We start from the raw sequence: 72,089 nt of genomic DNA, 5'->3' as shown, positions 1-72,089 counted from the left end.
ACCCTAACCCTAAACTCAAACCATAACCCTAACACTAACTCTAACACTAACGCGAACCTATAAGACTAACCCTAACACTAACCCTAACCTAACACTAAACCTAACTTCTAACCCTAACCCGAACACTAAAACAAACTTCTAACCCTAACCCTAACCCTAATCGTAAACATAAACCTAACCCTAACCCTAATGCTAACACTAAACTTATTCCTAAACCCTAATGCCAAACCCTAATCCTAACCCTAACTCCAACGCTAACCCTAACACTAACCCTAACCCCTATCCTAACCCTTACCTTAACCATAACCGTAACCCTGTCTAACCCTAACCCTAACCCTAACCCTAACCCTAACACTAACACTAAGCCTAACTCTAACACTAACGCTTACCGAACACTAACCCTAAACTATAACCCTTACTCTAACCATAACCCTAACCCTAACTATAAGCCTAAATTCTATGCCTAACCCTTATCCGAAACGAACACTAAGCATAACCCTAACCCTAAAACTAACACTAATCTCTAACCCTAAACCTAACCCTAACACAGACCCTAGCCCTAAACCTAAAGCTCCTAAAAATAACACTACTCCTAAACTCCTAAAAATAACACTAACACTAACCCTTACCGCAATGTTAACCTAAACGTAACCCTAATCCTAACCATAACCTGAAGCCTAAAAGTAACCCTATCCCTAACACCTAACACCTAAACCTAAACCTAACCCTAACTCTAACACTAACTGTAACACTAACCCTGACACTAACACTAAGACTAACCCTAACCCGAACCCTTCCACTAACCCTAACCCTAAACCTAACCTGTAACCGTAACCTAACATTAAGCCTAAGACAAATTTAACTTCTAACCCTAACCCTAACCCTAAATCCAAACCTCAACCTCAATCTAACCCTAACCCTAAACCTAAACCTAACTCTCAATGTCAACCTAACCCTAACCCTAATAATAACCCTAACCCTAATCCTAAATCTAACCCTAGCTTAACACTAAACCTAACCATTAACTCTAACCATAAGCCTAAAACTAATCCTAACCCTTATCCTAACCCTAACCCTAACCCTAACCCTAACCCTAACCCTAACTCTAATGCTAACCCTCACAAAAACCTAACTTCTAACCCTAACTCTAACCCTAAACCTTAACCTAACCCTAACAATAAACATAACCCTAAAGCCAACTTTTAACCCTAAGCCTAATTGTAAACCTAAGCTTAAACCCTAATCCTACCACTAAACCTAACACTTAATGCAACGCTAACTTCTAACCATAACCTTAACCCTAACCCTAAACATAAACCTAAGGCTAAACCTAATCCTAAACTCGAACCATAACCTTAACCCTAAATTTAACACTATCCGCAACCTCTAACCCTAACCCTAACACTAACCCTAAACCTAGCCCTAAATGTAACTTCTAACCATAACCCTAACCGTAAACTTAAATTTAACCCTAACCCTAACGCTAACACTAACCCTAATCCTAAACACTAATGCCAAACCATAATCCTAACCCTAACACTAACCCTAACTATAACCCTAACCCTAAAACTAAACCTATTCCCTAACCCTATTCCTAACCCTGACCGTATCCCTAAAGCTATGCCTAACCCTAAAAATAACCATAAACCTAAAACTCACCCTAACACTAATGCTAACCATAACCCTAATCCCTAACCCTAAACCTAACATTATCACTAACCCTAACCCTAACCCAAACGCTAACCCTAAACATAAACCTACGCTAACCCTAACCCTAACCCTAACCCTCAACCTAACCCTAAACCAAACCTAACACTAAACCTAACCCTATACCTAAACCCTAATGCCAAATCCTAATCCTAACCATACCTCTAACCCTACCCTAACCCTAACCAAAATCCTCACCCTAACCCTAACACTAACCCTAACCCTAACCATGTCTAACCCAAACCTAACCCTAACCCTAACCCTAACCCTAACCCTAACCGTAACCATAATGCAAACCCTAAACCTAACCCTAAACCTAACTCTAAACCTAAACCTAACCCTAAAACTAACCCTAACCCTAACGGTAACATTAAATTCTAACCCTAAACCTCAACCTAACCATAAAACTAATGATAACGGTAAAGCTAACTTCTAATCCTAAGCCTAAGCCTAAACCTAAGTTTAACCCTAACCATAACCCTAACATTTACCTTTAAGCCTATCAAACCATAACCCTAACCCTAAACCTTAATGTAACTCTAACTTCTAACCATAACACTAACCCTAACCCTAACACTAACCCTAACGCTAACACTAACACTAAAGTTGAACCGTATCCCTAACCCTAACTCTAACTCTAACCCTAACCACTAACCCAAACCCTAACACTAACCCTAAATTCTAACCCTAACCTTAACCCTAAACGTAAACCCAAAACCCTAACCCTAACGCTAACCGTAACACTAAACGTAACCCTAACCATAACTCTTAACTCTAACCCTAAAAATAATCCTAACTCTAAACCTAACCCTAGGCCACAGTGATTGGACATGAAGCCTCAGCTCAAAAGGACTCACGGCTTTGAGATTCATTCAAAATGGTGGCTTGCTAGGGGATTGAGTGAAGAGTCTGTCTGGGGAAATCGTACTAGAAGCTAGAATATGACAACTTGGAGAGGGCAAGACAAATCGATAGCAATTCTTATTAACCAAGACAGCTGTAGGATTTAAAGTCCTGCTGAGACCGTGAATGCTGAAAACAGGAGGCTGCAAATCCCCTGCCTTTAAATCAACAAACTGACCCGTGAACTCAGCAGGAAAAGCTGTGTTGGATTTAGGTGACGCGGGAAAATGAGACCTGGGACTCTGAGTAGCAGCCAGGACTGCACCGCTGCACCAGAGGAGATCGCAAAAGGCTCTGGAGTTCCAAAGCCAAATGGTGCGCAGATTTCTGATCGTTCCATGCTGTGCCGGGAGCACACGCTGTGCACCGTTCCGTGCTTTTCCAGGAGTGTGGGAAAGGTGGGTGGCTTGGTGGCGGATGACCCTGGACGAGGACCTGCGCCAGACTCTGGTGAGTACTGGGAACCCCATGGCTGCTGGGGTTGGCCAGAGAACATCTTGGAACTGGACAGTGCCCCCCACCACGGGGACATCAATAACACAGAGTCTGGCGGCAGGCATTTTAGTGTTGGGCAGAAACAACAGCTCGGTGACATCACCGGGTCCCCCTGTAGGGAGGGCTGGTGGAAGACATCTTGAAATTGGGTAGAGCCTGATTATGTGCTGGCTTCAGCTCCATACAGAAAACTAGTGGGAGACATCATGGATTTGGGCAGATCTGCTGTTCTGATGCTCCTGTCACAGGTCTGGAAGAGAACAGCTGGGATTTGGGCAGAACCCTGTGCCATAGTGACATTAGTAAGCTGCTTCTGGTACAAAGAGAACTGGCAGGAGCTACTGGGGCTAAACCAAGCCTCTGCTTGGGGCCCAATAAGCAGATACAAAATAGTCACAACTCAGTGACATCCAGTAAGTACAGCCTAATGTATGGATTAACTGGCACAGAGGCTAGAGACTAGCCTGTAACGCCCCTGCATCCCAGCCTATCCCAGATAACAGCAAATTGGGGAGGACATCAAAACTCAAGTCAGCATGCTTCTGAAAGGCCCTAAGCAATTCGGAGAGGGCCAGAAAACCCCAGGACAGTCTGAAAGAAACATAAAAATGACAAGAGATAAAAAAAAAAAAATCCCCAGATGCCCAACATGAGAAAATAAGTCCAGGAGAAGTAAACACTGAAGAGAACAAGCAGAGTAACCATCCGTTGCTCGACACAGCATCAGCCGAAATTTAAAAGTATCTACATGATCTCATAGAGGAATTTAAAGCTGTACTCCTGATCCAAGAGAGGCAAGATATAAAGAGATTAATTAAAGAAATGACAAGCCCCACCCAAGAGAACACAGATGGAAGAACTGAGGAAATCAGAAAAGAAAGAGAAACTTCTGAAGAAGAATTTAAACATAACTTAGAATACATGAAACAGATCCCAAGAGAATACCAGGAAACTAAAAACTCCATTGAACACTGGCAAAATGCCTTGACAGAAACTAAAGACAGTATTCTGAAACTTGAAGAGAGATTTATGGCATATGGTTGTGAAAGAAAAAGCCTCTTAAAAATAACAAGGAACCAGAAAGAAGCAATTAAAAAACTGGAAGATGACAAAAAGATACATAACTTAAGAATAAAGCATGTGAGTGAGGAAGCAGGAGCAACCAAAAATGAAATACAAAAAATCTTCACAGATATATTAAAGCAAAATTTCCCATGTATAGCAAAAAGAAATGATATCCAGATAAAAGAGGCATACAGAACACCTGCTACCTACAACCAAAACAGATCTACGCCTAGACATATAATAATCAAGATTCCAGAAATCCACCAAAAGAACAGAATATAAAAAGCAGACAGAGAAAAGATTCAGATTACCTACAACGGGAAAACTATCAAAATAACAGCAGACTTATCAACACAAACTCTTAAGTCAAGAAGGGAGTGGGGAGAAATATTCCAAGTCCTGAAACAAAAAAAAATGCAACCAAAGTTCATATACCCATCAAAACTCTCTCTCAAAATTAATGAAGAAATAAGATACTTTCAATACAAGGAGGAACTGTGGGAGTTCGTGGCTACCAATCCAAACCTACAGAGAGTGCTGAAGGACATTACAGAGAAAGAGAGGAAGAGATACCAGGATTCCAGCAACAGTGGCAGAGAGGCCTCAGTGAACGGGGCAGACAATGGAATGAGGGAATAAGGTGGACAAATTATAGCAGAAAATTGGAGTACCAGACATGAGGCAGAGACGATAAGCTATAGTCTTTAGTATAGACAGCTCTGAAACTATATAAAAAAAGGCAGAGGTCATTGTTAATGGTGTATAATGATTTAAAAGACACAGTAGTCCTATTGCCATATTTCGTTTGAATTTAATTTGTTCTGGTCTGTCCACTCATGTCAGATTTGAGGGCACAGACATCTTGACCCCAAAATAGCAGGTTATACCATGGTAACTATCCTTACTTTCCTATTAACTTAAACTGAAATCCTGTATTACTTACATTGTCTTACTATGACTGATCTTAATTGAATCTGAATCATAAGACTGGGTTGGCCTTGGCTGATTTTATTTGAAATTGGTATGCTTGTTAGTATCAACCCTAAAAGTAGAGGCAACTACTCTGAGGATGACCAGATGTAAAGGATATCCATACTGGTATTAATTAGTAACATCTCTCAAATCCTACAATGCTGTCAAAGTTAAGTTTTTATAAAAATAGGTGATACTATGTTTAACTATAATAATCCAGTGTTGTGGACAAATCTATTGAAAATAACAAGAGAAAACATAGTAGCTATGGAAGATCATTTATATTGTGGTCTTATATGTCTTATCCATTGCATGTATTTTCTAGGAAATTGTTTTGCTGTCTTGCTATGACTTGGTTTTCCCTATAATACAGAGAGGATAGATATATATGTAGAAATTCACACATGGGTTTTTTTTTAAATATTTACGGGAACAGATTATATAATGCAAGATGTAAGGAACAGATACTCTGAGGAAGAGATGCTGAGAAACCCGAGGCTTATTTTGTAGCATTATAATATAAATTCCAGCAATCTATTGTTCGCTGATTAGAATGACATTGGACTGGTTTCTTGAGTTCAATTTCAGCATATGTAGAGATGGGGACAGCAATCACAAAGAGAATGAGAGATGCAATGGTAGTTACTATTTTCTTCCCTAATTTGGAACTTGAGGACCTAAAAAGCCTTCATCATCCTGTAATGATTTGATTAGTTCTATAATATGCAATAAGTATATAAAGTGGGTGAAGATAGGGACAAGTATTTGTAAGAAACTAGAGACAGTTAGATAATGTAGATCTCCAGTGGACTTGCTTTGAAATCTGTATTTTTAAAAAATTTTTAAATGTTCTGTTCTGTTTTGATACGTTTAATCTTACCCTCTTTGAGATGTAAAACAAATGTGTAGGACTGATAACCATATTACTGAGCTTTTGTTCGATCATAGAGCAGAATGGTTTGTAGTGTCACTTTTAGCATGCCATTCTAAATACTTTAATTCTATAACCTGAACAGCTATTTGTAAGATGACAATGTGTAACTGACCAACAAGCAATTTCTTACCATTTGTTTTTCTGTAATTTTTTATTATTTCTACCCTTTTTATCTCCATGTATTTTTGTTTACTTTTCTTTAAATAAAAAAGGAAAAAAAATAAACCTAACCCTAACTCTAACCCTAACACTAACATCTAACCATAACCCTAACCCTAACCCTAACCATAAGACCAAAAGTAATTTCTAAAACTAGTCCTAATCCTAAACATAAATCTCAACATAATCCTAACCGTAACCTTCTAACAAGCCCTAATTCTAATCCTAACAATATCCCTAACTCTAAAACTAAACCTAAACCTAACCCTAACCCTAACACTAACACTAACCCTAACCCTAAACCTAACACTAACCCTAAACTCTAAACCTAACCCTAACCCTGACACTAACCCTAACCCTAACACAAACCTAACTTATAACCCTCACTCTAACCCTAACCCTAAACCTGAATCTAACCCTAACACTAAATATAACCCTAAAGCTAAATTCTAACCCTAACCATAAACCTAAACACAAGCTTCAACCTTAACCCTAACACTAACCCTAACCTCTAAGCCTAACCTAACCCTAACCTTACCCCTAACCTTAATCCTAAACCTAAATATAACGTTAACTTCTAACCATAAGTGTAACTGTCACCCTAACCCTAATGCTAACCATAACCCTAACCCTAAACTCAAACCGTAAACCTAACACTAACCTTAACTCTAACTCTAACCCTAACATCTAACCGTAAGCCTAAACCTAACCCTAACCATAAAACTAAAGCTAACTCTATCGCTAATCCTAACATGAACCCTAACCTCTAACCCTAGCCCTAAGCCTAACCCACCCTAAACCTAACCCTAACCTCTAACCCTAACACTAACGCTAACACTCTAACACTAACAATAAACCTAACCCTAACCCTAATCCTAAACCTTAACACCAAACCCTAATCCTAAGCCTAACCCAAACCCTAACATTAACCCTAAACTTAAACCCAATCCCAACCCTAACCCTAACCCTAACCCTGACCCAGTCTAAACCTAACCCTAACCCTAAACCTAACCCTAACACTAACGCTAATGCTTACCTTAACAGTTACCATAACCCTTTCCCTAATCCTAATGCTTACACTAAACCTCACAAAAAACTAAATCTAACACTAACCCTAACCTTAAATCTCAACCTAACCCTAATATTAACTATAACCCTAAAGCTAACTTCTAACCCTAACCCTAACCCTAACGCTAACCCTAACCCTACACTCTAGCCCTAATCCTAACAATTACCCTATCCCTAAACCTAACCCCAACATTAACCCTAAACTTAACCCTAACTGAAACCCTAACAATAAACCTACAATTTAAACCTAAAAATAATGCTAACCCTAACCTCTAACCCTAACCCTAACCCTAACACTATCCATAATCCTAAACCTAAACTAAACTCTATCCCTAACCCTAACACTAACAATAACAATAATCGTAAACCTAACACTAAACATACGCTCTAACACTAATCCTAAAACTTACCCTATCCCTAAACCTAACCCTAATCCTAAACCCTAAACCTAACAGTATCACTAACCCTAACCCTAAACATAACAATAAACCTACACCTAAACCTAACCCTAACCCTACCCTAAAACTAACTCTAACCCTAACCCTAACCCTTAATCCTAACTCTAACACTGAACCTAACCCTAACCCTAACCCTAAACCTAACCCTATCCATAACCCTAACCATAACCCTAGTCTGAGCCCTAACCCTAAAGTTAACGCTAAAACTAACCCTAAACCCTAACACTAACCCTAACACTATCCCCAACCCTAACGCTAGCCCTAAACCTAAACCTAACCATAAACCTAACACTAACAGTAACCCTAACCTAACTCTAAATGTAACCCTAACCCGGACACTAACCCTAAAACAAACCAAAATTCTAACCTTAACACTAACCCTAACTCTAAACCTCAACCTAACCCTAAACCTAACACTAAACCTAAATCTAAACCTAACCCTAACACTAACCCTAACACCAAAACCTAATCCTAACCCTAAACTTAACCTAAACACAAACCCTTACCTAACCCTAACCCTATCCCTAACACCTAACCACTAACCCTAAACCTAACCCTAATGCTAACCGTAAGGCTAACCCTAATCATAAACCGATTGCTAACCCATATCCTAAAACTAACCCTAACTGTTACACTGACCCTACCTAACCATAACCGTAACCCTAACCGTAAATCAAAGTCTAACCCTAACTCTTTCCCTAACACCTAACACCTTAACATAACCCTAACCCTAACCCTAACCCTAACTTTAACACTAACCCTAACCCTAAACCTAACCCTAACCCTAACTCTAATCCTAACCATAACCCTAACACTAACACTAACCCTAAACCTAAACCTAACCCTATCTCTAACAACTAACCACAAAACCTAACCCTAACCCTAAACATAAGCCTAACCATAACACTAACCCTAACCATATCACTAACCCTAAGCCTAAACCTAACTCTAACACAAACCCTAACCATAAAACTTACTCTAACCCTAACCCTAACCTCTAACCCTAACCCTAACACTAACCCTAACACAAACTTAACTTCTAATACTAACACTAACCATAACTCTAAACCGCAACGTAAATCTAACCCTAACCCTAACCCTAAACATAAATCTACTCAAACCCTAACCCTAAACCTAAACCTCACCCTAACCATAAGCCTAATCCTAAACCATAATGTCAAACCCCAATCCTAACCGTAAACATAACCCTAACCCTAACCATGTCCAACAATAACCCTAACCCTAATCCTAAACCTGACCCTAACACTAACCCTAAAACTTAACCCTAACACTAACACTAAGCCTAAACTCGAACCCAAACCCTAACCATAAACCTAACCCTAACTATAAGCCTAAAATCTAACCCTAACCCTAAACCTAACACAACACTAACCATAACAGTAACCCTAACCCTAACCCTAACCCAACCCTGACACTAAACCTAACACAAACCTAAATTCTAACCCTAAACCTAACACTAACTATAAACCTCAAACTGAACCTAACTCTAAACCTAAACCTAATTGTAAACCTCAAACTAACCCTAACACTAACCCTAATGCCAAACACTAATCCTACCCTAAACCTAAACCTAACAAAAACCCTTAACTAACCCTAACCCTAACCCTGTCCCTAACACATAACCACTATCCCTAACCCTAACCCTAACCATAAACCTAAACCTAATGCTAACCCTAATGCTAAAACTAACCCTAACACTAACCCTTACCTGGACCCTAACTTAATCATAACCATAACCCTAACCATAAACCGAAGTCTAATCCTAAACCTATCCCAAACAGCTAACCCCTAAACATAACCCTAACCCTAAAACTAACCGTAACCTTAACTGTAACCCTAACCCTAATGCTAAACCTAACCTAAACCCAACACTAACACTAACGCTAACCTAATCCTATCCATAACACCTAACACCTAAACCTAACCGTAACCCTAACCCTAACTCTAACCCTAACCCTAATCCTAATCATAACACTAACCCTAACCATAACCCAAAGTCTAAACCTAACCCTTACACTAACTCTGACCCTAAAACTAACCCTAAATTTAACACTAACCCTAACCCCTAACCTCTAACTCTAACCCTAACACTAACCCTAACACAAACTTAACTTCTAACCCTAACACTAACCATAATTCTAAACCGCAACCTAAATCTAAGCCTAACCCTAACCCTAACACTAAACCTAAACCTAAACCTAAACCTCAAACGAACCCTAACCCTGACCTAATGTCAATACCTAATACTAACCCTAACCCTAATCCTACCCCTAACCCTAACCTAACCCTAAACCTAACACTAACCTATCCCTAAAACCTATCCACTAACCCTAACCCTAACATTAACATTAACCCTAACACTAACTACTAACCAAACCCTAACCCTAACACTAACCCTAACCCTAAACACAATCCTAACACTAAAACTAACCCTAAACCTAAATCTGTCTAACCCTAACCTTAACCCTAACCCTAACACTAACACTAACCCTAACACTAACATCTAAACATAACCTTAAACCTAAACCTAACTGTAACCCTAATCTTACAACAAACCCTAAACATAACCCTATGTCTAACACTAACCATATCCCAAACCTAACCCTAAACCTAACCCTAATCCTAATCCCTAACCCTAATCCTAGCCCTAACACTAACCCTAACCCTAACCCTAACCCTAACCCATACCTCTAACCCTAAACCTAACCCTAGCCCTAACCTTAACACTAACACTAACCCTGACATTTACCCTAACACTAACACTAACCCTTAACTCTAACTATAAACCTAACCCTAACCCTAACCAAAAGCCTAAACTCTAACCCTAACCCTAACCCAAACCCAAACCCAAACCATAACCCTAAACATAAGCCTAACCCTAACCTCAAAACCTAACCCTAACCCTAACACTACCCTCAATCCTATCCCTAAACCTTACCCTAACCCTAACCCTGGCTAACCCTAACACTAAACCTAACCCTAATCCTAACACTAACACTAGCATCTAACCATTACCTTAATTCTAAACCTATCCCTAACATTAACTTTAATCCTAACACTAACCATAACCCTAACACTAACACTAACCTCTAACCTTAACACTAGCCCTAATCCTAACCCTAAACCAAAACCTAAGCTTAACCCAAAACCTAACCCTAACCCTAATCTTAACCTCTAAGCCGAACCCTGACTCTAACCTCTAAACCTAACCCTAACGCTAACAATCTAACAGTAAACGTAACCCTAACACTAACCATAACACTAAAAGCCAAACCCTAATCATATCCCTAACCTTAACACTTACAATAACCATAACCCTAACACACAATCCGAATGCTAAACCTAAAGCAAACCATAACACTGTCTAACCCTAACCGTAACCATAACACTAACACTAACATCTACCCTTAAATTTAATCCTAAACCTAACCATAACCTTAACCGTAACCCTAACCATAACCCTAACACTAACCTCTATCCTTAACCCTAATCCTAAACCTAACCCTAACACTAAACCTAACTTCTAACCATAACCGAAACCCTAATGATAAACCTAACCCTAACCCTATTCCTAATGCTAACACTAACCCTAATCCTAAAACTAACACTAACCCTAACCCTTACCGTAACACTAACCTAATCATACGCCCAACCCTAACTGTAACCTGAAGCCTAACCCTAACCATATCCCTAACACCTAACCCCTAAACCTAACCCTAAAACTAACCCTAACCTTAACGGGAAGACTAACACAAAACCTTAACTTAACCCTAAACCTAATTCTAGTCCTAACAATAACACTAACCCTAACCCTAACACTAACACTAATCCTAGCAATAAACTCTAACCTTAACACTAACCCTAACCCTAAAAAAATCCTTAACCCTAACCATAAACCTAACAATAACCTCTAACCCTAAACTTAAACCTAACCCTAAACCTAAACCTACATCTAACCCTAACCCTAAACCTAACCCTAAACCTAAACCTAAACCTAACCCTTAACCTAACACTAACTCTAACACTAACCATAACTCTAACCCTAAACCTAAACCTAACCCTAACCCTAACACCAACACTAACCTAACCCTAACCCTAACCCTAACCCTAACCCTAACACTAACCGTAACACTCACCCTAACATTAACACTAACCCTAACCCTAACACTAAACTCTAAAAGTAACCTTAACCCTAGCACAAACACTAAAAATAAAAATACCCTCTAACCCTAATCCTAACACTTACCCTATCCCTAACCCTAACCCAAACCTAAACCTAACTCTAAACCTAACCCTAAACATAATCCTAAACCCTAACCCTAACACTATCACTAAACCTAACTGTAACACCAAACCTAACCCTAAACCTAACACTAACCCTTAGCCTAACCCTAACACTAAACTATAACCCTAACACTAACCCTAACCCTAACCCAAACCTTAACACTCTAACCATAACCCTAACCCAAACCCTAACACTAACACTAACCCTATTCCTAACACCTAACTCCTAACCCTAACCCTAACCGTAACCCTAAGCCTAACGCTAAACATAAGCCTTATCCTAAAAGTAACCCTAAATCTAACACTTAACCTAACCCTAAACTAATTGTAACCCTAACACTAACCTTAACCCGAATACTAACTCTAACCCTATCCCTAACACCTAACCCCTAAACTAAACCTAAAACTAACTCTAAGCCTAACCCTAACCCTAAACTTAACACTAACCCTAACCCTAACCCTAAATCTAACTCTTACCATAAACCTAACCCTAACCCTAACACTAAACCAAACCCTAACACTCACACTAAAATCTAACCCTAACTATAAGCCTAACAATTAATGTAACCCTAACTCTAAACCTATACTCTAACCCTAATCCTAACCCTAACCCTATCACTAACCCTAACCCTAACACTAAACCGAAACCTAACCGTAGTCCTAAACGCTAACCCTAAGCCTAACACTACCCCTACCCCTAAAGCTAACCCTAAACGTAACCCTAACACTAACCCTAAACATAAAACTAACACTATCACTAAACTCTAACTGCAACCCTAACCCTAACCATAAACCTAAACCTAACCCTAACCCGAACTTCTAACCCTAAACCTGATGCTAAATATAATATTTAACACTAACCCTAACCCTACCCCTAACCTCTAAGCTTAAGCCTAACCTCAACCATAACCCTCACCATAATCCTAACCCTAACACTAAACTAATGCTAACATCTATCTATAACCCTAACCCTAACAATAACCATAACCCTAACACTAAACCTACACTCTAACCCTAATACTAACCCTTACCCTGTCCCTAACCATAACCATAACCCTAACCCTAACCCTAAGCCTAACCCTAACCCTCAACCTAAAACTAAATCTAACTCAAACCCTAATACTAAATTCTAACCCTAACCTCTAACCCTAAAATAACACTAACACTAACACTAAACCTAACCTCTAACCCTAAACCTCAAATTTACAATATCCCTAACCCTAAGACTAACCTAAACCTAAACCTAAACCTAAAACTAAACCTAAAACTAATGCTAAAAGTAACCCTAAACCCTAACCCTAACACTATCACCTACCCTAAATGTAACACTAACACTAGCCCTAACCCTAACTCTAACTCTAACCCTAACCCAAACTTAACTTCTAACCCTAAACCTAACCCTAACCCTAAACCTCAACCTAACCATAACCGTAACCCTAACCCTAAACCTAACCCTAACCCTAATGTTAACCCTAATGGTAACCGTAACCCTAAGCTCGAACCGTAACAAAAACCCTAATTCTAACGCTAACCCTAACCCTCAACCTAACCCTAACCTTAACTTCTAACACTAAGCCAAACCCTAACCCTAAACCTCAATCTAATCCTAACCCTATCCATAAACCTAAAGCTAACTTCTAACCCAAAACCTAACTCTGAACATACGGTTCAACCCCAACCCTAAACCTAACCCTAACCTCTAAGCCAAACCCTAACCCTAACCCAAATGCTAACACTAAATCTAAAGCTAACCTAACCATATCCCTAACCCTAACACTAACCATAACCCCAACCCTAAACCTAACCTTAACCCTAACCCTAACCCTAACCTTAAGACTAACCATAACCCTAAAGCTAACTTCTAACAATAACCCTAAACCTAAACCTAAGGTTCAAACCTAACACTAACCCTAACCCCTAAGCCAAACCGTAACCCAACCCAAATGCTACCATTAATCTAAAGCTAACCTCTAACCATGACCCTAACAATAAACCTAACCCTAACGCTAACACTAACGCTAAACTTGAACCATAAGACTAACCCTAATCTTAACCATAAACCTAACACTAACTTCTAACCCTAACCTTAAATCTACCCCTAACCCTAAACCTAAAATCTAACCCTAAACCTAAACGTAAACCTAAGCCTAACCCTTAACCTAAACCTAACCCTAACACTAACTGTAACTCTAACCCTAATCCAAAAACTAACCCTAACCCTAAATCTAACCCTAACCCTAACAACAACACAAACACTAACACCAACCCTAACCCTAACCTAAGCCTAACCCTAACACTAATGGTAACACTCACCCTAACACTAACCCTAACCCTAAACCTAACCCTAAACTCTAACCCTAACCCTAACCCTTGCACTAACACTAACACTAAACCTACCCTCTAACCCTAATCCTAACCCTTACCCTATCCCTAACACTAATCCTAACCTGAAACCTATACCTAAACTTAAACCTAACTCTAACCTTATCCCTAACCCTAAGCCTTAGACTAACCCTAACAATAAACTCTAACCTGAACCCTAACCAAAACCCTAATAATCGAACCCTAACCATAACACTAACCCTAACCCTAACCCTAACCACTTACACCAAACCCTAATCCAAACCCTTACCCTAACCCAAACACTAAGCCTAACCCTAACCCTAAACCCTAACCCTAACCATATACCTAACACCTAAACCCTAACCCTAAATCTAACGCTAAACCTAAGCCTTATCCTAAAAGTAACCCTAAACCTAACCTTTAACCTAACCTTAAACTAATCGTAACCCTAACATTAACCTTAACCTGAAGACTAACCCTACATCTATCCCTAACAACTAACCCCTAAACCTAAACCTAACACTAACCCTAACCTTAACCCTAACCCTAAACTTAACTGTAACCCTAACCCAAACCCTAACCCTAACTCTTACCCTAACCCTAACCCTAACACTAACACTAAACTCTAACCCTAACCCTAAGCCTAACAATTAACGTAATCCAAACTCTAAACCGATCATCTAACCCTAATCCTAACCCTTACCCTATCCCTAAACCTAACCCTAACCCTAAACCTAACCCTAACCGTAATCCTAAACCCTAACCCTAAGCCTAACACTATCCCTACCCGTAAACTTAAACCTAAACGTAACCCTAACACTAACCCTAACACCAAATGTAAAACTAACACTATCACTAAACTCTAACCGTGACCCTAACCCTAACCATAAACCTAAACCTAACCCTAACCCGAACGTCTAACCCTAAACCTTACCCTAAATCTAATCTTTAACACTAACCCTAACCCTAACCCTAACATCTAAGCCTAAGCTTAACATCAACCCTAACCCTAACCATAATTCTAACCCTAACACTAAACCTAAAGCTAACATCCATCAATAACCCTAACCCTAACAATAACCCTAACCCTAACACTAAATTTAAACTCTAACCATAATCCTAATCCTTACCCTATCCCTAACCATAAACATAACCCTAACCCTAACCTTAATCCTAATACTAAGCCTAAACCTAAGTTTTAACCCTAACCATAACTCTAACACTAACCTCTAAGCCTAAGCCTAACCCTAACCCTCAACCTAAAACTAAACCTAATCCAAACCCTAACACTAAATTCTAACCCTAACACTACCCTTAACAATAATGCTAACGCTAACACTAAACCTACCCTCTAACCCTAATCCTCAAACTTACCCTATCCCTAACCCTAACCCCAACCTAAACCTAAAACCAACCCAAAAATGAACGCTAACCATAACCATAAACCCTAATCCTAAACCTAACACTATCACCAACACTAACTGTAACACTAACCCTAGCCCTAACCATAACCCTAACTCTAACCCTAACCTAAACCTAACTTCCAACCCAAAACCTAAACCTAACCCTAACCCTAAACCTCAACATAACACTAACCCTAACCATAACCCTAAACCGAACCTGTAAGCTTACACCATCCCTAATCCTAACCCTAACCACAACTCTAAACCAAATCTAACACTAACCTCTAACAATAACCTTAACCCTAACCTAATGCTAACTGTAACGCTAACCTTATCCCTAAACTCAAACCGTAACCCAAACCCTAATTCTAACCCTAACCCTAACCTCTAACCATAACCCTAACCCTAACACTAAACATAACACTAACCCTAAAACTAACTTCTAACCCTAACCCTAAATCTAACCCTAAACCTAATCCTAACACTAAACCTAAACCTAACCCTAACGTAACCCAAACCCTAACCCTAATCCTAACGCTAACCTAACCCTAAACCCTAACCCTAAAACCAACCCTAACACTATCCCTAAATCTAATCGTAACCCTAACCCTAACTGTAACCCTAAGCCTAACCATAACCCTCTCCCTAACACCTAACCCCTAAACCTAAACCTAATTCTAACCCTAAATGTAACCCTAACTCTAAGCCTACACCTTACCCTAAATTCTAATCCTAACCCTAAGCCTACCCCTACCTAACCCTAACCCTAAGCCTAAGCCTAACACTAAACTCACCCTAACACTAAACCTACAACTAACACTAACCTCGAACTCTAACCCTAATGCTAACCCTAACCCTAAGACCAAACCTAACCTCTAACCCTAACACTAACCCTTACGCTGAAAATAAGCCTAATGCTATCCCTAACCCTAGCTCTCTAACGCTAACGCTAACCCTAACGGTAATCATATCCCTAACCATAAACCCTAAACTTAATTGTATCCCTAACCCTAAGCCTAACCCTAACCATAACCCTGACCTTAACCCTAAACAAAATCCTAACTTTTAACCCTAATCCTAACCCAAACCCAAACACTTACCATAACCGTAACAATAAACCTAACCTGTAACCCTAACCCTAACCCTAAGCCATAATGCCATACCCTAATCATATCCCTAACCCTAACCCTAACACTATCCCTAAACCTAACTCCAAACCTAACCCTAAACCTAAACCTTTCTAACCCTAAATATAAACCTAAGCCTAAGCCTAACCCTTACCGTAACACTAACCCCAAACCCTAACCTTAATACTAAACCTAACCCTAACCCTAAACTTAACACTAACTCTAACCATAACTCTAACCTTAACACTAACCTCAAACCTTAACCCTAAACATAACCCTAAGCACAACCATAACCATAACACTAAACTTTAATTCTAACCCAAATACTAAACTTACCCCTAATCCTAAAGCTAACCCTAACCCTAACACTAACCCTAACCCTAACCCTAACCCTAACCCTAACCCTAATACTATCCCTAACAACTAACTTCTAAACATAATCCTAAACCTAACCCTAACCCTAACGCTAACTCTAACCCTAACCCTAACCCTAACGGTAACCCTAACCCTAACCTAACCCCAAAGCTTAGCCTAACCCTAACCTAACCGTAACCCTCACCTAGCCCTTATCCTAACAATAACCCTAACTCTATTCCTAACATCTAACCACTAACCCTGACCCAAACCCTAAACCTAACGCTAACCCTAATCCTAAAATGAGCCCTAACCATAACCCTTACCCTACCCCTATCCTAATCGAAATCCTAAACCTAACCGGAACCAGAAGTCTAACCCTAACCCTATCCCTAACACCTAACACCAAACCCTAAACCTAAACCTAACCCAAAAACTAATCTAACCCTAACCAAAACGCTAACACTGACCCTAACCCTAACAATAACCATAACACTAAACTCGAACCCTAATCCTAACCCTAACAATAACACTAACCCTAACCTTAAACCTATCCTTTAAGGCGAATCCTAACCCTTACAGATTCAATAACCCTAACACTACCACTAAACCTAACACTAAACCAAAACCTAACCCTCAATCTAACCCTAACCAAAACATTAGACCCTAACCCAACACTAACACTATCCCTAACCCTAAACCTAAACCTAAACCTAAACGTAACCCTAACCCTAACACTAACGCTAACCTCTAACCCTGACACTAACACTAACACTAAAAGTAACACTACCACAAACTTTACTTCTAAACCTAAACCTAACCTTAAACCTCAACCTAACGCTAAACCTAACCATAACCCTAAATCTAAAGTCTAACCATAAACCTAACCCTAACCCTATCATCTAATCCAAACCCTAACCCTAACCTTAACACTAAGGTTACCCTAACCTTAACCCTCACCCTAAACCTAACCTTAACCCTCACCCTAAACCTAAACTTTACCTTATCCTAAACATATGCGTAACTCTAACACTAACTCTAAACCCTAACGCTAACCCTAACACTATCGCTAACCCTAACCCTAACCCCAAACCTAACCCTAAAACTAACCCTAAACAGAACGCCAACCCTAACTTTATCCCTAACACCTAACCCCTAAACCTAACCCTAACGCTGACCCTCATGGCAACCCGAAAACTAAGCCTACACTTAACCCTAACTTATAACCCTAACGCTAACCCTAACCCTAAACTTAAACCTAACCCTAAACCTAAACTCTAACTCTAAAATTAACCCTAACCCAAACACTAACCCTAACCCTAAACTCTAACCCTAATCCTAACCCTAACACTAACACTAAACTCTAACTCTAACACTAATTCTAACCCTAAACACAATCCTAACCCTAAAACAACCCTAACCCTAACCCTGTCGAACCCTAAACCTAACGCAAAACCTAACACTAAGCCTAACACTAACATATACCCATAACCTTAATCCTAAATCTAACCCAAACCCTAACCTTAAAACTAACCATAACCATAACCCTAAACCTAACACTAAACTCTAAACTTAACCCTAAACCTAACCCTAATCTTAACCCTAAATCTAAGCCTAACCCTTATCCTAAACCTAACCCTAATGCTAACCCTAACCATAACCATAACCATAACCATAACCTTAATCATAACACAAAAAAACTTCTAACCCTAACCCTAACCCTAAACGTCGACCTAACCCTAACCCATAACACTAAAGCTAACTTCTAAACACTAAACTTAACCCTAAAACTAAGCTTCAATGCTAAGCCTAACTCAAACCCTAACCCTAAACCTAAACCTAACCCTCTAACCGTAAACTTATTCCTAACGCAAACCCTAACCATAAACCTAAGGCTTACCCTAACACTCTCCCTAACACCTAACCCCTAACACTAACACTAACCCTAACTGTAATAATAACCCTAAGCCTACACCTAACTCTAACTACTAATACTAAACATAACCCTAACCCTAATCCTAACCCTAAACCTAAACCTAACCCTAAACCTAAACTCTAACCATAAACCTAACCCTAACCCTAATCCTAACCCTAAACATAAAGTCTAACCCTAATCCTAACCCTAATCCTAACACTAACCTCTAACTCTAACCTTAACCCTAACCCTAAACCTAAGCCTAAAAGTAACCTCTAACCGAAACCCTAACCCTAATCCTGACACTAACCCTAACCCTATCACTAACCCTAACCCTGTCTAACCCTAACCCTGTCACGCTAACCCATACTTCTAACTCTAACCCTAACCTTTACACTATCCCTAACCCTAACCATAACCCAACTCTAAAGCTAAACCTAACCCTAAACCTAATCCCTAGCCCTAATCCTAGCCGTAACTCTAAAATTAACCCTAACCCTAACCCTAACCCTAAACTTAAACCTAACTCTAACCTTAAAACTAACACTAACCCTAACCCTAACCTGTACCCTAACCATAACACTAATACTAAGCTCTAACCCTAACCCTAACCCAAACCCTAACCTAAACCTAAACCCAAACCATGACCCTAAACCTAACATCTAACCCTAATCCTAACACTAACCCTAACCGTCTAACCCTAAACCTAACCATAACCATAACCATAAGACCAAATGTCAAACCCTAATCATATCTCTAACCCTAAACCTAACACAACCCCAACCCTAACCCCTATCCTAACCCTAAAACTAACCCTAACCCTAACCCTGTCAAACCCTAACACTAACCCTAACCCTAACCCTAACCCTAACACTAACACTAACATCTAACCATAAACTTGATCCTAAAACTAACCCTAACACTAAACTTAAACCTAAACGTAAACCATAACCTAAACCTAACACTGACCTCTAGCTTTAACCCTAACCCTAACCCTAACCATAATCCTAAGCCTAATCCTAACCCTAAACCTAACCATAACCCTAACCCTAACACTAACTCTAAACCTAACCCTAACCCTAAACCTAACCATAACACTAATGCTAACCCTACCCTAACCTCTAAGCCTAACCTTAAATCTAACCCTAATCTTAATCTAACAAAAACCTAACATCTAAACCTAACCCTAGCCTTAAACCTCAACCTAACCTTAACACTAACCATAAACCGAAAGCTAACTTCTAACACTAAACTTACTCCTAAACCTTAGCTTCAACACTAACCGTAACCCTAACATAAAACTCTAAGCCTAACCCTAAAACTAACCCTAACCCTAAACCTAACCCTAATCTAACGCAAACCTCTAACCATAACCCTAACACTAACCCTAACTCTAACCCTAACCTTAACCATAACCCTGAGACAAACCCTATCCCTAACCCTAACCCTCTAACCCAAACCCTAGCCCTAAAGCTAACCCTATCCCTAATCATAAACCCTAAACCTAATTCTAACCCTAACCCTCACCCTAACTCTAACCCTAACAAATAACACTAACCCTAACCCTAACCCTTACACTAACCCTAACCCTTACACTAACTCTAACCCTATCCCTAACCCAACACTAACCCTAAACCTAACCCTAATGCCTAACCGTATACCTACCACTACCCCTAAACCTAACCCTAACTCATACCTCTAACCCTAACCCTAACTCTAACCCTAATGCTAACTCTAAATCTAATACCAAATCATAATCCTAACCCTAACCCTAAACCTAATCCTAGCCATAAACCTAACGCTAACACTAACCCTAATCCTAAAACTAACACTAACCTTAACCCTTTTTGTAACCCTACCTAATCGTAACCCTAACTGCAACTGTAACCCGAAGCCTAACCCTAACCCTATCCCTAACACGTAAACCCTAAACCTAAACCTAAACCCAAACCTAAGTGTAACACTAACCTTAACACTAACACTAAACCTAACACAAACCCTAACAATAAACTCTTACCCTAACCCTAACACTAAACCTATCCTCTAACCCTAATCCTAAGCCTTAACCTATCCCTAACACTAACACTAACCTTTACCTCTAACCCAAACCCTAACACTAACTGTAACTGTAACCCTAAAACTAACTCTAACACTAAACTCATACCCTAACCCTAGCCCTAAAAATAACTCTAACCCTAACACAAAACCTATCCTCTAAGCCTTACCCTATCCATAAACATAACCTAAACCCTAAACCTAACCCTAACACTAAACATAAACATAAACCTAACACTAACCCTAACCATAACCATAACGCCAAACCCTAACCCCAAACTTAACACTATCCCCAACCCTAACCCTAACCCTGACCCTAAAGCTTACCCTAATCCTAACCTAAACACTAACCTTAACCTCTAACCCTGAACCTAAACCTAACCCTAACCCGAAAACAAACCTAACTTCTAACCCTAAACCTAACCCTAACCCTAAATCTCAACTTAACCCTAACCCTAACCCTAACCTTACACCTCAACCTAATCCTAACACTAATGCCAAACCCTAATACTAGCCTTAACCCTAACCCTAAACCTAACCCCTAACATAACCATATCCCTAATACCTAACCACTAACCCTAACCCTAACACTAACCCTAACCCTAACCCTAAACCTAATGCTAACCCTAATTCTAAAAATAACTCTAACTCTAGCCCTTACACTAACCCTAAGCAAATCATAACCCTAACCCTAACCGTAACGCGAAGCCTAACACTAACGCTATCCCTAACAAGTAACCCCTAAAAGTAACCCTAACCCTAACTTCTAAGCCTAACCCTAACACTAACCCTGAACCTAAACCTAAGTCTAACCCTAAACTCTACCTCTAACCCTGACCCTAACCCTAACCCTAACACTAAACTCTAACACTAATCCTAACCCTAACCCTATCACTAACCTCTCACTCTAACCTTAACCATAACCATAACCCTAACCCTAAGCCTAAAACTAACCTCTAACCATAGCCCTAACGCTAATCCAACACTAAGCCTAACACGATCCCTAACCCTAACCCTCTAACCTTGACACTAACCCTAAAGCTAACACTATCCCTAACAGTAAAACCTAATCTTAAATCTAACCCCAACCCAAACTCTAACCCTAACACTAACATCTAACCCTAACGTAAATCCTAAACCTAAACCTAAACTTAACCTTAATCCTAACTCTAACCCTAAACCTAAACCTAAACCTAACCATAACACTAACCCTAAAATTACCCCTAACCTCTAAACCTAACACTAACACTAACCCTAACCTTAATCCTAACACAAACCTAACATCTAATCCTAACCCTAAACCTAACCCTAAACCACAACCTAACCCTAACACTAACCATAAACAGAAAGCTAACTTCTAACACTAAACTTAACCCTAAACCTAAGCTTCAACCCTAACCCTAACTCTAACACTAACTTCTAAGCCTAACCTTAACACTAACCCTAACCCTAATACTAAATCTAACGTGAAATTCTAACCATAACCCTAACCCTAACCCTAATCCTAATCCTAACACTAACCCTAACCCAAAACTTGAACCGTAAACCTAACAATAAGCCTAACACTAACACTAACATCTAACCCTAACACTTACCCTAACGCTAACATTAAACCTAACTTCTAACCCTAAACCAAACTCTAAACTTAAACCTAAACCTAACCCTAACACTAAACCTAACCGTAACCCTAACCCTAACTCTAAACCCTAACCCAAACCTAACACTATCCCTCAACTAACCCTAAGCCTAAACCCAACACTAACCCTAAACCGAATGCTAATCCTAACTCTATCCCTAACACCTAATTCCTAATCCTAACCCTAAAACAAACACTAACCGTAAAACTAACCCTAACACTAACTCTAACCCTAACACTAAAACTAACCCTAACACAAAACCTAACAGTAAACCTAACCTAACAAATTCCCTAACCCTAACCCTCTAACCCTAACCCTAGATCTATTGCTAACACTATCCCTAACCATAAACGCTAAACCTAACTCTAACCCTAACTCTCACCCTAACTCTAACCCTAACTCATACCTCTAACCCTAACCCTAACCCTTACATTATACCTAACACTAAACATAACCCAACTCTAACCTTAAACCTAACACTAACCATAATCCCTAACCTTAATCCTAGCCCTAAACCTAAACCTGACCCTAACACATACCCCTAACCCTAACACTAACCAAAACCCTAACCCTAACCCTAAGCCTCACACTAACACTAACCATAACCCTTACACTAACCCTAACACTAACACGAAACTCTAAACCTAACCATAACCCTAACCCAAAACAGAAGCCTAACTTCTGACCCTAATCCTAACCCGATCCCAAACCTGAATAATAACCCGAAATATGACCCTAACCCTAACCTCTAACCCTAAACCTAACGCTCACTCTAAACCTCTAACCCTAAACCTATCCCTAACCCTAACCATAACACCAAACGCCAAACCCTAATAATATCCCTAACCCTAGCCCTAACCCTAAAAATAACCCTAACCCATACCTCTAACCCTAACCCTAAAACTAACCCTTACCCTAACCCTAACACTAACACTAAACTCTAACAATAACCCTAACCCTAACCCTAACCAGACGCCTAAACTCTAACCCTAACACTAACCCTAACCCAAACCATACCATGACCCTAAACATAACCCTAAACCTAACCTCTAACCCAAACCCTAACCCTCACCCTAACCCTCTAAACCTAAACCTAACCATAACCCTAACCATAACACCAAATGCCAAAACCTAATAATATCCCTAACCCTATCCTTAACCCTAAACCTAACCCTAACCCATACCTTGAAACCTTAACCTAACCCTAACCCTATCCCTAACACTAACTATAAACATTACCCTAAAACTAACACTAACACTAAACTATAAACATAACCCTACACATAACACTAATCAGAAGCCTAACCTATAACCCTAACCTTAACCCAAACCCAAACCCAAACCATAACCTTAAACATAACCATAACCCAAAACTATAACCCTAACCCTAACACTTTAACCTTAAACCTAACCATAACTCTAACCATAACAACAAATGCCAAACCCTAATCATATCCCTAACCCTAACCCTAACACTAATCCTAATGGTAAGACTAACCCAAATGCTAACACTAAGCCTAATGCCAAACCATAATCCTAACCTGAACCCTAACCTAACCCTAGCCCTAAACCTAACGCCAACACTAACTCTAATCCTAAAACTAACACTAAACTTAACACTTACCGTAACCCTAACCTAATCGTACCCCTAACCCTAACCGTAACCAAAGCCTAACCCTAACCCTATCCCTAACACCTAACCCCTAGACCTAAACCTAACCCTAATACTAACCATAACACTAACACTAACCCTAACCCTAACCCAAACCCTAACCCTAACCCTAGCTCTAACGCTAAATCTAACCCTCACACTAACCCTAACCCTAACACTAACCCTAAAAATAAACTCTAACCTTAACCCTAACAATAATCCTAAAACTAACACTAAACCTATACTCTCCCCTAACTTAAGCCTTAACCTATCCCTAACACTAAACCTAACACTAACACAAACCCTAACTTCTAACTCTAACCCTAACCCTAACCATAAACCTAACTCTATCAGTAAACTCAAACCCTAACCCTAGCACTAAAAATAACCATAACCCTTAACCTAAGCCTATCCTTTAACCCTAATTCTAAGCCTCACCCTATCCCTAAACATAACCCTAAACCTAACGCTAATGCTAACACTAACACTAAACATAAACCCACAATAACCCTAAGCATAACTGTAACCCTAAAACCCTAAATCTAACCCTAACACTAACCCCAACCATAACCCTAACCCTAACCCTAACCCTAACCCTAAACCTAACCCTAACCCTAACCCTAACCCTAACCCTAAACCTAACCCTAACCCTAACCCTAACCTCTAACCCTAACCCTAACACAAACCTAACTTCTAACCCTAACACTAACCCTAACACTAATTTAAAACTAATACAACCCTAACTTCTAACCCTAACCCTAACCATAATCCTGAATCTAACCCTAACACTAACCATAACCCTAAAGCTAACTTCTAACCCAAACCCTAACCCTCAACCTAAAGTTCAACACTAAAGCTAACCCTAACACTAACCTTTAAGCCAAACCCTAACCCTAACCCAAATGCTAACACTAAATGTAAAGCTAACCTCTAACCATAACCCTAACCCTAACCCTAACCCTAACCTTAACGCTAACCCTTACCCTAAACTCGAACCGTAACGCTAACCCTAACACTAACACTAAACCTAATACTAACCTCTAACCCTAACCCTAAACCTAACACTAACCCTAAACCTAACATCTAAACATAAGATTAAACCAAACCCTTAACCTAACCTTAATGCTAACACTAACCGTAACTCTAACACTAACCCTAAACCTAACCGTAAACCTAAATCTAACCATAATCCTAACCCCAAAACTAACCCTAACCCTAACCCTAACCCTAACCTTAAACCTAAACTTAAACCAAAACCTAACTCTAACCCCAAACCTAACCATAACCCTAAACCCTAATCCTAACACTAACACCATCACTAGCCCTAACCATACCACTAAACCTAAACCTATCCCGAACCCTAATCCTTACCCTTACCCTAACACTATACTCTAACCCTAACCCTAACTCTAACCAAAAACCTTAACACTCTAACCCTAACCCCTAATGCCAAACACTAATCCTAGCCCTAACACTAACCCTAACCCTAACCCTAACCATGTTCCTAACACCGAATCCCTAACTCTAACCCTAACGCTAAACCTAACACTAAACCTAAACCTAACGTTAACCCTAACCCTTATCCTAAAACTAACCCTAAACCCCACCCTTACCCTAACCCTCAATTAATTGTAAATCTAACACTAATCTTAACCCAAAGTATAATTGTAACCCTATCCCTAACACCTAACCCCTAAACAACTCTAACACTAACCCTAACACTAACCCTAACCATAACACTAACCCTAACCCTAAACCTATCTCTAACTCTAACCCTAATCCTAACCCGAACACTAACACTAACCCTAACCCTAACACTAAACTCTAACCCTAAGCCTATGCCTAACTATAACAGTAACCCTAATCCTAAACCTATTCTCTAAACCTAATCCTAACCCTTAACATATCCCTAATCCTAAACCTAAACCTAACCCTAACTCTAACACTAACCCTAACCCTAAACCTACACCCTAACCCTAAACCTAACCCAAACCATATGCCTAAACCCTAACCATAACCCTAACACTATCCCTACATCTAAACCTGACCCTAACACTAACCCTAACCCTAAACCTCACTCTTAAATAACACTAACACTAACCTTACCCTCTAACCCTAATCCTAACACGTAGAATATTGCTAACCCTAAGATTAACCCTAAACCTAAACCTAAACCTAAACCTAAACCTAACTGTAAACTTAACGCTAACCATAACCTTAAACCCTAAACCTAACCCTAACGCTATCACTGACACTAACCGTAACACTAACCCTAACACTAACCGTGACCCTAACACTAACCCAAACCAAATTCTAACCTTAACCCTAACCCTAATACTAACCCTATTGCTAACCCTAACCCTAATCCTAAAGGTAACTTCTAACTCTAACCCTAAAACTAAACCTAAACCTAAGTTTAAACCCTAACCATAACCCTAAACCTAACCTCTAAGCCTATCCAAACCCTAACCCTAACACTAGCCCCAACTCTAACCCTAAATCTAACACTAACCTCTAACCATAACACCTACCCTAAAACTAATCATAACCCTAACACTAAACATAACCCTAAGCCTAACCATAACCCTCACCCTAACACCTAAACACTAACCCTAACCCTAAGCCTAACCCTAACCTTAACTCTAACGCTAACCCTAGGCCTACACCTAACGCTAACTTCTAATCCTAACCCTAACACTAAACCTAAACATAACGCTAACCCTAAACTCTAAAATTAAACCTAAACCTAACCCTACCCTAACACTAAATGCTTACCCTAACCCTAACCCTAACCCTAAATGCTAACCCTAACCCTAACCCTACCACTAACACTAACCCCTAACTCTAAACCTAACACTAACCCTAAGCCTAAACCTAACCTCTAACCCTAACCCTAACCCTAAACCTAACAATAAGCCTAAAGCTATCCATAACCATAACCCTCTATACGTAACACTAACTTTAACCCTATCACTAACCACAAAACCTAAAGCTAACTGTAACTCTAACCCTAACCCTATCCCTAACTCTAAACCAAAACATAACTCTAACACTAACCATAAGCCTAACTTCTAACCCTAACCCTAACCCAACCCAAAACCTAACCATAACCCAAACCATAATCCTAACCATAGCCCTAACCTCTAACCCTAACCCTAACCCCTAATGCCAAACCCTAATCATATACCTATCCCTACCCCTAACACAAACCCTAAACCTAACACCAATCCTAACCCTTAACCTAACACTAAACATAACCCTGTATAGCCCTAAACATAACCGCAACGCTTACCGCAACACTAACCTCTAACCCTAAACTTAATCCTAAACCTAACCCTAACGCTAAACCTAACCCTAATCCTAACCCTAACTATAAACCTAACCCTAACCCTAACCCTAACACTAACACTAAACTCTAACCCTAACCTTAAACCTAAATATAACACCTATCTTAACCATAAACCTATCCTCTAGCCCTAATCCTAAGCCTTACCCTATCCTTAAACCTAAGCCTAACAATAAACAAAACCCTAACCCTAAAAATAAAGCTAACCCTAACCCTAACACTAACACTATCCCAACACTAAACCTAACCCTAATCCTAACCCTAACCCTAACCGTAACCTCTAACCTTAACCCTAAACCTAATGCTAACAGAAAATTAACTTCTAACCCTAATCCTAACCCTAACCCTAAACATCAACCTAACCCTAACACTAAGCCTAACCCTAACACTAAACCTAAACCTAACCCTAAACCTCAAGTTAACCTTGACCCTAACCCTAACTACAAACCCTAATCCTAACCCTAACACTAACCCTAATCCTAACCTAACCCTAACCCTAAACCTAACGCTAAGCCGAAAACTAACCCTAGTCCATAAGCCTAAACCTAACCCTAAGCTCTATCGCTAACCCTAACCCGAACCCGAATCTGAACCCTAACCTAACTTCGAAACATAACCCTAAACCTAAACCTCAACCTAACCCGCACCCTAACCGTAATGCCAAATCCTAATCCTTAACCTAACCCTAAAGGTAACCCTAACACTAACCTAAGCCTAACCATAAGCCCAACCCTAACCCTATTCCTAACACCTAACCATTAACCCTGACTCAAACCCTAAACATAACACTAACCCTAATCCTAAAATTAGCCCTAACCATAACACTTACGCTACCCCTAATCAAATCGAGCGGAATCCGAAGAATAACCCTAACCCTATCCCTAACAACTAACACCTAAACATAACCCTAAACCTAACCTTAACCCTAACCCTAACGCTAACCATAACCCTAACCCTAGCACTAACCTTAATTCTAACGCTAACACTAACCTTCTAACACTAACCCTAATCCTAACCCTAAAACTAAACCTAACCCAAACCCTAACCTCTATCCCTAATGCTAACCCTAACCCTATCACCTAAACCTAACCCTAACCATATACCTAATCCATAACACTAACCCTAACCCTAACACTAACCCTAACCATAACCCTAAACGTAACCCTAACCCTAACAATTATCCTAAACATAACACTAACTATACCCTTAACACCTAAGGATTAACCCTAACCCAAAACCTAACACTTAACCTAACCATAACCCTAATGATAACCCTAACCACAACTCTAAACCTTATTGTAACCCGAAACCTAACCGTAATCCGAAACCTAACCCTAACCTTAACTGTAACCCTAGCCCTAACCCTAAGCCTAAGCCTAACTTCTAACCCTAAATTTAACCTGAACACTAACACTAACCCTAGCGCTATCCCTAAACCTAAAACTAAACCTAACCCGAACCTTAACACTAACCCTAAACTTAACACTAACCCTAACCCTAATCGCTAACCCTAACCCTAACACTAACCCTAACGCTAACCCTAACACGAATTCTAATGCTAATCCCTAACCTTAATGATAAGCCTAACCTTAACCCTAACCCTAACACTCACCCTAACCCTAACCCTAAACCTAACCCTAATCACTACCCTAACCATAACCCTAACCCTAACACTAATCTGAACACTAATCATAACCCTAATCGTAACCTTAAGTGCAACCCTAACCCTAACCATAACCATTAAAATAACCCTAACTGTAACCCTAACACTTAAAACCTAACACTAAATATAACGCTAACCCTAACCCTAACTTCTAACACTAACCCTCTAACTAATCCTAAGCCTAATCTGAACCCTAACCCTAAACGTCTAAATTTAACCCATAGCCTAACACTAAACCTAAACCTAACCATAACCATAACACTAACAGTAACCCTAACCTCTAAACCTAATCCAAACCATTAACCTAACCCTAACCCTAGACCTAACCCTAACCATAACCCTAAAATTAACACTAACCATAAAGCTAAAATGTAACCCTAAACCTTGCCGTAACCCTAAACCTAACCCTAACCCCTAACACCTAACTCTACCCTATCCCTAAACCTAACCCTAACCCTAACACTCACACAAATCCTATCCCTAATCCCTAATCCTAACCCAAACCATAATAATGAAACCCTAATGCTAAACCTAACGTAAACCCTAACCCTAACCTTAATCCTAAGGCTAACTCTAACACTAACCTTCTAACCCTAAACTTAACCCTAATAGTAACCCTAAACCTAAACCTAAACCAAACTCGAACCCTAACCCCTATCCCTAAAACTAACCCTACCCTAAACCCTAATCCTAACCCTAATCCTATCCCTAACCCTAAACCTAATGCTAACCCTATCATTAAACCTAACACTAACAACGAACTTAACCCTAATCCTAAAACTATTGCTAACCCTAATCCTAATACTGCCCCTAACCCTAACCCTAACCATAATCCCTAACTCTAATCCCTAACTCTAACCCTAAGTCTAACCCTAACCCAAACACTAACACTAATCTGTAACCCTAACCTTAACCCTTACAGTAACCATAACCCTAAACGTAACACTAACCCCTAACCCTAACACTAACCATAACCCTATCATTAATCCCTAACACTAACACTGACCCTAACACTAACCCTAACCGTAACCTAAACATAAGCCTAACCCTAAGCATAACTCTAACCATAACCCTAACCATATCCTTAACACCTAACACCTAACCCTAACCCAAAAGCTAACCCTAAACATAACCCTAAACCTTACCCTAAACCTAACAGTAACCCTAACACTATCTGTAATCCGAAGCCTAACCCGGATTGTATTGCTAACACCTAATCCCTAAACCTAACCCTAACCTACCCCTAACCCTAACAATAACCCTAACTTTAACACTAACCCTAACACTCACTTCTAACCCTAACCCCAATCCTAAAAATAAACCTAACACTAACCCTAGCCCTAAACTCTAACCCTAACCCTAACCCTAATCCTAACAGTAACCCTCAACCACACCCTAAACCAAACCCTAACCCTAATCCTATTCCTAACCCTAAAACTAAGCCTAACCCTAACCCTAAAACTAACCCTAAACGTAACACTAACCCTAACCCTAATAGCTAACCCTAAACCTAACACTTACCCTAACGCTAACCGTAACACTAACACTAAACCCTAACACTAATGATAACCCTAACCCTAAACCTAAACCTAAACCCTAACACTAAAATTCACGCTAACCCTAACCCTAAACCTAACACTAATCACCACCCTAACCCTAAGCCTAACACTAACCCAACACTAAAAGTAACCCTGACCGTAACCTTAACCGTAACCTTAACCCTAACCGTAACCCTAACAATGACCATAAGCCTAACCTGAACACTTATCTCCTAATGCTAACGGTAATGCTAACCCTAACCCTAACCTCTTACACTAAACCTATCCCTAATCCTAAGCCTAATCCGAAACCTAAACCTCTAAATCTAAACCATAGCCTAACACTAACCCCAATCATAACCCTAACACTAACCATAACCTCTAACCTTAACCCTAAACCTTACCTTAACCCTAACGCTAAACCTAATCCTAATTCTAACACTAAACCTAGCACTAACCATAAAGCTAAACTCTAACCCTAATGCTTACCCTAACCCTAACCCTAAACCTAACCCTAACCCCTAACACCTAACCCAACCCTAACCTTAACCCTAAATTTATCCCTAATGCCTAACCCCTAACCCTAACCATAAACCTAAAACTAACCCTAACCCTAACACTCACAGTAACCCTATCCATAATCCCTAACCCTAACCCTAACCACGAAACCCTAACCCTAAACCTAACGCAAACACTAACCCTAACCTTAATCCTATCCCTAATTCTAACACTAACCTTCTAAACCTAACCCTAATCCTAACCCTAAACCCTAAACCTAAACCTTACCTGAACCCTAACCCCATCCCTAATCCTCACCCTAACCTAACTCTTAAATCTAACCCTAACCCTATCACTAACCCTAAACCTAATGCTAACACTATCCCTAAATCTAACAATAACAATGAACTTAACCCTAACCCTAAAATTATCCCTAACAGTAATCTAAATACTGAGCCTAACACTAACCCTAACCCTAACCCTAATCCCTAAATCTAGCCCTAAGTCTAACCCTAACCCAAACACTAACCCTAATCCATTACCCTAACCTTAACACTCACAATAACCCTAAACCTAAACGTAACACTAAACCCTAACCCTAACACTAACCCTGACCCTAACACTATCCCTTATCCCTAACCCTAACACTGACCCTAACACTAAACCTAACCGTAAACCTAATCATAAGTCTAACCCTAACCGTAATTCTAACCATAACTCTAAGCATATCCTTAACAGTTAACACCTAACCCTAACCCAAACGCTAAACCTAAACCTAACCCTAAAACTTACCCTAAACCTAATAGTAAACCTAAACCTATCTGTAATCCGAAGCCTAACCTTGACACTATCCCTAACACCTAACCAATAAACCAAACCCTAATCTACCCCTAAACCTAACCATAACCCTAACATTACACTAATTCTAACACTAACTTCTAACCCTAACCCTAAACATTACCCTAACACTAACCCTAACTCTAACCTCTAACCTTAACCCTAAACTTAACTCTAAACCTAACCCTAACCTAAACCTAACCCTTACATTAAGCCAAACCTTAACCCTATCACTAACCCTAAAACTAACTCTAACGCTAACCCTAACCCTAAACTTAACCCTAACACAAACACTAACCCAAAACCCTAACACTAACTGTAACCCTAAACATAAAACTAACCCTAACACTAACCATATCCCTAACACCTAACACCTAACCCAAAACCTAAACCTAACACTAACTCTAACCTAATCCCTAAACCTAACCCGAACACTAACCTCTAAATCTAACCCCAAACCCTAACACTAACTCTAACCCTAAACCTAATGCTAACCCTAATCCCAAAGCTAACACTATCCCTAAACCTAGACCTAACCCTAAACCAAATCCAAAACATAACCCTAAACCTAACACTAACCCTAACATTAAGCCTTACCCTAACCCTATCCCTAATCCTAAAACTCAGCCTAACCCTAACCCTAACCCTAACCCTAATCCTAAGCCCAATCGCTAACTCTAACACTAAACCTAACCCTAACCTTAATTCCTAACCCTAACAATAAGCCTAAACGTAACACTATCATTAACACCTAACCCTAACCCTAATCATAACACTAACCCTATTCCTAATCCATAACCCTAACCCTAACACTAACACTAACCCTAACCATAACCTTAAACGCAACCCTAGCCCTAACCATAAGCCTAAACATAACCCTAACCATATCCTTAACACCTAAACCCTAACCCTAACCCAAAACCTAACCCTAAACCTAACAGTAAACCTAACCATAACCCTAACCCTAACCTTATTGTAACCCGAACCCAAACTGTAATCTGAAGCCTAAACAATCCCTAACACCTAAACCCTAAACCTAACCCTAAATTAACCCTAACCCTAACTGTAAACCTAACCTAACACTAACACTAACCTTGAACTCTAACCCTAACCCTAACCCTAACCTCTAACTCTAAACCCAAAATCTAACACTAAACCTAACCCTAACCCCAAAGTTAACCCTAAACCTAACCCTAAACCTAACCGTATCGTTAACCCTAACACTAACCCTAACACTAACCTAAATCCTAAAAATAACACTAAACCAAACTAAGCCTAACCCTAACTCTAACCGTATCCCTAACACTAACACGAACCTTTAGCCTAAAAATAACCCTATCCCTAAGTCTAAAACTAAGCCAAACCCTAAAACAAACACTAACCCTAAACCTATCACTAACCCTAACCCTAACCCCAAACCTAGCCCTAAAACTAACCCGAACACTAACCCTAGCACTAACCCTAACCCTAATTCCAAGCCCTAACGATAAGCCTAGCCCTAAACCTAACCCTAAAACCTAACCCTAATACTCACCCTAACCCTAACCCGAAACCTAACCCTAATCACTCTCCTAAACCCTAACCTTAAACCTAACCCGAACACTAATAGTAACCCGAATCTTAGTCATAACCATAACCCTAACCCTAACCGTAACCCTAGCAATAACACCAACCCTAACCATAACACTTAACACCTAACCCTAATGCTAACACTAACCCTAACCTCTAACCCTAACCTAAACCTAAACCTAACCCTAACCATAACACTAACCCCTAACCCTAAACCAAAACATAATGCTAACCTTATCCCTAATCCCTAACCTTAACCCTGACCCTAACACTAACCGTAAGCCAAACCATAATCCTAACCCTAACCCTAAACCTAACCCTAACCCTAAAACTAAAACTAACCATAACGCTAAGCACAATCACTAATCCTGACACTAACCCTAAACCTAACCAAAACCCTAATGCCTAACCCTAATGATAAGCCTAACACTAACCCTATCCCTATCTCCTAAACCTAACCCTAACCCGGTCCCTAATCCATAACCCTAACCCTAACACTAACACTAACCCTAACTGTAACCCTTAACATAACTGTAAAATAAACATTACCCTAAACATAACCATAACAATATCCTTAACACCTAAACCCTAACCCTATACCAAACCCTAACCCTAAACCTACCCGGAACCCTAATCATAACCCTAACCCTAACTCTAAACCTTATTGTATCCCGAAACCTAACCTTAATCTGAAACCTAACCCTAACCTTAACTGTAACACTAACCCTCACCCAAATCCTAAGCCTAACTTCTAACCCTATACTTAACTCGAACACCAAACCTAACCCTAGCCATATCCCTAAACCTAAAACTAAACCTAACCCTAACCCTAACACTAACCCTAAACCTAACACTAACCTATACCTAATTGCTAACCCTAACCATAACACTAACCCTAACGCTAACCCTAACATGAACCCTAATGCTAATCCCTAACCCTAACGATAATCCTAACCCTAACACTAACCCTAACCCCTAACCGTAACACTCACCCTAACCCTAACCCTAAACCTAACCCTAATCACTAGCCTAACCATAACCCGAACCCTAACACTAACCCAAACACTAATCATAACCCTGATCGTAACCTTAAGCGTAACCCTAACCCTAACTGTAACCCTAACACTTAAACCCTAACCCTAACCATAACGCTAACACTAACCCTAACCTCTAACACTAACACTATCCCAAATCCTAAGCCTAATCTGAACCCTAACCATAAACCTCTATATCTAACCCATAGCCTAACACTAAACCTAAACCTAACCCCAACCATAACACTAACTGTAACCCTAACCTCTAAACCTAATCCTAACACTTACCCTAACCCTAAACCTAACTGTAACCATAACCCTAAACCTAACACTAACCATAAACCATTACCTTAACCTTAACCCTAACCCTAACACTAACCTCTAACACCTAACTCTACTCTAACCCTAACCCTTTCCCTAACTTTATCCCTAACATCTAACCCCTAACACTAACCCAAAACCTAACCCTAAACTAACCCTAATCCCTAACACTAATCCTAACCCTAACACACAAACCCTATCCCTAATCCCTAAGCCTAAGCCAAACCCTACACATGAAACCCTAATGCTAAACCAAATTCAAACGCTAACGCTAACCTTAATCCTAAGGTTAACTCTAACACTAACCTTCTAAACCTAACCCTACCCCTATTCCTAACCCTAAACCTAAACATAACCTAACCTGAACCCTAACCCCTATCCCTAACCCTAACCCTACCCTAAACCCTAAACCTAAGCCTAAACCTATCCCTAACCCTAAACCTAATGCTAACCCTATCCCTAAACCTAACACTAACAATGAACTTAACTTTAACCCTAAAACTATCCCTAACCCTAATCTTAATACTGACCCTAACCCTAACCCTAATCCCTAACTCTAATCCCTAACTGAAACCCTAAGTCTAAACGCTAACCCAAACACTAACCCTAATCCGTAACCCCAACCTTAACCATTACAATAACCATAAAACTAAACGTAACACTAACCCCTAAACCTAACACTAACCATAACTCTATCATTAATCCCTAACACTAACACTGACCCTAACACTAACCCTAGCCATAACCCTAAACATAAGCCTAATCCTAAACATAACTCTAACCATAAACCTAACAATATCCTTAACACCTAACACCTAACCCTAACACAAACGCTACCCTAAACATAACCTTAAACCTTACCCTAAACCTAATAGTAACCCTAACCCTATCCATAATAAGAAGCCTAACCCTGATTCTATTGCTAACACCTAATCCCTAAACCAAACCCTAACATACACCTAACCCTAACCATAACCATAACTTTAACCCTAACCCTAACCCTAACCCTAACCCTAACCCTAATCCTAACACTAACCCTAACCCTAACCCTAACACTAACTTCTAATGCTAACCCTAACCCTAAACATAACCCTAACACTAACCCTAACACTATACTCTAACCCTAACACTAACCCTAACCCTAAACCTTGCATAAAGCCAAACCCTAACCCTATCCCTAACCCTAAAACTAAGCCTAACCCTAACCCTAAACATAACTCTAACCCTAACACTAACCCTAAACCAAAACCTAACCCTAAGCCTAATCCCAAACCCTGACACTAACCCTAAACCTATCACTAATTCCTAACCCTCACGATAAGCCTAACCCTATCCCTATCCCTAACACCTAATGCTAACCTTAACCCTAACCCTATCCCTAATCCATAACCCTAACACTAACGCTAACACTAAACACAAAACGTAACCCTAACCCTAACCATAAACCTAAACATAACTCTAACCATAGGCTTAACACCTAACAACTAACCCTAACCCTCAACCCAAACGTAACCCTAACCATAACCATAACACTAACGCTAAACCTTATTGTAACCCAAACCCTGATTGTAATCCGAACACTAACACTTTCCCTATCCCTAACACCTAACCCCTAAACCTACCCCTACCCTAACCCTAACCTTAACTGTAACCCTAAACTTATCACTAACTGTAACAGTAACCCTAACTTCTAACCCTAACCATAACCCTAACAATAACCCTCACCTCTAACCATAATCCTAACCCTTACCCTAACGCTAAAGCTAAAACAAACCCTTACCGTAACCCTGACCTTAACAGTAACCCTAAAGCTATATTCTAACCCTAACCCATTCCCTAACACTAACCCTAAACCTAACACTAAACCTAACGCTAACTCTAACACCTAACACCTAAACCTACACTTACCCTAACCCTAAACATAACCCTAACCTTATCCCTAACACCTAAACCCTAACCTTAACCCTAAAACAAACCCTAAAACTAACCCTAATCCTTAACCCTAACACTCACCCTAACCCTATCCCTAATCCCTAACCCTAACCCTAACCCAAACCCTAACCCCGAAATACTAAACCTAAACTTAACCCAAACCCTAACCCTAACACTAACCCTAAGCCTAACTGTAAAACTAAACTTCTAACCTAAACCTAAACCTAAACTTAATCCTAACCCTAACCCTAAACCTAAACGTAACACTAACCCAAACACATAACCCTAACCCTAACTCTAAACCTAACCCTAACCTCTAACACTAACCCTATCCCTAATCCTAAGCCTAATTCTAAATCTAGCCTAAAGCTCTAAATCGAACCCATACCCTAACACTAACCCTAATCTTAACCCTAACCCTAACAATAACCCTAAAACTAACCCTAACCTCTAACCCTAATGCTAACCTTTACCCTAACCCTAATCCTAAACCTAATACTAACTGTAACCATAACCATAAACCGAACACTAAAGCTAAACTGTAACCCTAACCATAAACCTAACCCTAACCATAACCCTAAGCCTAACCCTAACCGTAACCCTAAGCCAAACCCTAAATCTAAACCTAAACCTAACACTAACCCTAAGTCCTAACACCTAACACTAACCCTACCCTAACCTTAACCCTAACCCTAGCCCTAACCTTATCCCTAATATCTAACACCTAACCCTAATCCCTAACCCTAACACTAACACTAAACCTATCCCTAATCCCTAATTCCAAACGTGATCCTAACAATAACCCAAACCGTAAGCCTAAACATAACCCTAACCCTAACTGTAACTCTAACCATAACCCCAATCATATCCTTAAACCTAACCGCTAACCCTAACCAAAATGCTAACCATAACACTAACTGTAAACCATACCCTAAATCTAATAGTAACGCTAACCCTATCAGTAATCTGAAGCCTAACCCTGACCCTATCCCTAACACCTAACCCCTAAACCTAACACTTACCTATCACTAACACAAACCATAAACCTAAACCTAACACTAACCCTAACACTAAATTATAAACTTAAACCTAACCCTAACCCTAACCCTAAAACGTAGCCTAATCCTAACCCTTTCATTATGCGAAACCCTAACCCTATCCTTAAAACTAAAAATAAGCTTAACTCTAACCCTAACTTGAACCCTATCCCTAAACCTAACAATAACCCTAAGCCTAATCACTAACCCTAACCCTAACCAAAAACCTAACACTAACCCTTATCCCTAACTCTAATGATAAGACTAACCCTAACACTATCCCTAACACCTAACCCTAACCCTAAACCTAACCTTATCCCTAAACCATATCCCTAACCCTAACCTTAAAACTAACCCTAACCGTAACCCTAAAGGTAACCATAAACGTAACCCTAACCCTAACCCTAACCCTAACCCTAACCATATCCTTAACACTTAACCCCTAACCCTATCCCAAACACTAACCCTAAACCTAAACGTAACCCTAAGCATAACCCTAAACCAAACCCCAAACCTTACTGTAAACCGAAAACTAACCATAATCCGAAGGCTAACCCTATCTGAATCCCTAACACCTAGCCCCTAAAACTAAACCTAACCTAAACCTAACCTTAACTGTAACCCTAACCCTAACACTAACCCTAAACCATATCACTAACCCTAACCCTAAAACTAACCCTAACTGTAACGATAAACATAAACCTAACTCTAACTATAACCCTAAACATAACCCTAACCATATCCTTAACACCTAACCCCTAACCCTATCCCAAAATCTAACCTTAAACCTAATCGAAACCCTAACCATAACCCTAAAACTAACCCCACACCTTATTGTAAACCAAACACTAACCGTAATCTGAAGGTTAACCCTATCCATATCCCTAACACCTAGCCCCTAAAACTAAACCTAACCTAAACCTAACCTTAACTGTAACCGTAACCCTAACCCTAAACCTAACCCTAACCCGATCCCTACTGCTAAAACTAAACCAAAAACTAACACTAACATTAACCGTAAAATTAACACTAAAGCTAACCAAAAGCCCTAACTCTAACTTGAGAACTAGCCCTAAAGCTAACCCTAAGGCTAACACTAACGCTAATCCCTAAACCTAATGATAAGCCTAACCAAAACCCTAAACCTAACCCCTAACCCTAACCGTCCCCCCAATGCTAACACTAAAATTAACACTAATCGCTAGCCTAACCTTAAGCCTAACCCTAACCCTAACCCAAACACTAATCGTAACCCTAAAGGTAACCTTAACCGTAAGCCTAAACCTAACCATAAACCTAACAATAACCCTAATCCTACCCCTAACTCTTAACCGTTAAATCTAACCCTAAAGCTAACCCTAACCGAAAACCTAACCTTAAGCCTAACCCTAACTCTAACACCAAAATTGTAACCTTAACCCTAACACTAATCGTAAACCTAATCCTAAACCTAACCCTAACCCTAACCCTAACACTAACCCTAACCCTAATCCCTAACTCTAAACCAAAGTCTAAGGTTAACCCAAACACTAACCCTAACAAATAAACCTCACCTTAACCCTAACAATAATCTTAACACTTACCATAACACTAACCCCTAACCCTAACCCTAATCCTAACCCTAACCCTGACCCCAAGACTAACCTTGTGTAAACCTAACCCTAAACTTAACCCAATCCCAAGCCCTAACATTAACACTAACCCTAATCCCTAAACCTATCCCTAACCCTAACACTAACCTAAACCTAACCCTAACACTAACCCTAACACTAAATCTAACCCTAACCCTAACAGTAACCCTAACCTAAAACTCTAACGCTAACCTTAAACCTAAACCTAACCCTTACCCTAACTCCAACCCTAACCATAACCCTTACATTAAGCCAAACCCTAACCCTATATCTAACCCTAAAACAAAGCCTAACCCTAACCCTAACGCTAAAACTAACCTTAAACCTAACCATAACCCTAAGCCTAATCCCTAACCATAACACTATCCAAAAACCTAACACTAAAGCTAATACCTAACCCTAAAGATAAGTCTAACCCTAAAACTCCCTAACACCTAAACCTAATCCTAACCCTAACCCTAACCCTAACCCTCTCCCTAATCCATATCCCTAAGGCTGACCCTAACACTAAACCTAACTGTAACGGGAAACCTAACCCTAACCATAACCATAACCTTAAACATAACCCTAACCATATCCTTAACGTTTAAATCCTAACACTAACCCAAAACCTAACCCTAAATTGAACCATAACCCTAAATCTAACCCTAAACCTTATTGTAAACTGAACCCTAACCTTAATCAGAAGCCTAACCCTATCCCTATCCCTAACACCTAGACCCTAACCCTAACCCTAAACCGAACGAAACACTAACCCTAACCGTAACCCTATCCATAACCCTAAAACTAAGCCTAACCCTGAGCCTAACATTAACTCTAAACCTAACACTGAACCTAATCACTATACCTACCCCTACCAATAAGCCTAATCGTAACCCTAAACCTAAACCCTAACCCTAACTCTCACACCAACCCTAACCCAAAACCTAACCCTAATCGCTAGCCTAAGCCTAAAATTAATGCTAACCCTAACATGAACACTAATCGTAACCCTAACTGTAACCTTAACCGTAAGGCTAACCCTAACCCTAACCCTAACAATAACCCTAACACTAACCCTAACACTTAACCCCTAACCCTAACCCTAACGCTAACTCTAACCCTAACCTCTAACACTAACCATATCCCAAATCCTAAGAATAATCCTAACCCTAACACTAAACATCTAAATCTAAATCATACCCTAAAACTAACCCTAACCCTAAACCCAACACTAACCCAAAACCTAACACTTTGGCTAATCACTAACCCTAACCCGAACCCTAACAGAAACCCTAACCCAGAAACCCTAACACTAAACCTAACACAAACCCTAACCCTAACTCTAACACCAACCTTGTAACCCTAACCCTAAATCTATACCTAACTGTAACCCTAACCCTAAAAGTAACCATAACCCTAACCCTAACCCTAACCTTATAGTAACCTGAACCCAAACCATAATCAGAAGCCAAAATCTATCAGTAACACCTAACCCCCTAAACCTAACCCAAACTGAACCATAACCTTAACTGTAACTCTAAACCTAACACTAAACCTAACCCTAACTTCTAACCCAAACCCAAACCATAAATCTAACACTAACCCTAATCCTAAACTCTAACCCAAACCCTAACCCTAACCTCTAAATCTAAACCGTAAAACTAACCCTAAAAATAACCCTAACCCGAACCCTAACCCTAAACCTAACCATAACTCTAACCCCAAAGCTAATCCTAACCCTAACACTAACCCTAACCCTAAACCAAATGCTAGACATAACACTAAACCTACCCCTAGCCTTAACCCTAACCCTATCCCTAACAATAAAATTCAGTTTAACCCTAATCCGAACACTAACCCTAAACCTAACCCTAACCCTAAGCCTAATCACTAACCCTAACTCTAAACCTAAACCTAACCCTAAACCTAATCCCTAATCCTAACGATAAGCCTAAAACAAAGCCTATCGCTAACACCTAACCGTAACCCTAACCCTAACCCTAACCCTAACACAAACCCTAACCCTATCACTAATACATTACCCTAATATTAACACTAAAATTAACCATAGCCATAAACCTAAACGTAACCCTAACCATAACCATAACACTAAACATAACGATAAGCATATCCTTAACAACTAAACCCTAATCGTAAACCAAAACCTAACACTAAACCGAACCGTAACGCTAACCCTAACACTAACCCTAACCCTAACAATAAGCCTAACCCTAAAGCGAATCCTAAACATAACACTAAACCTAACCTAAGCCTAACCCTAACCCTAATCGTATTCCTAACACTAAGCCGAACCTTAAGCCTAACCATAACCCTATTCGAAACTCTAAAACTAAGGCTAACACTAACACTAACACTCACCAAAAACTTATCACAAACCCGAACCCTAACCCTAAACCTAACCATAACACTAAACCTAACACTAACCCTAACACTATTTCCTAACGCTAAAGAATAGCCTAACACTAAACATAAACCTAACACCTAACCCTAACCCTGATACTAACCTTAAAACTAACCCTAACCCTAATCCCTAAGCATAATGATAAGGGTAACCCTAATCTTTCACTAACACTTAAACCTAACCCTAACCCTAAACCTAGCCCTATCCCCAATCCATAATAATACCCCTAACCCTAACACTAACACTAACCCTATACCTAATCCTAAGCCTAATTGTAACCCTAATCATAAGCTCTATATCTAACTTATACCCTAACAATAATCCTAACCCTAACCCTAACCCTAACACTAAACCAAACTGTAACCCTAACCCTAACCCTAACCATAACAATAAGCATAACCGTAACCCTAAACCGAATAGTAACCCTAACCCGATCCATAATCCACAGCCTAACCCTGACCTTATCCCAAACACCTAACCCCTAAACCTAACCCTAACATACCCCTAACCCTAAACATAATCCTAACCGTAACATTAAACCTAACACTAACTTCTAACCCTAAACATAACCATAAAGATGACCCTAAAACTTACACTAACCCTAAAATCAAACACAAACACTAACACTAAACCTAAACCTTACCCTATCCCTAACCCTAACCCTAACCCTAACCCTAACCGTTGTATTAAGCCAAACACTAACCCTATCCCTAACCCTAAAACTAAGCCTCACACTAAACCTAACAATAACCCTAAACCTAACACTGAAAGTAACCACAACCCCTAACCCTAGCAATAAACCTATCCGAAATCCTAAACCTAACCCCTAACCCTACCATCACCCCAACCCTAACTCTAAACCTAACCCTAATCGCTAGCCTAAGCCTAAATTAATGCTAACCCTAACGTGAACACTAATCGTAACCCTAACTGTAACCTTAACCGTAAGGCTAACCCTAACCCTAACCCTAACAATAACCCTAACACTAACCCTAACACTTAACCCCTAACCCTAACCCTAACGCTAACTCTAACCCTAACCTCTAACACTAACCCTATCCCAAATCCTAAGAATAATCCTAACCCTAACACTAAACATCTAAATCTAAATCATACCCTAAAACTAACCCTAACCCTAAACCCAACACTAACCCAAAACCTAACACTTTGGCTAATCACTAACCCTAACCCGAACCCTAACAGAAACCCTAACCCAGAAACCCTAACACTAAACCTAACACAAACCCTAACCGTAACTCTAACACCAACCTTGTAACCCTAACCCTAAATCTAAACCTAACTGTAACCCTAACCCTAAAAGTAACCATAACCCTAACCCTAACCCTAACCTTATAGTAACCTGAACCCGAACCATAATCAGAAGCCAAAATCTATCCCTAACACCTAACCCCCTAAACCTAACCCTAACTGAACCATAAGCTTAACTGTAACTCTAAACCTAACACTAACCCTAACCCTAACTTCTAACCCAAACCCAAACCATAAATCTAACACTAACCCTAATCCTAAACTCTAACCCAAACCCTAACCCTAACCTCTGAATCTAAACCATAAAACTAACCCTAAAAATAACCCTAACCCGAACCCTAACCCTAAACCTAACCATAACTCTAACCCCAAAGCTAATCCTAAACCTAACACTAACCCTAACCCTAAATCAAATGCTAAAGATAACACTAAACCTACCCCTAGCCTTAACCCTAACCCTATCCCTAACAATAAAATTCAGTTTAACCATAATCCGAACGCTAACCCTATACCTAACCCTAACCCTAAGCCTAATCACTAACCCTAACACTAAACCTAAACCTAACAATAAACCTAATCCCTAATCCTAACGATAAGCCTAACACAAAGCCTATCGCTAACACCTAACCGTAACCCTAACCCTAACCCTAACCCAAACACAAACCCTAACCCCATCGCTAATACATTACCCTAATATTAACACTAAAATTAACCATAGACATAAACCTAAACGTAACCCTAACCATAACCATAACAGTAAACATAACCCTAAGCATATCCTTAACAACTAAACCCTAATCGTAAACCAAAACCTAACACTAAACCGAACCGTAACGCTAACCCTAACACTAACCCTAAACCTAACTCTAAGCCTAACCCTAAAGCGAATCCTAAACATAACACTAAACCTAACCTAAGCCTAACCCTAACCCTAATCGTATTCCTAACACTAAGCCGAAACTTAAGCCTAACCATAACCCTATTCGTAACTCTAAAACTAAGGCTAACCCTAAAACTAACACTCACCAAAAACTTATCACAAACCCGAACCCTAACCCTAAACCTAACCATAACACTAAACCTAACACTAACCCTAACACTATTTCCTAACCCTAAAGATTAGCCTAACACTAAACATAAACCTAACACCTAACCCTAACCCTGATACTAACCTTAAAACTAACCCTAACCCTAATCCCTAAGCATAATGATAAGGGTAACCCTAATCTTTCACTAACACTTAAACCTAACCCTAAACCTAAACCAAGCCATAAACCCAATCCATAATTATAACCCTAACCCTAACACTAACACTAACCCTATACCTAATTTTAAGCCTAATTGTAACCCTAATCATAAGCTCTATATCTAATTCAAACCCTAACAATAATCCTAACCCTAACCCTAACCTAAACCTAAACCAAACTGTAACCCTAAACCTAACCCTAACCCTAACCATAACAATAACCATAACCATAACCCTAAACCGAATAGTAACCCTAACCCGATCCATAATCCACAGCCTAACCCTGACCTTATCCCAAACACCTAATCCCTAAACCTAACCCTAACATACCCCTATCCCTAAACATAATCCTAACCGTAACATTAAACCTAACACTAATTTCTAACCCTAAACATAACCATAAAGATGACCCTAAAACTAACACTAACCCTAAAATCAAACACTAACACTAACCCTAAACCTAAACCTTACCCTAACCTAACCCTAACCCTTGTATTAAGCCAAACACTAACCCTATCCCTAACCCTAAAACTAAGCCTCACCCTAACCCTAACAATAACCCTAAACCTAACACTGAAACTAACCACAACCCCTAACCCTAGCAATAAACCTATCCGAAATCCTAAACCTAACCCCTAACCCTACCATCACCCCAACCCTAACTCTAAACCTAACCCTAATCGCTAGCCTAAGCCTAAACTTAATGCTAACCCTAACGTGAACACTAATCGTAACCCTAACTGTAACCTTAACCGTAAGGCTAACCCTAACCCTAACCCTAACAATAACCCTAACACTAACCCTAACACTTAACACCTAACCCTAACCCTAACGCTAACTCTAACCCTAACCTCTAACACTAACCCTATCCCAAATCCTAAGAATAATCCTAACCCTAACACTAAACATCTAAATCTAAATCATACCCTAAAACTAACCCTAACCCTAAACCCAACACTAACCCAAAACCTAACACTTTGGCTAATCACTAACCTTAACCGGAACCCTAACAGAAACCCTAACCCAGAAACCCTAACACTAAACCTAACACAAACCCTAACCCTAACTCTAACACCAACCTTGTAACCCTAACCCTAAATCTAAACCTAACTGTAACCCTAACCCTAAAAGTAACCATAACCCTAACCCTAACCCTAACCTTATAGTAACCTGAACCTGAACCATAAACAGAAGCCAAAATCTATCGCTAACACCTAACCCCCTAAACCTAACCCTAACTGAACCATAACCTTAACTGTAACTCTAAACCTAACACTAACCCTAACCCTAACTTCTAACACAAACCCAAACCATAAATCTAACACTAACCCTAATCCTAAACTCTAACCCAAACCCTAACCCTAACCTCTAAATCTAAACCGTAAAACTAACCCTAAAAATAACCCTAACCCGAACCCTAACCCTAAACCTAACCATTTCTCTAACCCTAAAGCTAATCCTAACCCTAACACTAACCCTAACCCTAAACCAAATGCTAAACATAACACTAAACCTACCCCTAGCCTTAACCCTAACCCTATCCCTAACAATAAAATTCAGTTTAACCCTAATCCGAACGCTAACCCTAAACCTAACCCTAACCCTAATCCTAATCATTAACCCTAACTCTAAACCTAAACCTAACCCTAAACCTAATCCCTAATCCTAACAATAAGCCTAACACAAAGCCTATCGCTAACACCTAACTGTAACCCTAACCCTAACCCTAACCCTAACAAAAACCCTAACCCTATCGCTAATACATTACCCTAATATTAACACTAAAATTAACCATAGCCATAAACCTAAACGTAACCCTAACCATAACCATAACACTAAACATAACCCTAAGCATATCCTTAACAACTAAACCCTAATCGTAAACCAAAACCTAACACTAAACCGAACCGTAACGCTAACCCTAACACTAACCCTAACCCTAACTCTAAGCCTAACCCTAAAGCGAATCCTAAACATAACACTAAACCTAACCTAAGCCTAACCCTAACCCTAATCGTATTCCTAACATTAAGCCGAACCTTAAGCCTAACCATAACCCTATTCGTAACTCTAAAACTAAGGCTAACCCTAACACTAACACTCATCAAAAACTTATCACAAACCCGAACCCTAACCCTAAACCTAACCATAACACTAAATCTAACACTAACACTAACACTATTTCCTAACCCTAAAGATTAGCCTAACACTAAACATAAACCTAACACCTAACCCTAACCCTGATACTAACCTTAAAACTAACCCTAACGCTAATCCCTAAGCATAATGATAAGGGTAACCCTAATCTTTCACTAACACTTAAACCTAACCCTAACCCTAAACCCAATCCATAATAATAACCCTAACCCTAACACTAACACTAACCCTATACCTAATCCTAAGCCTAATTGTAACCCTAATCATAAGCTTTATATCTAATTCAAACCCTAACAGTAATCCTAAACCTAACCCTAACCCTAAACCAAACTGTAACCCTAAACCTAACTCTAACCCTAACCCTAACGCTAACCATAACAATAACCATAACCATAACCCTAAACCGAATAGTAACCCTAACCCGATCCATAATCCACAGCCTAACCCTGACCTTATCCCAAACACCTAACCCCTAAACCTAACCCTAACATACCCCTATCCCTAAACATAACCCTAACCGTAACATTAAACCTAACACTAATTTCTAACCCTAAACATAACCATAAAGATGACCCTAAAACTAACACTAACCCTAAAATCAAACACTAACACTAACCCTAAACCTAAACCTTACCCTAACCCTAACCCTAACCCTTGTATTAAGCCAAACATTAACCCTATCCCTAACCCTAAAACTAAGCCTCACCCTAACCCTAACAATAACCCTAAACCTAACACTGAAACTAACCACAACCCCTAACCCTAGCAATAAACCTATCCGAAATCCTAAACCTAACCCCTAACCCTACCATCACCCCAACCCTAACTCTAAACCTAACCCTAATCGCTAGCCTAAGCCTAAACTTAATGCTAACCCTAACGTGAACACTAATCGTAATCCTAACTGTAACCTTAACCGTAAGGCTAACCCTAACCCTAACCCTAACAATAACCCTAACACTAACCCTAACACTTAACACCTAACCATAACCCTAACGCTAACTCTAACCCTAACCTCTAACACTAACCATATCCCAAATCCTAAGAATAATCCTAACCCTAACACTAAACATCTAAATCTAAATCATACCCTAAAACTAACCCTAACCCTAAACCCAACACTAACCCAAAACCTAACACTTTAGCTAAACACTAACCCTAACCCGAACCCTAACAGAAACCCTAACCCAGAAACCCTAACACTAAACCTAACACAAACCCTAACCCTAACTCTAACACCAACCTTGTAACCCTAACCCTAAATCTAAACCTAACTGTAACCCTAACCCTAAAAGTAACCATAACCCTAACCCTAACCCTAACCTTACAGGAACCTGAACCCGAACCATAAACAGAAGCCAAAATCTATCCCTAACACCTAAACCCCTAAACCTAACCCTAACTGAACCATAACCTTAACTGTAACTCTAAACCTAACACTAACCCTAACCCTAACTTCTAACCCAAACCCAAACCATAAATCTAACACTAACCCTAATCCTAAACTCTAACCCAAACCCTGACCCTAACCTCTAAATCTAAACCGTAAAACTAACCCTAAAAATAACCCTAACCCGAACCCTAACCCTAAACCTAACCATAACTCTAACCCTAAAGCTAATCCTAACCCTAACACTAACCCTAACCCTAAACCAAATGCTAAACATAACACTAAACCTACCCCTAGCCTTAACCCTAACCCTATCCCTAACAATAAAATTCAGTTTAACCCTAATCCGAACACTAACCCTAAACCTAACCCTAACCCTAAGCCTAATCACTAACCCTAACTCTAAACCTAAACCTAACCCTAAACCTAATCCCTAATCCTAACGATAAGCCTAACACAAAGCCTATCGCTAACACCTAACCGTAACCCTAACCCTAACCCTAACCCTAACAAAAACCCTAACCCTATCGCTAATACATTACCCTAATATTAACACTAAAATTAACCATAGCCTTAAACCTAAACGTAACCCTAACCATAACCATAACTCTAAACATAACCCTAAGCATATCCTTAACAACTAAACCCTAATCGTAAACCAAATCCTAACACTAAACCGAACCGTAACGCTAACCCTAACACTAACCCTAACCCTAACAATAAGCCTAACCCTAAAGCGAATCCTAAACATAACACTAAACCTAACCTAAGCCTAACCCTAACCCTAATCGTATTCCTAACACTAAGCCGAACCTTAAGCCTAACCATAACCCTATTCGTAACTCTAAAACTAAGGCTAACCCTAACACTAACACTCACCAAAAACTTATCACAAACCCGAACCCTAACCCTAAACCTAACCATAACACTAAACCTAACACTAACCCTAACACTATTTCCTAACCCTAAAGATTAGCCTAACACTAAACATAAACCTAACACCTAACCCTAACCCTGATACTAACCTTAAAACTAACCCTAACACTAATCCCTAAGCATAATGATAAGGGTAACCCTAATCTTTCACTAACACTTAAACCTAACCCTAACCCTAAACCAAGCCCTAAACCCAATCCATAATAATAACCCTAACCCTAACACTAACACTATACCTATACCTAATCCTAAGCCTAATTGTAACCCTAATCATAAGCTCTATATTTAATTCAAACCCTAACAATAATCCTAAACCTAACCCTAACCCTAAACCAAACTGTAACCCTAAACCTAACCCTAACCCTAACCCTAACCATAACAATAACCATAACCATAACCCTAAACCGAATAGTAACCCTAACCCGATCCATAATCCACAGCCTAACCCTGACCTTATCCCAAACACCTAACCCCTAAACCTAACCCTAACATACCCCTAACCCTAAACATAATCCTAACCGTAACATTAAACCTAACACTAAATTCTAACCCTAAACATAACCATAAAGATGACCCTAAAACTAACACTAACCCTAAAATCAAACACTAACACTAACCCTAAACCTAAACCTTACCCTAACCCTAACCCTAACCCTTGTATTAAGCCAAACACTAAGCCTCACCCTAACCCTAACAATAACCCTAAACCTAACACTGAAACTAACCACAACCCCTAACCCTAGCAATAAACCTATCCGAAATCCTAAACCTAACCCCTAACCCTACCATCACCCCAAACCTAACTCTAAACCTAACCCTAATCGCTAGCCTAAGCCTAAACTTAATGCTAACCCTAACGTGAACACTAATCGTAATCCTAACTGTAACTTTAACCGTAAGGCTAACCCTAACCCTAACCCTAACAGTAACCCTAACACTAACCCTAACACTTAACACCTAACCCTAACCCTAACGCTAACTCTAACACTAACCTCTAACACTAACCCTATCCCAAATCCTAAGAATAATCCTAACCCTAACACTAAACATCTAAATCTAAATCATACCCTAAAACTAACCCTAACCCTAAACCCAACACTAACCCAAAACCTAACACTTTGGCTAATCACTAACCCTAACCCGAACCCTAACAGAAACCCTAACCCAGAAACCCTAACACTAAACCTAACACAAACCCTAACCCTAACTCTAACACCAACCTTGTAACCCTAACCCTAAATCTATACCTAACTGTAACCCTAACCCTAAAAGTAACCATAACCCTAACCCTAACCCTAACCTTATAGTAACCTGAACCCGAACCATAATCAGAAGCCAAAATCTATCCCTAACACCTAACACCCTAAACCTAACCCTAACTGAACCATAAGCTTAACTGTAACTCTAAACCTAACACTAACCCTAACCCTAACTTCTAACCCAAACCCAAACCATAAATCTAACACTAACCCTAATCCTAAACTCTAACCCAAACCCTAACCCTAACCTCTAAATCTAAACCGTAAAACTAACCCTAAAAATAACCCTAACCCGAACCCTAACCCTAAACCTAACCATAACTCTAACCCCAAAGCTAATCCTAACCCTAACACTAACCCTAACCCTAAACCAAATGCTAAACATAACACTAAACCTACCCCTAGCCTTAACCCTAACCCTATCCCTAACAATAAAATTCAGTTTAACCCTAATCCGAACGCTAACCCTAAACCTAACCCTAACCCTAAGCCTAATCACTAACCCTAACTCTAAACCTAAACCTAACCCTAAACCTAATCCCTAATCCTAACGATATGCCTAAAACAAAGCCTATCGCTAACACCTAACCGTAACCCTAACCCTAACCCTAACCCTAACACAAACCCTAACCCTATCACTAATACATTACCCTAATATTAACACTAAAATTAACCATAGCCATAAACCTAAACGTAACCCTAACCATAACCATAACACTAAACATAACGATAAGCATATCCTTAACAACTAAACCCTAATCGTAAACCAAAACCTAACACTAAACCGAACCGTAACGCTAACCCTAACACTAACCCTAACCCTAACACTAAGCCTAACCCTAAACGAATCCTAAACATAACACTAAACCTAACCTAAGCCTAACCCTAACCCTAATCATATTCCTAACACTAAGCCGAACCTTAAGCCTAACCATAACCCTATTCGTAACTCTAAAACTAAGGCTAACCCTAAAACTAACACTCACAAAAAACTTATCACAAACCCTAACCCTAACCCGAAACCTAACCATAACACTAAACCTAACACTAACGCTAACACTATTCCCTAACCCTAAAGAATAGCCTAACACTAAACAAAAACCTAACACCTAAACCTAACCCTGATACTAACCTTAAAACTAACCCTAACCCTAATCCCTAAGCATAATGAAAAGGATAACCCAAATATTTCACTAACATTTAAACCTAACCCTAAACCTAAACCTAGCCCTATCCCCAATCCATAGTAATAACCCTAACCCTAACACTAACACTAACCCTATACCTAATCCTAAGCCTAATTGTAACCCTAATCATAAGCTCTATATCTAAAACATACCCTAACAATAACACTAACCCTAAACCAAACTATAACCCTAAACAGAACCCTAACCCTAACCCTAACCATAACAATAACCATAACCATAACCCTAAACCGAATAGTAACCCTAACCCGATCCATAATCCACAGCCTAACACTGACCTTATCCCAAACACCTAACCCCTAAACCTAACCCTAACATACCCCTATCCCTAAACATAATCCTAACCGTAACATTAAACCTAACACTAAATTCTAACCCTAAACATAACCATAAAGATGACCCTAAAACTAACACTAACCCTAAAATCAAACACTAACACTAACCCTAAACCTAAACCTTACCCTAACCCTAACGCTAACCCTAACCCTTGTATTAAACCAAACACTAACCCTATCCCTAACCCTAAAACTAAGCCTCACCGTAACCCTAACAATAACCCTAAACCTAACACTGAAACTAACCACAACCCCTAACCCTAGCAATAAACCTATCCGAAATCCTAAACCTAACCCCTAACCCTACCATCACCCCAACCCTAACTCTAAACCTAACCCTAATCGCTAGCCTAAGCCTAAACTTAATGCTAACCCTAACGTGAACACTAATCGTAACCCTAACTGTAACCTTAACCGTAAGGCTAACCCTAACCCTAACCCTAACAATAACCCTAACACTAACCCTAACACTTAACCCCTAACCCTAACCCTAACGCTAACTCTAACCCTAACCTCTAACACTAACCCTATCCCAAATCCCAAGAATAATCCTAACCCTAACACTAAACATCTAAATCTAAATCATACCCTAAAACTAACCCTAACCCTAAACCCAACACTAACCCAAAACCTAACACTTTGGCTAATCACTAACCCTAACCCGAACCCAAACAGAAACACTAACCCAGAAACCCTAACCCTAAACCTAACACAAACCCTAACCCTAACTCTAACACCAACCTTGTAACCGTAACCCTAAATCTAAACCTAACTGTAACCCTAACCCTAAAAGTAACCATAACCCTAACCCTAACCCTAACCTTATAGTAACCTGAACCTGAACCATAATCAGAAGCCAAAATCTATCCCTAACACCTAACCCCCTAAACCTAACCCTAACTGAACCATAAGCTTAACTGTAACTCTAAACCTAACACTAACGCTAACCCTAACTTCTAACCCAAACCCAAACCATAAATCTAACACTAACCCTAATCCTAAACTCTAACCCAAACCCTAACCCTAACCTCTAAATCTAAACCGTAAAACTAACCCTAAAAATAACCCTAACCCGAACCCTAACCCTAAACCTAACCATAACTCTAACACCAAATCTAATCCTAACCCTAACACTAACCCTAACCCTAAACCAAATGCTAAACATAACACTAAACCTACCCCTAGCCTTAACCCTAACCCTATCCCTAACAATAAAATTCAGTTTAACCCTAATCCGAACGCTAACCCTAAACCTAACCCTAACCCTAAGCCTAATCACTAACCCTAACTCTAAACCTAAACCTAACCCTAAACCTAATCCCTAATCCTAACGATATGCCTAAAACAAAGACTATCGCTAACACCTAACCGTAAACCTAACCCTAACCCTAAACCTACACAAACCCTAACCCTATCGCTAATACATTACCCTAATATTAACACTAAAATTAACCATAGCCATAATCCTAAACGTAACCCTAACCATAACAATAACACTAAACATAACCCTAAGCATATCCTTAACAAATAAAACCTAATCGTAAACCAAAACCTAACACTAAACCGAACCGTAACGCTAACCCTAACACTAACCCTAACAATAACACTAAGCCTAACCCTAAAGCGAATCCTAAACATAACACTAAACCTAACCTAAGCCTAACCCTAACCCTAATCGTATTCCTAACACTAAGCCGAACCTTAAGCCTAACCATAACCCTGTTCGTAACTCTAAAACTAAGGCTAAGCCTAAAACTAACACTCACCAAAAACTTATCACAAAACCGAACCCTAACCCTAAACCTAACAATAACACTAAACCTAACACTAACCCTAACACTGTTTCCTAACCCTAAAGATTAGCCTAACACTAAACATAAACCTAACACCTAACCCTAAACCTGATACTAACCTTAAAACTATCCCTAAACCTAATCCCTAAGCATAATGATAAGGGTAACCCTAATCTTTCACTAACACTTAAAACTAACCCTAACCCTAAACCTAGCCCTATCCCGAATCCATAATAATAACCCTAACCCTAACACTAACACTAACCCTATACCTATTCCTAAGCCTAACTGTAACCCTAATCATAAGCTCTATATCTAACTCATACCCTAACAATAATCATAACCCTAACCCTAACCCTAACCCTAAACCAAACTGTAACCCTAAACCTAACCCTAACCCTAACCATAACCATAACAATAACCATAACCATAACCCTAAACCGAATAGTAACCCTAACCCGATCCATAATCCACAGCCTAACCCTGACCTTATCCCAAACACCTAACCCCTAAACCTAACCCTAACATACCCCTAACCCTAAACATAATCCTAACCGTAACATTAAACCTAACACTAAATTGTAACCCTAAACATAACCATAAAGATGACCCTAAAACTAACACTAACCCTAAAATCAAACACTAACACTAACCCTAAACCTAAACCTTACCCTAACCCTAACGCTAACCCTAACCCTTGTATTAAGCCAAACACTAACCCTATCCCTAACCCTAAAACTAAGCCTCACCCTAACCCTAAAAATAACCCTAAACCTAACACTGAAACTAACCACAACACCTAACCCTAGCAATAAACCTATCCGAAATCCTAAACCTAACCCCTAACCCTACCATCACCCCAACCCTAACTCTAAACCTAACCCTAATCGCTAGCCTAAGCCTAAACTTAATGCTAACCCTAACGTGAACACTAATCGTAACCCTAACTGTAACCTTAACCGTAAGGCTAACCCTAACCCTAACCCTAACAATAACCCTAACACTAACCCTAATACTTAACCCCTAACCCTAACCCTAACGCTAACTCTAACCCTCACCTCTAACACTAACCCTATCCCTAATCCTAAGAATAATCCTAACCCTAACACTAAACATCTAAATCTAAATCATACCCTAAAACTAACCCTAACCCTAAACCCAACACTAACCCAAAACCTAACACTTTGGCTAATCACTAACCCTAACCCGAACCCTAACAGAAACCCTAACCCAGAAACCCTAACACTAAACCTAACACAAACCCTAACCCTAACTCTAACACCAACCTTGTAACCCTAACCCTAAATCTAAACCTAACTGTAACCCTAACCCTAAAAGTAACCATAACCCTAACCCTAACCCTAACCTTATAGTAACCTGAACCCGAACCATAATCAGAAGCCAAAATCTATCCCTAACACCTAACCCCCTAAACCTAACCCTGACTGAACCATAACCTTAACTGTAACTCTAAACCTAACACTAAACCTAACCCTAACTTCTAACCCAAACCCAAACCATAAATCTAACACTAACCCTAATCCTAAACTCTAACCCAAATCCTAACCCTAACCTCTAAATCTAAACCGTAAAACTAACCCTAAAAATAACCCAAACCCGAACCCTAACCCTAAACCTAACCATAACTCTAACCCCAAAGCTAATCCTAACCCTAACACTAACCCTAACCCTAAACCAAATGCTAAACATAACACTAAACCTACCCCTAGCCTTAACCCTAACCCTATCCCTAACAATAAAATTCAGTTTAACCCTAATCCGAACGCTAACCCTAAACCTAACCCTAACCGTAAGCCTAATCACTAACCCTAACTCTAAACCTAAACCTAACCCTAAACCTAATCCCTAATCCTAACGATAAGCGTAACACAAAGCCTATCGCTAACTCCTAACCGTAACCCTAACCCTAACCCTAACCCTAACACAAACCCTAACCCTATCACTAATACATTACCCTAATATTAACAGTAAAATTAACCATAGCCATAAACCTAACCGTAACCCTAACCATAATCATAACACTAAACATAACCTTAGGCATATCCTTAACAACTAAACCCTAATCATAAACCAAAACCTAACACTAAACCGAACCGTAACGCTAACCCTAACACTAACCCTAACCCTAACACTAAGCCTAACCCTAAACGAATCCTAAACATAACACTAAACCTAACCTAAGCCTAACCCTAACCCTAATCGTATTCCTAACACTAAGCCGAACCTTAAGCCTAACCATAACCCTATTCGTAACTCTAAAACTAAGGCTAACCCTAACACTAACACTCACCAAAAACTTATCACAAACCCTAACCCTAACCCTAAACCTAACCATAACACTAAACCTAACACTAACGCTAACACTATTCCCTAACCCTAAAGAATAGCCTAACACTAAACATAAACCTAACACCTAACCGTAACCCTGATACTAACCTTAAAAGTAACCCTAACCCTAATCCCTAAGCATAATGATAAGGATAACCATAATATTTCACTAACATTTAAACCTAACCCTAAACCTAAACCTAGCCCTATCCCCAATCCATAATAATAACCCTAACCCTAACACTAACACTAACCCTATACCTAATCCTAAGCCTAATTGTAACCCTAATCATAAGCTCTATATCTAAAACATACCCTAACAATAACACTAACCCCAAACCAAACTATAACCCTAAACGTAACCCTAACCCTAACCCTAACCATAACAATAACCATAACCATAACCCTAAAACGAATAGTAACCCTAACCCGATCCATAATCCACAGCCTAACCCTGACCTTATCCCAAACACCTAACCCCTAAACCTAACACTAACATACCCCTAACCCTAAACATAATCCTAACCGTAACATTAAACCTAACACTAACTTCTAACCCTAAACATAACCATAAAGATGACCCTAAAACACTAACACTAACCCTAAACCTAAACCTTACCCTAACCCTAACGCTAACCCTAACCCTTGTATTAAGCCAAACACTAACCCTATCCCTAACCCTAAAACTAAGCCTCACCCTAACCTTAACAATAACCCTAAACCTAACACTGAAACTAACCACAACCCCTAACCCTAGCAATAAACCTATCCGAAATCCTAAACCTTACCCCTAACCCTACCATCACCCCAACCCTAACTCTAAACCTAACCCTAATCGCTAGCCTAAGACTAAACTTAATGCTAACCCTAACGTGAACACTAATCGTAACCCTAAATGTAAACTTAACCGTAAGGCTAACCCTAACCCTAACCCTAACAATAACCCTAACACTAACCCTAATACTTAACCCCTAACCCTAACCCTAACGCTAACTCTAACCCTCACCTCTAACACTAACCCTATCCCTAATCCTAAGAATAATCCTAACCCTAACACTGAACATCTAAATCTAAATCATACACTAAAACTAACCCTAACCCTAAACCCAACACTAACCCAAAACCTAACACTTTGGCTAATCACTAACCCTAACCCGAACCCTAACAGAAACCCTAACCCAGAAACCCTAACACTAAACCTAACACAAACCCTAACCCTAACTCTAACACCAACCTTGTAACCCTAACCCTAAATCTAAACCTAACTGTAACCCTAACCCTAAAAGTAACCATAACCCTAACCCTAACCCTAACCTTATAGTAACCTGAACCCGAACCATAATCAGAAGCCAAAATCTATCCCTAACACCTAACCCCCTAAACCTAACCCTAACTGAACCATAACCTTAACTATAACTCTAAACCTAACACTAACCCTAACCCTAACTTCTAACACAAACCCAAACTATAAATCTAACACTAACCCTAATCCTAAACTCTAACCCAAACCCTAACCCTAACCTCTAAATCTAAACTGTAAAACTAACCCTAAAAATAACCCTAACTCGAACCCTAACCCTAAACCTAACCATAACTCTAACCCCAAAGCTAATCCTAACCCTAACACTAACCCTAACCCTAAACCAAATGCTAAACATAACACTAAACCTACCCCTAGCCTTAACCCTAACCCTATCCCTAACAATAAAATTCAGTTTAACCCTAAACCGAACGCTAACCCTAAACCTAACACTAACCCTAAGCCTAATCACTAACCCTAACTCTAAACCTAAACCTAACCCTAAACCTAATCCCTAATCCTAACGATAAGGGTAACACAAAGCCTATCGCTAACACCTAACTGTAACCCTAACCCTAACCCTAACCCTAACACAAACCCTAACCCTATCGCTAATACATTACCCTAATATTAACACTAAAATTAACCATAGCCATAAACCTAAATGTAACCCTAACCATAACCATAACACTAAACATAACCCTAAGCATATCCTTAACAACTAAACCCTAATCGTAAACCAAAACCTAACACTAAACCGAAGCGTAACGCTAACCCTAACACTAACCCTAACCCTAACACTAAGCCTAACCCTCAGGCGAATCCTAAACATAACACTAAACCTAACCTAAGCCTAACCCTAACCCTAATCATATTCCTAACACTAAGCCGAACCTTAAGCCTAACGATAACCCTATTCGTAACTCTAAAACGAAGGCTAACCCTAACACTAACACTCACCAAAAACTTATCACAAACCCTAACCCTAACCCTAAACCTAACCATAACACTAAACCTAACACTAACGCTAACACTATTCCCTAATCCTAAAGAATAGCCTAACACTAAACATAAACCTAACACCTAACCCTAACCCTGATACTAACCTTAAAACTAACCCTAACCCTAATCCCTAAGCATAATGAAAAGGATAACCCTAATATTTCACTAACATTTAAACCTAACCCTAAACCTAAACCTAGCCCTATCACCAATCCATAGTAATAACCCTAACCCTAACACTAACACTAACCCTATACCTAATCCTAAGCCTAATTGTAACCCTAATCATAAGCTCTATATCTAAAACGTACCCTAACAATAACCCTAACCCTAAATCAAACTATAACCCTAAACCTAACCCTAACCCTAACCCTAACCATAACAATAACCATAACCATAACCCTAAACCGAATAGTAACCCTAACCCGATCCATAATCCACAGCCTAACCCTGACCTTATCCCAAACACCTAACCCCTAAACCTAACCCTAACATACCCCTAACCCTAAACATAATCCTAACCGTAACATTAAACCTAACACTAACTTCTAACCCTAAACATAACCATAAAGATGACCCTAAAACTAACACTAACCCTAAAATCAAACACTAACACTAACCCTAAACCTAAACCTTACCCTAACCCTAACGCTAACCCTAACCCTTGTATTAAGCCAAACACTAACCCTATCCCTAACCCTAAAACTAAGCCTCACCCTAACCCTAACAATAACCCTAAACCTAACACTGAAACTAACCACAACCCCTAACCCTAGCAATAAACCTATCCGAAATCCTAAACCTAACCCCTAACCCTACCATCACCCCAACCCTAACTCTAAACCTAACCCTAATCGCTAGCCTAAGCCTAAACTTAATGCTAACCCTAACGTGAACACTAATCGTAACCCTAACTGTAACCTTAACCGTAAGGCTAACCCTAACCCTAACCCTAACAATAACCCTAACACTAACCCTAACACTTAACCCCTAACCCTAACCCTAACGCTAACTCTAACCCTAACCTCTAACACTAACCATATCCCAAATCCTAAGAATAATCCTAACCCTAACACTAAACATCTAAATCTAAATCATACCCTAAAACTAACCCTAACCCTAAACCCAACACTAACCCAAAAACTAACACTTTTGCTAATCACTAACCCTAACCCGAACCCTAACAGAAACCCTAACCCAGAAACCCTAACACTAAACCTAACACAAACCCTAACCCTAAATCTAACACCAACCTTGTAACCCTAACCCTAAATCTAAACCTAACTGTAACCCTAACCCTAAAAGTAACCATAACCCTAACCCTAACCCTAACCTTATAGTAACCTGAACCCGAACCATAATCAGAAGCCAAAATCTATCCCTAACACCTAACCCCCTAAACCTAACCCTAACTGAACCATAAGCTTAACTGTAACTCTAAACCTAACACTAACCCTAACCCTAACTTCTAACCCAAACCCAAACCATAAATCTAACACTAACCCTAATCCTAAACTCTAACCCAAACCCTAACCCTAACCTCTAAATCTAAACCGTAAAACTAACCCTAAAAATAACCCTAACCCAAACCCTAACCCTAAACCTAACCATAACTCTAACCCCAAAGCTAATCCTAACCCTAACACTAACCCTAACCCTAAACCAAATGCTAAACATAACACTAAACCTACCCCTAGCCTTAACCCTAACCCTATCCCTAACAATAAAATTCAGTTTAACCCTAATCCGAACGCTAACCCTAAACCTAACCCTAAACCTAAGCCTAATCACTAACCCTAACTCTAAACCTAAACCTAACCCTAAACCTAATCCCTAATCCTAACGATATGCCTAAAACAAAGACTATCGCTAACACCTAACCGTAACCCTAAACCTAACCCTAAACCTACACAAACCCTAACCCTATCGCTAATACATTACCCTAAAATTAACAATAAAATTAACCATAGCCATAAACCTAAACGTAACCCTAACCATAACCATAACACTAAACATAACCCTAAGCATATCCTTAACAACTAAACCCTAATCATAAACCAAATCCTAACACTAAACCGAACCGTAACGCTAACCCTAACACTAACCCTAACCCTAACAATAAGCCTAACCCTAAAGCGAATCCTAAACATAACACTAAACCTAACCTAAGCCTAACCCTAACCCTAATCGTATTCCTAACACTAAGCCGAACCTTAAGCCTAACCATAACCCTATTCGTAACTCTAAAACTAAGGCTAACCCTAACACTAACACTCATCAAAAACTTATCACAAACCCTAACCCTAACCCGAAACCTAACCATAACACTAAACCTAACACTAACGCTAACACTATTAACTAACCCTAAAGAATAGCCTAACACTAAACATAAACCTAACACCTAACCCTAACCCTGATACTAACCTTAAAACTAACCCTAACCCTAATCCCTAAGCATAATGATAAGGATAACCCTAATATTTCACTAACATTTAAACCTAACCCTAAACCTAAACCTAGCCCTATCCCCAATCCATAATAATAACCCTAACCCTAACACTAACACTAACCTTATACCTAATCCTAAGGCTAATTGTAACCCTAATCATAAGCTCTATATCTAAAACATACCCTAACAATAATACTAACCCTAAACCAAACTATAACCCTAAACCTAACCCTAACCCTAACCATAACCATAACAATAACCATAACCATAACCCTAAACCGAATAGTAACCCTAACCCGATCCATAATCCACAGCCTAACCCTGACCTTATCCCAAACACCTAACCCCTAAACCTAACACTAACATACCCCTAACCCTAAACATAATCCTAACCGTAACATTAAACCTAACACTAACTTCTAACCCTAAACATAACCATAAAGATGACCCTAAAACACTAACACTAACCCTAAACCTAAACCTTACCATAACCCTAACGCTAACCCTAACCCTTGTATTAAGCCAAACACTAACCCTATCCCTAACCCTAAAACTAAGCGTCACCCTAACCCTAACAATAACCCTAAACCTAACACTGAAACTAACCACAACCCCTAACCCTAGCAATAAACCTATCCGAAATCCTAAACCTAACCCCTAACCCTACCATCACCCCAACCCTAACTCTAAACCTAACCCTAATCGCTAGCCTAAGCCTAAACTTAATGCTAACCCTAACGTGAACACTAATCGTAATCCTAACTGTAACCTTAACCGTAAGGCTAACCCTAACCCTAACACTAACAATAACCCTAACACTAACCCTAACACTTAACACCTAACCCTAACCCTAACGCTAACTCTAACCCTAACCTCTAACACTAACCCTATCCCAAATCCTAAGAATAATCCTAACCCTAACACTAAACATCTAAATCTAAATCATACCCTAAAACTAACCCTAACCCTAAACCCAACACTAACGCAAAACCTAACACTTTGGCTAATCACTAACCCTAACCCGAACCCTAACAGAAACCCTAACCCAGAAACCCTAACACTAAACCTAACACAAACCCTAACCCTAACTCTAACACCAACCTTGTAACCCTAACCCTAAATCTAAACCTAACTGTAACCCTAACCATAAAAGTAACCATAACCCTAACCCTAACCCTAACCATTTAGTAACCTGAACCTGAACCATAAACAGAAGCCAAAATCTATCCCTAACACCTAAACCCCTAAACCTAACCCTAACTGAACCATAACCTTAACTGTAACTCTAAACCTAACACTAACCCTAACCCTAACTTCTAACACAAACCCAAACCATAAATCTAACACTAAGCCTAATCCTAAACTCTAACCCAAACCCTAACCCTAACCTCTAAATCTAAACCGTAAAACTAACCCTAAAAATAACCCTAACCCGAACCCTAACCCTAACACCTAACCATAACTTTAAACCTAAAGCTAATCCTAACCCTAACACTAACCCTAACCCTAAACCAAATGCTAAACATAACACTAAACCTACCCCTAGCCTTAACCCTAACCATATCCCTAACAATAAAATTCAGTTTAACCCTAATCCGAACGCTAAACCTAAACCTAACCCTAACCCTAATCCTAATCACTAACCCTAACTCTAAAAATAAACCTAAGCCTAAACCTAATCCCTAATCCTAACGATAAGCCTAACACAAAGCCTATCGCTAACACCTAACCGTAACCCTAACCCTAACCCTAACCCTAACAAAAACCCTAACCCTATCGCTAATACATTACCCTAATATTAACACTAAAATTAACCATAGCCTTAAACCTAAACGTAACCCTAACCATAACCATAACACTAAACATAACCCTAAGCATATCCTTAACAACTAAACCCTAATCGTAAACCAAAACCTAACACTAAACCGAACCGTAACGCTAACCCTAACACTAACCCTAACCCTAACTCTAAGCCTAACCCTAAAGCGAATCCTAAACATAACACTAAACCTAACCTAAGCCTAACGCTAACCCTAATCGTATTCCTAACATTAAGCCGAACCTTAAGCCTAACCATAACCCTATTCGTAACTCTAAAACTAAGGCTAACCCTAACACTAACACTCACCAAAAACTTATCACAAACCCGAACCCTAACCCTAAACCTAACCATAACACTAAATCTAACACTAACCCTAACACTATTTCCTAACCCTAAAGATTAGCGTAACACTAAACATAAACCTAACACCTAACCCTAACCCTGATACTAACCTTAAAACTAACCCTAACGCTAATCCCTAAGCATAATGATAAGGGTAACCCTAATCTTTCACTAACACTTAAACCTAACCCTAACCCTAAACCCAATCCATAATAATAACCCTAACCCTAACACTAACACTAACCCTATACCTAATCCTAAGCCTAATTGTAACCCTAATCATAAGCTTTATATCTAATTCAAACCCTAACAGTAATCCTAAACCTAACCCTAACCCTAAACCAAACTGTAACCCTAAACCTAACCCTAACCCTAACCCTAACCATAACAATAACCATAACCATAACCCTAAACCGAATAGTAACCCTAACCCGATCCATAATCCACAGCCTAACCCTGACCTTATCCCAAACACCTAACCCCTAAACCTAACCCTAACATACCCCTAACCCTAAACATAATCCTAACCGTAACATTAAACCTAACACTAAATTCTAACCCTAAACATAACCATAAAGATGACCCTAAAACTAACACTAACCCTAAAATCAAACACTAACACTAACCCTAAACCTAAACCTTACCCTAACCCTAACCCTAACCCTTGTATTAAGCCAAACACTAACCCTATCCCTAACCCTAAAACTAAGCCTCACCCTAACCCTAACAATAACCCTAAACCTAACACTGAAACTAACCACAACCCCTAACCCTAGCAATAAACCTATCCGAAATCCTAAACCTAACCCCTAACCCTACCATCACCCCAACCCTAACTCTAAACCTAACCCTAATCGCTAGCCTAAGCCTAAACTTAATGCTAACCCTAACGTGAACACTAATCGTAATCCTAACTGTAACCTTAACCGTAAGGCTAACCCTAACCCTAACAGTAACACTAACACTAACCCTAACACTTAACACCTAACCCTAACCCTAACGCTAACTCTAACACTAACCTCTAACACTAACCCTATCCCAAATCCTAAGAATAATCCTAACCCTAACACTAAACATCTAAATCTAAATCATACCCTAAAACTAACCCTAACCCTAAACCCAACACTAACCCAAAACCTAACACTTTGGCTAATCACTAACCCTAACCCGAACCCTAACAGAAACCCTAACCCAGAAACCCTAACACTAAACCTAACACAAACCCTAACCCTAACTCTAACACCAACCTTGTAACCCTAACCCTAAATCTATACCTAACTGTAACCCTAACCCTAAAAGTAACCATAACCCTAACCCTAACCCTAACCTTATAGTAACCTGAACCCGAACCATAATCAGAAGCCAAAATCTATCCCTAACACCTAACCCCCTAAACCTAACCCTAACTGAACCATAAGCTTAACTGTAACTCTAAACCTAACACTAACCCTAACCCTAACTTCTAACCCAAACCCAAACCATAAATCTAACACTAACCCTAATCCTAAACTCTAACCCAAACCCTAACCCTAACCTCTAAATCTAAACCGTAAAACTAACCCTAAAAGTAACCCTAACCCGAACCCTAACCCTAAACCTAACCATAACTCTAACCCTAAAGCTATTCCGAACCCTAACACTAACCCTAACCCTAAACCAAATGCTAAACATAACACTAAACCTACCCCTAGCCTTAACCCTAACCCTATCCCTAACAATAAAATTCAGTTTAACCCTAAACCGAACGCTAACCCTAACCCTAACCCTAACCCTAAGCCTAATCACTAACCCTAACTCTAAACCTAAACCTAACCCTAAACCTAATCCCTAATCCTAACGATAAGCCTAACACAAAGCCTATCGCTAACACCTAACCGTAACCCTAACCCTAACCCTAACCCTAACACAAACCCTAACCCTATCGCTAATACATTACCCTAATATTAACACTAAAATTAACCATAGCCATAAACCTAAACGTAACCCTAACCATAACCATAACACTAAACATAATCCTAAGCATATCCTTAACAACTAAACCCTAATCATAAACCAAAACCTAACACTAAACCGAACCGTAACGCTAACCCTAACACTAACCCTAACCCTAACACTAAGCCTAACCCTAAACGAATCCTAAACATAACACTAAACCTAACCTAAGCCTAACCCTAACCCTAATCATATTCCTAACACTAAGCCGAACCTTAAGCCTAACCATAACCCTATTCGTAACTCTAAAACTAAGGCTAACCCTAAAACTAACACTCACAAAAAACTTATCACAAACCCTAACCCTAACCCGAAACCTAACCATAACACTAAACCTAACACTAACGCTAACACTATTCCCTAACCCTAAAGAATAGCCTAACACTAAACAAAAACCTAACACCTAACCCTAACCCTGATACTAACCTTAAAACTAACCCTAACCCTAATCCCTAAGCATAATGAAAAGGATAACCCAAATATTTCACTAACATTTAAACCTAACCCTAAACCTAAACCTAGCCCTATCCCCAATCCATAGTAATAACCCTAACCCTAACACTAACACTAACCCTATACCTAATCCTAAGCCTAATTGTAACCCTAATCATAAGCTCTATATCTAAAACATACCCTAACAATAACACTAACCCTAAACCAAACTATAACCCTAAACAGAACCCTAACCCTAACCCTAACCATAACAATAACCATAACCATAACCCTAAACCGAATAGTAACCCTAACCCGATCCATAATCCACAGCCTAACCCTGACCTTATCCCAAACACCTAACCCCTAAACCTAACCCTAACATACCCCTATCCCTAAACATAATCCTAACCGTAACATTAAACCTAACACTAAATTCTAACCCTAAACATAACCATAAAGATGACCCTAAAACTAACACTAACCCTAAAATCAAACACTAACACTAACCCTAAACCTAAACCTTACCCTAACCCTAACGCTAACCCTAACCCTTGTATTAAACCAAACACTAACCCTATCCCTAACCCTAAAACTAAGCCTCACCGTAACCCTAACAATAACCCTAAACCTAACACTGAAACTAACCACAACCCCTAACCCTAGCAATAAACCTATCCGAAATCCTAAACCTAACCCCTAACCCTACCATCACCCCAACCCTAACTCTAAACCTAACCCTAATCGCTAGCCTAAGCCTAAACTTAATGCTAACCCTAACGTAAACACTAATCGTAACCCTAACTGTAACCTTAACCGTAAGGCTAACCCTAAACCTAACCCTAACAATAACCCTAACACTAACCCTAACACTTAACCCCTAACCCTAACCCTAACGCTAACTCTAACCCTAACCTCTAACACTAACCCTATCCCAAATCCCAAGAATAATCCTAACCCTAACACTAAACATCTAAATCTAAATCATACCCTAAAACTAACCCTAACCCTAAACCCAACACTAACCCAAAACCTAACACTTTGGCTAATCACTAACCCTAACCCGAACCCAAACAGAAACACTAACCCAGAAACCCTAACCCTAAACCTAACACAAACCCTAACCCTAACTCTAACACCAACCTTGTAACCGTAAACCTAAATCTAAACCTAACTGTAACCCTAACCCTAAAAGTAACCATAACCCTAACCCTAACCCTAACCTTATAGTAACCTGAACCTGAACCATAATCAGAAGCCAAAATCTATCCCTAACACCTAACCCCCTAAACCTAACCCTAACTGAACCATAAGCTTAACTGTAACTCTAAACCTAACACTAACGCTAACCCTAACTTCTAACCCAAACCCAAACCATAAATCTAACACTAACCCTAATCCTAAACTCTAACCCAAACCCTAACCCTAACCTCTAAATCTAAACCGTAAAACTAACCCTAAAAATAACCCTAACCCGAACCCTAACCCTAAACCTAACCATAACTCTAACCCCAAATCTAATCCTAACCCTAACACTAACCCTAACCCTAAACCAAATGCTAAACATAACACTAAACCTACCCCTAGCCTTAACCCTAACCCTATCCCTAACAATAAAATTCAGTTTAACCCTAATCCGAACGCTAACCCTAAACCTAACCCTAACCCTAAGCCTAATCACTAACCCTAACTCTAAACCTAAACCTAACCCTAAACCTAATCCCTAATCCTAACGATATGCCTAAAACAAAGAGTATCGCTAACACCTAACCGTAAACCTAACCCTAACCCTAAACCTACACAAACCCTAACCCTATCGCTAATACATTACCCTAATATTAACACTAAAATTAACCATAGCCATAATCCTAAACGTAACCCTAACCATAACAATAACACTAAACATAACCCTAAGCATATCCTTAACAAATAAACCCTAATCGTAAACCAAAACCTAACACTAAACCGAACCGTAACGCTAACCCTAACACTAACCCTAACAATAACACTAAGCCTAACCCTAAAGCGAATCCTAAACATAACACTAAACCTAACCTAAGCCTAACCCTAACCCTAATCGTATTCCTAACACTAAGCCGAACCTTAAGCCTAACCATAACCCTGTTCGTAACTCTAAAACTAAGGCTAAGCCTAAAACTAACACTCACCCAAAACGTATCACAAAACCGAACCCTAACCCTAAACCTAACCATAACACTAAACCTAACACTAACCCTAACACTGTTTCCTAACCCTAAAGATTAGCCTAACACTAAACATAAACCTAACACCTAACCCTAAACCTGATACTAACCTTAAAACTATCCCTAAACCTAATCCCTAAGCATAATGATAAGGGTAACCCTAATCTTTCACTAACACTTAAAATTAACCCTAACCCTAAACCTAGCCCTATCCCGAATCCATAATAATAACCCTAACCCTAACACTAACACTAACCCTATACCTATTCCTAAGCCTAACTGTAACCCTAATCATAAGCTCTATATCTAACTCATACCCTAACAATAATCATAACCCTAACCCTAACCCTAACCCTAAACCAAACTGTAACCCTAAACCTAACCCTAACCCTAACCATAACCATAACAATAACCATAACCATAACCCTAAACCGAATAGTAACCCTAACCCGATCCATAATCCACAGCCTAACCCTGAACTTATCCCAAACACCTAACCCCTAAACCTAACCCTAACATACCCCTAACCCTAAACATAATCCTAACCGTAACATTAAACCTAACACTAAATTGTAACCCTAAACATAACCATAAAGATGACCCTAAAACTAACACTAACCCTAAAATCAAACACTAACACTAACCCTAAACCTAAACCTTACCCTAACCCTAACGCTAACCCTAACCCTTGTATTAAGCCAAACACTAACCCTATCCCTAACCCTAAAACTAAGCCTCACCCTAACCCTAAAAATAACCCTAAACCTAACACTGAAACTAACCACAACACCTAACCCTAGCAATAAACCTATCCGAAATCCTAAACCTAACCCCTAACCCTACCATCACCCCAACCCTAACTCTAAACCTAACCCTAATCGCTAGCCTAAGCCTAAACTTAATGCTAACCCTAACGTGAACACTAATCGTAACCCTAACTGTAACCTTAACCGTAAGGCTAACCCTAACCCTAACCCTAACAATAACCCTAACACTAACCCTAATACTTAACCCCTAACCCTAACCCTAACGCTAACTCTAACCCTCACCTCTAACACTAACCCTATCCCTAATCTTAAGAATAATCCTAACCCTAACACTAAACATCTAAATCTAAATCATACCCTAAAACTAACCCTAACCCTAAACCCAACACTAACCCAAAACCTAACACTTTGGCTAATCACTAACCCTAACCCGAACCCTAACAGAAACCCTAACCCAGAAACCCTAACACTAAACCTAACACAAACCCTAACCCTAACTCTAACACCAACCTTGTAACCCTAACCCTAAATCTAAACCTAACTGTAACCCTAACCCTAAAAGTAACCATAACCCTAACCCTAACCCTAACCTTATAGTAACCTGAACCCGAACCATAATCAGAAGCCAAAATCTATCCCTAACACCTAACCCCCTAAACCTAACCCTGACTGAACCATAACCTTAACTGTAACTCTAAACCTAACACTAAACCTAACCCTAACTTCTAACCCAAACCCAAACCATAAATCTAACACTAACCCTAATCCTAAACTCTAACCCAAATCCTAACCCTAACCTCTAAATCTAAACCGTAAAACTAACCCTAAAAATAACCCACACCCGAACCCTAACCCTAAACCTAACCATAACTCTAACCCCAAAGCTAATCCTAACCCTAACACTAACCCTAACCCTAAACCAAATGCTAAACATAACACTAAACCTACCCCTAGCCTTAACCCTAACCCTATCCCTAACAATAAAATTCAGTTTAACCCTAATCCGAACGCTAACCCTAAACCTAACCCTAACCGTAAGCCTAATCACTAACCCTAACTCTAAACCTAAACCTAACCCTAAACCTAATCCCTAATCCTAACGATAAGCGTAACACAAAGCCTATCGCTAACTCCTAACCGTAACCCTAACCCTAACCCTAACACAAACCCTAACCCTATCACTAATACATTACCCTAATATTAACACTAAAATTAACCATAGCCATAAACCTAAACGTAACCCTAACTATAACCATAACACTAAACATAACCCTAGGCATATCCTTAACAACTAAACCCTAATCATAAACCAAAACCTAACACTAAACCGAACCGTAACGCTAACCGTAACACTAACCCTAACCCTAACACTAAGCCTAACCCTAAACGAATCCTAAACATAACACTAAACCTAACCTAAGCCTAACCCTAACCCTAATCGTATTCCTAACACTAAGCCGAACCTTAAGCCTAACCATAACCCTATTCGTAACTCTAAAACTAAGGCTAACCCTAACACTAACACTCACCAAAAACTTATCACAAACCCTAACCCTAACCCTAAACCTAACCATAACACTAAACCTAACACTAACGCTAACACTATTCCCTAACCCTAAAGAATAGCCTAACACTAAACATAAACCTAACACCTAACCGTAACCCTGATACTAACCTTAAAACTAACCCTAACCCTAATCCCTAAGCATAATGATAAGGATAACCCTAATATTTCACTAACATTTAAACCTAACCCTAAAACTAAACCTAGCCCTATCCCCAATCCATAATAATAACCCTAACCCTAACACTAACACTAACCCTATACCTAATCCTAAGCCTAATTGTAACCCTAATCATAAGCTCTATATCTAAAACATACCCTAACAATAACACTAACCCCAAACCAAACTATAACCCTAAACGTAACCCTAACCCTAACCCTAACCATAACAATAACCATAACCATAACCCTAAAACGAATAGTAACCCTAACCCGATCCATAATCCACAGCCTAACCCTGACCTTATCCCAAACACCTAACCCCTAAACCTAACACTAACATACCCCTAACCCTAAACATAATCCTAACCGTAACATTAAACCTAACACTAACTTCTAACCCTAAACATAACCATAAAGATGACCCTAAAACACTAACACTAACCCTAAACCTAAACCTTACCCTAACCCTAACGCTAACCCTAACCCTTGTATTAAGCCAAACACTAACCCTATCCCTAACCCTAAAACTAAGCCTCACCCTAACCTTAACAATAACCCTAAACCTAACACTGAAACTAACCACAACCCCTAACCCTAGCAATAAACCTATCCGAAATCCTAAACCTTACCCCTAACCCTACCATCACCCCAACCCTAACTCTAAACCTAACCCTAATCGCTAGCCTAAGACTAAACTTAATGCTAACCCTAACGTGAACACTAATCGTAATCCTAACTGTAACCTTAACCGTAAGGCTAACCCTAACCCTAACAGTAACACTAACACTAACCCTAACACTTAACACCTAACCCTAACCCTAACGCTAACTCTAACCCTAACCTCTAACACTAACCCTATCCCAAATCCTAAGAATAATCCTAACCCTAACACTAAACATCTAAATCTAAATCATACCCTAAAACTAACCCTAACCCTAAACCCAACACTAACCCAAAACCTAACACTTTGGCTAATCACTAACCCTAACCCGAACCCTAACAGAAACCCTAACCCAGAAACCCTAACACTAAACCTAACACAAACCCTAACCCTAACTCTAACACCAACCTTGTAACCCTAACCCTAAATCTAAACCTAACTGTAACCCTAACCCTAAAAGTAACCATAACCCTAACCCTAACCCTAACCTTATAGTAACCTGAACCCGAACCATAATCAGAAGCCAAAATCTATCCCTAACACCTAACCCCCTAAACCTAACCCTAACTGAACCATAACCTTAACTATAACTCTAAACCTAACACTAACCCTAACCCTAACTTCTAACACAAACCCAAACTATAAATCTAACACTAACCCTAATCCTAAACTCTAACCCAAACCCTAACCCTAACCTCTAAATCTAAACTGTAAAACTAACCCTAAAAATAACCCTAACTCGAACCCTAACCCTAAACCTAACCATAACTCTAACCCCAAAGCTAATCCTAACCCTAACACTAACCCTAACCCTAAACCAAATGCTAAACATAACACTAAACCTACCCCTAGCCTTAACCCTAACCCTATCCCTAACAATAAAATTCAGTTTAACCCTAAACCGAACGCTAACCCTAAACCTAACACTAACCCTAAGCCTAATCACTAACCCTAACTCTAAACCTAAACCTAACCCTAAACCTAATCCCTAATCCTAACGATAAGCCTAAAACAAAGCCTATCGCTAACACCTAACCGTAACCCTAACCCTAACCCTAACCCTAACACAAACCCTAACCCTATCGCTAATAC

Source organism: Cavia porcellus, unplaced genomic scaffold (assembly GCF_034190915.1).
Source record: "Cavia porcellus strain 051 isolate PalLab524CR breed Dunkin Hartley unplaced genomic scaffold, mCavPor4.1 scaffold_81, whole genome shotgun sequence".
Lineage (NCBI taxonomy): Eukaryota > Metazoa > Chordata > Mammalia > Rodentia > Caviidae > Cavia > Cavia porcellus.
The sequence above is the reverse complement of the archived record's forward strand: the minus strand, read 5'-3'. Positions refer to the sequence as shown.